A 72,089-nucleotide genomic window follows, 5' to 3' on the forward strand; every position below is an offset into this window, starting at 1 on the left:
AATCATCCTGTGTGGCTGACTGTGGATCGTTTGTCCTGTTGCTCCATTAACAAATGGACACCATAGTAATAATGTTTTCAAGTTGTCTAGGCAATTCCTGGAGGAGGACTACATGAGGACCGCTGAGAAAATACAGTGCTTGTACTTACAGGGTTTGTACTTAGTCTCTTAATTAATCATGGAAGTGTTTTGGGTGTAAAATGCAATAAACCAGTCTGAGTGCCATCTCTCATTCCCTTTAAAAGCCTGCACCTTGGCAAATTGCTATTATAATGGTGTTTCACACAGAATTAGATTCTATTTGTGGTGAGTTGATAACATATTGTGACTGACCAGTGAGCCCAGTCATGACACAACTCCTAACATTAGAAGCTTTATCTTATACTATTATATTACAGCTTCCTGTGTAAGTTGAAATTACAGTCACATGAGTTCTGTGATGTTTGGAGCACAATCAGTAGAGACCCCACTTTCTGTTCCAGACTATTATTCCTTTCTTCTGAAGGTGATGCTTGACTGCTAGCTAAATGCTAAATGACCTGTGAGTCTTGCAGTCATTTGCAGAGGGCACCTCACTTTAATTGATGAATGAATTGGCTTACAAGGTAATTGCACTCAAAGAGAAATACAAAGGAGATTGGTAGCTCTTGTGAGAATGCCACATTTGGTTCAGGTTTGCACGTGGTAAGACCATGTGGTGAGGAACTGATAGGGACCCAATAGGTTCATGAGCTTTCTCAGCATCCCCTGGTCCCACAGGGTTCTGGGTAAGAATCTGAAGCTTATTACTGAGGCAGAGATGGCAGTTACTTTAAGAAAAGTCTGTTCCTGTGGCTGTTTGCCTCTGTAGCCATAACTGCCACTCTGTCTCAGTGGGAATAGAAAAGTAAATGTGAGAGAGAGCTGGACATCCTTTCTCAGGACTTTATGGTGGCTGTTCTTCAAATCCCAGAGGAAGAGAAAGGGTCCCTCTTTCTCCAGATTCCACAGAGCTGACAGAAAGGTTTTCCCTTAATACTGTGGGTTATATTTGTCCACATATCTTCACCACACACCACACACATAACAGGCTGTGGGTGAACAGTTAAAATCACTGACCAAATGGGGGGATGAGGCTGGATATAATAAAGAGGCAACTGATAGGTCGAATAATTATTTTAATTATTATTTACAAAATATATTTATCAACAGTGTGTTTCATGATGAAGACAACAGGGTGAAGAAAAGTTGATGAAATCTCTTTGTAATGTTGTCAGCAAATTAAAATGAGACAACATCCACTTACAGCCTTGCTTTGGGTTTGAGTTTTGCAGGTTAAATTCATGAACTGAGACCAGAAAGGAGAGTGACTTATATTCACACAGACACAGAAAAATACTCAAAAAAACATAGACACCACTCTACATGAAGGATCATGTGCTCTGTAGCTGCTGGATGTGAAAAAAAGCAGCTGTTTGATCACAAGTTCAACATATCATGATCTTCCTATTCCAAGCATTGCAGCACCGACCAGTGACAGTGAAAAAGGTGGTAGTGGTCAACGCCATAGCTATCTCTGAGTAGCTACCATAGTAGGGCTGGGTGATCTGACAGTTATATCATGGGTGATCTTACTTTGATGAATTGCAATTTATAAATACTTTAATATTGTTTAATACTTTAATACTCCACACAGTTGACTGTTGGTTTGGTGATATTATTCAATTAAAACAAGGATGAGGCTCAGTCTGTTGTGAAACGATGCAGCTTCATTGATCACATACTAGAATTTATCAACAGTACACTGGTGTTCAGACTCTAGTAAAACACTGTCATTAGGTTGACCACAGCGTACGTTGATGAAAAGCAGTCACCAACAATCAGTATCCAGCTCATCAACACAAATGTTTAACAGGATAAAATCAGTGATGACATTTTATATCCCAAAGGTCAGAGGTCATCTCCACTGTGACATCATAATGTTCCACAAAAACACTTCTGGCCGTTATTCAACGCTGGACATCAGAAGGGAGAGACTGTGATCCTTGACTGGTTGGTGGAGGAAATAACCACAAGGTGGTGAGTCTATTCTGTCTTTGTTGTGAGCTTCTGTCTGACATATCACAGCTACAGCACAGGATAGACAAACACATCACGACACATATGGTTCCCAGCTGTTTGGGAGTCACTAAGTTCTTTTCAGCCTTTTGTTGTTGAGTATTTGTAGCATGCTGGTGTACCTGCATTGATTTTCCTCTTTTTCTTGTCATGAGCCTTTTCCGTCAGATCAGTGCTTCTGAAATTGCTTCTTCACCAGTGAGATGTCAGGTGTTAGGTAGCAGAGCATGAAGGGTAGAGAATCTTTCAGAGGATGACACTAATTTTCTATACATTTACACAGATGAACTGTCACACAGACATGGTGAGTCTGATGAAGAGTCTACATTATCCTCGTAATGCGGAGTGGAGTAATTTGAGCAGATTGGAGACATCAGAATGTTGCCAGGAGGTGGATTGTTATTTTCCCGCAATCTGGGTCTGGACCTCTGCATGTATACCTCTGCAAGTGTTGATGCTTTTATGGTGAATAAACAAAACTCTAACTCTTCTAACTTGCGTGACAGTAGCAGAAATAAAAAATAAGTATTTAACTCAAATGCAAACAATGCTAACAGTAACAGACAGTAAAAGTTGAGTAAAGGGCCATTTGGGTTAGATACAAACTTGAGATTTTACCAGCTCTGTGCCATTTGGGAATACTGGTTTATGACAGCAGCAAGCAGAATTTTTCTGTTTCTCTTTAGCAGTGTGAAAAGATCTGTATAGAAGCAGTAAAAAAAAATAGTTTGGGTCAGTTTCATTTATATGTCTACAGATTTGGACCACTAGGCAGCACTGTTGTTAAGCCAAAAGAAGTTACAATACAAGTTGAGACAGAGGTTCATCCCAGTTCATCACAGTTCCCAAATCAGTCTTTACTGGTCCAATACAGTGACTGGACGCTGCAGCTGATTAGACTGACACAGGTCAGTGTTTAGTGTGGACACATCTGAGGGTTGACAAGGTCTGGAACAAAGTCCAGACCATGAGGACTGAGGTGTGTGTGTGAGCAGATAGCACGCACGTGTAACGCTACTGCCTAAATTTTATTTAATTTCACAGGAGAAACACTGCAAACATTACTTTTAATTTGAAATTAAATGTTAAATAATGTTGAGACAGCTGCTCTGGACAAATGGTCATCTGACAATTCTTAATTATGGCACCAGTGTTACAGGGTGTTAATGCTGTAATGTTTGATATGTATGTGTGTAGTAATTGATTTAGAGAATATCAGTTGTTTTTATGTTATCTATGCTATTACCTTCATATTCACAAAACAATCAGTCTTGTAAATTGTGCTGCACGTATTTAATATCATAGTGATGACAGTGTGACATCTGCACAAGCAACTGATATAGAGTTGGCTTCACTAACAGTCAAACCAGAAGGTCTCACATCCAGGGCACTGTCAATGTTTACAGGCAACAGAAGCAGCAATGATGGGGCCAGAGGAGTATGTATGTCTCTGACAACAGAGGGCTACAAATAGAGGACTGAGTTGATCTACATGATCATACCCCTGCCCACTCCCTCAGACTGGCAGCAGAAAGGTGAATTTGGCCTAGGAATGATTAAAGTATTCCTATCCTCTTCTATGAGATTAAAGCGCTAATTCAGCTGATTCCTAAGATCAGATATGAGTCAGTCTAAAAGCCTAGCTTCACGTCATAGCACCAATGAACCACAAGCCAGTACTGTAGCATCACAGAGCCACCCTGTTCTAACACACACATTTTCTAATTTACATGTTGATATTTCATGCGGCTTTATACTTTCAAATCAAAATGTTTTTGTTATCTGCACTTTTTTTTAACAGGAACAGAAAACTTGCAAGTGATTCTTTTACTAAAAATCCTTCTGATATCAACCTTCTCTCCCTCGCTCTCTCTCGCTCAGTACAGCACCTCTGTAACAATAGGCTGTCTAAAACTTCTGAAACTTACAACAGATCTTACACAGAGATGATAAATCAGAGTTAATTTTCATATACTTGCTACGGCTGCCTATTTTAACATTAACGCTTAATGCAAGTTTAAATTCCATACACTTCTATAGATGCTTATCATGCTGCAATATAATAAATGATCCCAGAATGTCTGCTCCCCTCTCTGCTTGTCAAGGCATTACTGAGATATTGCGTTCACAAATCCAAAACCGTGTTTTGTTGATGTCACCATGACCTTGACCTTCGACCACCTAATTCTGATTAGTTCATCCTTGAGTCCAAGTGAATGTTTGTGCCAAGTTTTGTCAAAACATTACTGCGATATTGTGTCCATGAGACTGGGACAAACGTACGTACGGATGGACACCCGAAAACATTTGTGACTGATTACACATTAAAAATAAAACTTGCAAAATAACACCGGTTAAACAAGACTTACAATGAAGGGATTTGAGTCAGAAAAGTCAGAAACTAACCAGCTGACGGGATGAGTTTCATCTTGATTTTATCTTTATTTTATCCTGACACTACTGATTCAGCTCAGATTATCACTGGTTCTTTATCATTATTAAAGAGTTTGAACTTACTTATAGATAGCCTTCGTTTTAGCTTTTCCTAACAATTCACTATCAGTTTAACTGGCGTGATGTTGTGTGTTGTGTAAAATATATCGAGAGACAAAATCATTGAAATTATCGCTTTCTAGATGCTTGTTGAACAGGTGGTTTGATGAAATTCTTATTGGCCTCATACTTTTTATTGCACTTACAGTAAAGTCCAGTAATAGTTGTCGTCTAATGTTATCTTTGAGTTGTTTGTGTGCGCACGCATGTGTGTGTGTCTGTGTGTGTGTGCATGTGCGTGTGTCTACTATTAGTAGACACACGTATATACACACATACACACACACTGGTCTGTGGCGAGGCAAGGCTACATACTTATGCAGCCTTGCCTCGCCACAGAGCAGAGCACAGAGAGGCAGTCAACTATATGAAATGATGATGAAATAATTATGAAACAGAAAATAAACATATGGCGGTTAATCTTTATTTTGTGGCTGGCCACCACAAATTGATCAATGTATACAAAATAATGTGTTGACTTAAAATATTGATTTTGACGCATTTTCAGCATCAACTTTGTCCATTATGGCAAGTAATTGCAGCAGTCTTACATGAGATTTTATCAAATCAGTCTTAAAAAAATGACCACAGAGATTTGGGTTGACTCTCCTGGGCTCTCCTCCGTGGCACCCAAGATGTTGAAAGTGCTCTCAGTGTCCTGCATGGGGTGCGAGGTGTTCTCCAACAGGGATGATAGCTTCGCCACCATTCTCCTGTTGCCCACTACCTCCACTGAGTCCAAGGGGCATCCCAGAACAGAGCTGGCCTTCCTGATCAGCCTGTTCAGTCTCCTCCTGTCAGCAGTGGAGATGCTGCTGCCCCAGCAGACCACACCGTAAAAGATGGCTGATGCCACCACAGAGTCGTAAAAGGTCTTCAGGAGTGCCCCCTGCACCCCAAAAGACCTCAGTCTCCGTAGCAGACTAGCCGTTGCTAGAGCTGTTGTAGCCTGACCTCTGACCTTTTTTTATTTATTTTTATTTTTATATGACATCATCAGATGATTAAATCTGAAGCATGTGAAGTGTGTAAGCAGTAGGGTTGTGAACGATAAACCGATGCGAATTCAACAAGTGAGAGATACGGCTGCATCGGTAGCAGCCTCCTCAGTCGATACGCATTATCAATGAATTCCTAGATGAATCAGTTATAGAGTCATGGATCAGGTATCGCGAGACTTTGAATCGGTTGGTGGCATTACACATGCGCCAGGTCTCTAAAACAACACGAGAGCTGAGGCTGCCCGCGAAACGCCGTAGCTGCCTAGCTGGTATTAGCATGAGTGATAAACAAGGGACGACCATGGATGTATTATAAGACCTGGATACGGCGCCGCTGCTCAGCCTCGCAGCCAGTTTTTTCCAGTGGCCACTCGTGGTATTGCAGCGAAAAATCCCCTGTGGCCCAAAAAGCATTTTTCCCATAGACCGCAATAGTAAAAGAGAGGCCTGTAAAACTTTTAACAGGACACCTCCAGCTGTGCACACAGCCAAATATCAATCTTTCTATTCTACATTTTTAAGCCATGGGGTTCTCATCCTGGCTGCAGTTCACCAGCCTGTCATCCGCTCACAACAACCGCGTTATTATTTTATAGATTAATGACCTTCACTGTATCAGCGGGTTCAAACTATAACTGACTCCGGCCTGTAACCCGGTTATCGTTCTTACACTGTATGGAATCGATTCGTATCGAATCGGTCTGTAATAAAAGGATATCGTTTTTGAATCGAATCGTAACCTGTGTATCTAGATTCATATCGAATCGTTTATCACAGAGAGATGTGCAACCCTAGTAAGCAGTATGTTACTTTTTAAACTACTTCAAATAAAGTTTTATATACAAGGTCACCAGATACGTCTGAGAGGTCATTTGATGATTATGAGGGAGGAAAGAATTAAAAACTAAGTTCTGATACATAAATCTGTTTTCAGTTATTGGAATTTATTGAAATGACACCATGTGAGAGTTTAGAGTGAAAAATTACTTTTTGGTGGATGTGTTAATAACTCATAGACATCTGAAATTAAATATAAATATATAAACATAAAATCGCATGAAATAGAAATATGGAAGTATTATACCTCAAAATTATACTTCAGCACAGTAGTTAGAGTAAATATCCTTAGTTACTTTACACTGCTGCTAATACAATTACTTAACCTTCAGCACATATGTATTTTAATGTTGTTCGGTTGCCCAACAAATGGAATTCTTGAATTCCTGAGTGAAAACGAAGGTGATGCCTATTATAGAATCTATTATCAAGAAGACAGAAGACAATCTAAATCACCACAGCCACACATAATAAATAAACTCTATGGCCCTGTTCAGACCAGCTATTAACATGCTTCTTCAGATCACAAGTGGACAGCTCTAAGTATGTTAGTACATGTTTGGCATTAAAATCTGATTCAGGTGCCCAGTTGTAATCGACTCTCACTTCCCTGCTTTACATGGAATTAAACACATGCGTTGTTGTTTTTAGCCAATCCAACAGATAGGTCCATTGTTAATGTGTGAGTATGTGTGTGTGTGAGAGAGAAAGAGAGAGAGAGAGAGTTGAGAATCATTGCGCTGCACACCGCTCTAGCTGAAATATGCTAGTCGTTTGAAATAGTAAAGTATTCTCGGTTCATTATGAAATGCATTTGCGTAAATACACAATCTAACTCAGAAACTGTGAAGGTAAGTAAGTGTCTTAAATAAGGAGTATAAAGTACTGGTACTTACCTACAGTGTTGTCGAGAGTCTTTGAAATGCTGGAAGGTCTTGTATTTCCAGGTTTAATTTATTAAACATAATAAGAAACAGAAAACTGAAAAGGTTTTCTGGACAGGATGAAAAGGAGTTTAGAATTATGTTAAGTTATCTTTTATATTCTGGTGTTATAAAACTTGAAGAATATGAAGAAAAATATATGGTTTTATATGAGTTTTTGTAAATAAATATAGGTACATAGTTTTTCTTCATTTTTATGTATTTATTTTCCTGAAATGGTGAAATAGTGTGCGAAAAAAAAATCTCTCTCACACACACACACACACACACACACACACACACACACAGCCAGCCCAGATCATCCCCACACCCCAATGCTTTTGTACTGCTATGTCATAAAGCAAGATAGAGAAGATGAAGGAAAAAGAAAAAAACACATTGTGTGTGGGTGTGTGTGGTACGTGTGTGTGTAGTTATGTGTGTATGTCAGTGTACGTGTGTTTGAGACTATGAGGTGTGAGGTAGATTAGGAAAAAAGATAAAAAAAATAATGCAATTATCATCACCATCAATAGTAACAATAGGCTACTACTGATTATACAACTGATTTGATTATTATTTGTCTATTATAATGACAACAATAAAAATATTTTCAGTAATAATAACCAAGGTTATCATGGTTGTTATACAATATAAATATTTTATATAAAAAGCATAGATTATATAAGTGAGAAGTTCATGTAATAATAATGGTGGTTTGCAGGATCCATTGTGAGGGAAAGAGAGGAGAAAAGTAAATGCATTAATGGATAAGATGGTTCATGTGAACAGTTAAGAGAGAGAGGGAGAGAGAAGAATAGGAGAAAAGAAAAAGGAATAGAGTGTAATTGAGAAAAATGAGTTTGGTTGTAAAATATTGAGTGTATGGTGACTATGTCACTGCTTGTGTATCTATGACAATCACAAAAATGTAACTTTTATATAAGCGTCAGTGCCGGCCCCTGACAAGATGCCACCCAGGTATACAGTGTAGTTTTTAGCCAAACCGACAGATTCATTGTCAATGTGCTTCTGTGCTTATATGTATGTTTGATAGAGAGCGAGAAAGCGAGAGAGAGAGTGGTAGGAAAGGGCTGCGCACAGCTCTAACAGTGAAATAAGGTCTAAGCCATTAGAAATAGTTAAATATTTTTTATTTTCAATCTGAAACTGTGGTGGGACTAAGAAGACTTTGGCAGAGGATGTCAGTAGAAGAGGCGGTCTTTCAATATGGCCAGAGCGCATTTGCCTTTGAATCTCAAACATGTCCTCAATGCTCTTGGGTGCCTTTGTACAGAGAAAAGCCTCCTCTCCTCTCCTCTCCTCTCCTCTCCTCTCCTACAAGGAGAGATGACTGGAGCTGAAGAACACTGAGGAGGAGAGAAGAAGAAATGACTGTAGAGCGTAGAAAAGTCTCCTCTCCTCTCATCTCTTTGTTCCTCTCCTCTCCTCTCAACTTCAAGAGGAGAGAGCAGAGAAGAATCTCCTCTCCACTTGAAGAGGAGTCAACACAGATATCAGAAGAAGAGGGTGAAGAGTGTCAGCTGGCTAATCCAATGGTTGAGCCCTTGGCCATAGCACTTTCTCTGTGTCTGTTGTGATCTCCCTGCAGGTCCCACACACACAATGGGAGACAGTGAGGCAGCATGCTGGTTCTGCTGTTTCATTAGGGCATCAAAAACTGGCCTTTGCTCCCTGGAGTTCCTAACTCCAGGAGATCCACCTCGCTCATCCGCTGAATGAGTGTGTAGTGGCCATTTGTCCATAAAAAAAACCAAATTAATCTTTAAACCAACCAAAATCAAAAGGCCACTGATGCACCATAGGAATGTGGTTTAACGCAGGCAAAAGAAGATGAATGTCCAAACTCAATCCTTGCGTTTTGTGATGATTTATTTCAAAATAATAAAACAAACAAAAGAACAAAGGAAATCATGGCTCCTGCTGCCTCCTTTGTCTGGTAAAAAACCATAGGCCCACCCAGGTGCATGCTGGTACTCAAGGTGCCTACCTACCCAAATAACCTCAAGTGCAGTGTGATCCATTTACCAAAAAATAAATAAACCAAAATACGAACCATGCAAATCTACATATCCTAAACAAATAACTAACAAATAATATAAGCAAAAAATCTAATCTAAATAAAACAAACACTTAAGTTAATCATACAAGATTACTCATAATTAGCAAATTAAACTTACAACTAAGACTAACTTCACAAATAGCTCCTACACTCCGGCCCCTAATTGTGCATAATATCACAATTACAGTTATCTACAAAAAAAGGAGCTACTTCTGGAACTACAACTACAAGACAGACCTATTTTATATGTCATAATAGCCCTAAATGGACCATCTTCTTAAAGAATCTGCAAAATAAAACATAGGTTAGTTGGAGAGGAAGAAAGAAAAAATAGAAGTAGAGAAAGAGAGAGTCATGATGTTAAACCGCTGCTTCCAGTAGTAGACAGAGCTTTGTCACAGGTCTTTCCAGAATACGAGTCCTAGTTTGAAGACGCACAGTGCGTACCAGGCCCTTTGGATCTGGTCTGATGTCCAAAACTTTCCCCATGATCCAAGATCCTCTTGGAGCTGAGGCATCTGCGACCAGAACAATGTCTCCAGGAGTGAGGTTTTTCTTTGGCCTTGTCCATTTTTGTTTCTCCTGCATTATGGGTAGATACTCACAAATCCATCTTTTCCAAAACAGTTCAGCAATATACTGTACTTGCTTCCACCTTTTCCTTATGTACAGATCATTTCGATCAAACAGTCCTGGTGGCATGATTGGTTTTCCTTTCAACATTAAAATGTGATTTGGTGTGAGAGCTTCTAAATCATCTGGATCATCTGAGACTTTTGTGATGGGTCTGTCATTCAGAATTGCCTCAATCTCACAGAAGACGGTCTGGAGCCCTTCATCATCCAGAGTTTGTTGTTTCAGTACTGAAGTGAGAACGCTTTTCACTGAACGAATCAGACGTTCCCAAACACCACCTTGATGGGAAGCTGCTGGTGTGTTGAAGCTCCATTTAATGTCATCCTGAACAAAAGCCCTTTGAATTTTGCTATGATTCAGAGCAGCCAGACTTTCCTTCAGCTCTCGGTTGGCTCCAACATAATTTGTGCCATTATCCGATCTGATAACTGAGACTGGACCTCGTCTACAGATAAACCTCCAAATTGCATTTATACAGGAGTCTGTATCTAATGTATAAGCTACTTCCAGATGCACAGCACGACGAGTCAGACATGTAAACAACACTCCATATCTTTTAACATGACTTCTGCCTCTCTTAACATCAATGGGGCCAAAATAATCAGTTCCCACATTTGTAAAAGGAGCCTTTTCAGGCAGCACTCTCTCTTCAGGTAAGTCAGCCATCTTCTGCTCAATCAGCTTTCCCCTGTTGCGTTTGCACACAACACAGTTGGATATTATCTTCCTGGCAGCAGAGTTTGCGTTAGTGATCCAGTATTTTTGCCGTAACCTGGACAGCATGTGATTCCTCCCTGCATGCCCCAGTTGGTTATGGATATAGCGCAAAATGAGTGTGGCTACATGCATGTCTTTAGAAAGAATCACCGGATGTTTAGATTCTGCTGACAATGCTGCTTTATTCAACCAACCACCAACTCTGAGGATTCCATCATCCAGCACTGGATCCAGTTTGTACAACGTGCTTTCTTTGGAGATGGTTTTAAATCCACTCTTGAGTGAGGCGATTTCAGCTTCAAACTTGTGTTTTTGTACATACAGAATGATGGACTCTTCTGCCTTTACAAGATCTTCAGGAGTCAGACTTTGTTTTTCAAGCGTGACCTTAAAGTTCTGAACTTTTCTATCCACTTCTTGATCTTTATTAAGGCCTGCAGAAGCACTAAACTCCTTCCTCTTCTGCGCCAATGTCATAAGTGCTGCTTTGATTTTTAAAAACCAAGCCACAGATGTTCTTAACTTAATCCAGGATGAAAAGTAATTGATCAGCTGGCCGGTGGCCTTTTCTGCATCCTGGACAATAGCATTCACTGTCAAGTCCCTTTTGACCTCTGGGTCATCGTCAGAAATCACGTCACAGTCCTCTTTCAGATTAGGCCATTCCTTCTCTGGTTTGGAGAGAAACTCAGGTCCATTTAACCATCTCCTGTCTGTCAGGAAATCCCGAGCCTTCATTCCTCTTGATGCTTCATCTGCTGGATTTTCTTTTGAACTCACATATCTCCATTGTTCAATATCTGAAGCTTTTCTGATGACAGAAGTTCTGTTTGCTACAAAAGTGTGGAATCGTTTGGTCCCATTTGCAATGTATTTAAGAACTGTTGTACTGTCTGTCCAGAAAACTGATGTCTCCAGCATAAGTTGTAACTCCTTCTGCAGCATCTTATGAACTCGAACAGCAAGAACTGCAGCTGTGAGTTCCAATCTTGGGATCGTAGTCTGCTTGAGCGGAGCAACTCTAGCCTTTCCCATGAGAAATGCTACCTGTATCTTATGATCATTTTCCAGTCTCAAGTAAGACACAGTTCCATATCCAACTTGACTAGCATCAGAAAAGTGGTGAAGCTGTGCTGAAACTGGGACTCCAAAGTCTCTGGGTTTAATACAGCGTTCCACTTTGAACTCATCCATTTTTTGAAGATCCTGGAAGCATTCAGACCATTGCCTAGAGAAGGCATGGGGAATGACTTCATCCCACTTCAGGTTTCTCCTACATAGCTCCTGCAGCAATAATTTAGCTGGCATACTGAATGGGGCCAAAAATCCCAAAGGGTCATAAAGAGGGCTGACCACAGAAAGAATGCCTCTCCTGGTATGTGCTTGTTCTCGAACTAAAGTCTTGAACTGAAACATATCAGTCCCAATGCACCATTGTAGCCCAAGTGCTCGCTCTGTTGGAAAGTGATCTGAATCCAAATCCATCTCCATCATTTTATTTGCTCTCCTTTCCTCCATGACTGACAGAAGCACAGTACGGCTGTTGCTGATCCATTTTGAAAGAGTAAATCCTCCTTTTTCACAGAGAGCAGTCAAATTCCTGATCATTTGTACAGCTTCTTCCTCTGAAGCCATGGCTTTCAGGCAGTCATCCACATAAAAGTTATGTTTCACTGTATTGATCACTTCGAGTGGAAAATGCTGTGCATTGTCTTCTGCTGTTCTCCTCAGAGCATAATTTGCACAACTTGGTGAGGATACAGCACCAAACAGATGAACTCTCATGCGATGTTCCTGTGGAGGCTGCGCAGTATCACCATCTGGCCACCAGAGGAAACGGAGAAAGTCGATGTGTTTATCTGTGACACGTACTTGATGAAACATGGCTTTGATGTCTGCCATTATTGCAACAGGTTCTTTTCTGAATCGAGTGAGGACTCCAATGAGAGTGTTGGTCAGATCAGGTCCCTGCAAAAGCTGGCAGTTCAATGATGTCCCTTTATATGTTGCTCCACAATCAAACACAACTCTCAGCTTGCCTTTTCTGGGATGATAAACCCCATGATGGGGAATATACCACACTTTTCCATCACTTTGTTTTAGTTGATCAGCAGGCACCACTTCAGCATATCCTTGAGCAATCATGTCGTTTAAGAATGCAGTATATTCTTCCTTAAATATGTTGTTCCTGTCAAATTTTCTTTTCAGGCCTTGGAGGCGCTGTTCTGCAACACAGCGATTGTTTGGCAGGACACAATCCTCCTGTCGGAAAGGTAAGTCAATACAATAATGACCTTCAATTATTTCTGCTGTGCTACTTACAACATTCATGAACTTGACATCTTCTCTGGACATTTCAATCTGCTCCTCAACTGATCTCTCATTAAAATCGTGGTTATATTGTTGAACCAACATGTCTTGAAGATGTTCAATGGAGATTCAGTTGGCTGTTACAGCAGGACAGCCACTCTTACTCCTACCGCTTATGCCACGAAGTGGACCATTAATGATCCAACCGACCCTGGTTCTTACTGCATAGGGTCCTTCATCCTGGCTGTTTATTATCTCCCAAGGCTCCATTACTTTGGGGGCATCAGTTCCAATTAGGAGGTCTACACCTGCATCAATATCATGGAGCTTTACATCCTTCAGATAAGACCACTGAACAAGATCCTCTTGTTGAGGGACATTGAGTGAGGAGACAGGCATGGATCTCTGTGTTAAAACATTAGGTAACTGGATGAAATCGTTCATGTCCACACCAGACACCTCAAGACCTGACAGGAATATGAGCATTTACAATTTTCTTTTGCCCCATTGTTCTCATCAAAAAACTTGTCTTTTTGCCACTCACATTTAATTTTCTTGCCAGGCTCTCTGTGCAAAACGTTCCTGAGCTTCCGGGATCCAAAAAAGCATATGTCTGTACAGCTTCGTTACTCTCGTGGCTCCTAACTTTAACTGCAACAACAGAAAAGATAGAATCATCTTCAGCACCGGCCCCAATATGACCACAGGTCTGTGTCATTACAGCTGAAACACTTGGAGAGCTCACAGTCTGTTGTGATTGTTTGGAGGATGTGCCTTTATCCTGCCGCTCAATATGAAGGATTCCTGGGTGCTTTTGGTTACACACGTTGCAATCCAAACGACTCCTACAGTCTTTGCTCATGTGGCCTACTTTCAGGCAGCCAAAACATATTCCCTTTTCCTTGATGAAATTAATCTTATCCCGATGTAATTTCATTCTGAACTGAGAGCAGTTATCCAGTAAGTGATTACCTTGAAAACAAAACAGACAACTTTGAATTGAGGAGAGCTTAATTTTATTTCCTGTACACTGAGTCATGTCTCCTTCCTTTATCGTGGTGACATTAGTAGCAAAACTGCTTTCCTTCTTCTTTTGTATGAAATGGCTGGTCTTGGAGGACTTGGATCTAATGGGTGGTGAGTCTTGAATGTTGCCAAAAAGCGGATCTGAGGCAATTTTGACTTGCTTTTCAATAAAACTAACAAGATCAACAAACAGTGCTCTCCGACCATTTTTCTCAAGTAGATCGCAAGCAACATTCCTCCATCTTTCCCTTAGCTTGTAAGGAAGTTTCATGATGATGCTTCTCATGTTAAAGGGCAAGTCCAGCTCTTTCATTTGTGTCATTTGCTCTGTTAAATTTGAACATCCTCGCAGAAATAGAGAGAATGACTGTAATGCTTTAACATCCTCACTTTTAACAGGTGTCCAGTTAAGAATCTTTTCCATATAAGCACTTGCAATTTTGTATTCATTTCCAAAATGCTCCGCTAGAAGAATTTTGGCCTTGTTGTACCCCATCTCTGAAGGCAAGTGTTGACAACTTTGCACTAAGTTCCTTGGTTCACCCCTGGTGTATTGTTCAAGAAAATGTAAACGATCACTCCAGCTAGATGTTTTCTCCTCCACTCCATTTTCAAAAGCTCTGATGAAAGACCTATAGTGAAGAGGGTCTCCATCAAACACAGGGATATTTCTTGATGGAAGGACAGAACTTAAATTTTGTTGAACCAGTAGAGCAGCGATGTCATTTTGTCTCTGCATAATGTTTACAATTTCATCTTGAGAACCATTTGTCAGAGCATGATATTGAGGATGTACCAGTCCTGCTTGATTTTGATCAGTAGCCGATGCAAATTGAACTGATTCACCAACATCCAAAAACATCTCATCCCTTTGTGTTTCTTGGCTTTGTTTAGGCCTAACAACTGGTGGTTGAGATATGACAGGCACATCAGTAACATTCACCTTTTTGTCCAAGGTTACTGGTACAAACATGTCAGCATCAAGATTCAACACATTTGCTCCTTGAGAAATGTTCCTTTCAAAATAAGAGTTCGTCCCGTCTGAACGTTTTGAGCCACACGTAGATGAATTAATCTCCAGAACATTAAGTTTTGCACTTGTTGCAGCCAGTTCAGTTTCAAGTTCCAGTTGTTCCTTTTCTCTCCTTAGTTTTTCCTCTTTAGCTTCGATTAAATGTTTCCTTTTTAGCGCAGCAACACGCTGCATCAGCGCTGCCTTTTCGGCCTGGGCTTTAACACGCGCTGATGCGGTCGAGGAGGTTCGTGATAACTGGGAGTGTGGTTTTACAGAGTTTGCCTTTACACTTGACACATTGGAAGTGCTGTCGTCAGGATTTATTTCATCAGTGACACCTTGATCATCAGGATATTCAACATTTTGATTCACATATGGATGACCCAGTTCGGAAAGCCAGTGTTTTACCGTTTCAATGAAATTATTCAACTTTATCATCTTTGCCTCGAAGTATTCACATTGTCTTTTAATTTCATCTTGTGGCAAAGGTGAGTTTATTAAAGATTCATGCAGCACTTTTGCGTCTTGACAACACTGGATAACATTTGCAAGCTCCAAGTTCACTGAGTTGACATTTTCTTTTGATTCCATTAACACAGTGATCTTTTCCACAGACATCTTTGCTTGTTTGAATTTTACACTCCTCTTTTCCTGGTTCATTTCTATGTAGAAGCACAATCCTTTAGAAGTGAGCTTAATAGTCCTTTTAGTTGGCAACATTTCGGCCTCTTTCGGCGTATCGTCAGACATTTTATTGATTCTTCCAAAACTGCTTGTTGTGCATCAATCAACATCCACATTGGACAAAACGTGCAGATAAAAAATAACAAAAACAATTTAATTATTGGCTGATCAGATCCAATTCATCCCACACAACACCACACACTGAGGTTGAGCAATTTTATGAATGGAGACCGCTGATAGCTATGCGTAAAGTGTTCGTAATGCTGACGTACGGCAATTCAGCGCCGTTCAAACTTTTCCGATTTAATATGAAATACTGATTTTCAAACTCCACTCGCTTGACTGTTGTCCAATACAGCAGCAGTATTACATACCGGTTTCTTGTGAGACGGCTGAGCACTTTTGTTCATCTGAGCCGCAGGCATTGTCCCGCTGATGCCGATGATGTTACAAAAGGTGTTGAACAAAACAATCCATTCTGATCATCAGTCCTTAATCCAAAAAGATCCAATCTGTCCAATGATAAAGGATCCTTCCTTTGAGTTCAAGGGCGGGTTTTTTACTTGTTGTAGTGGCCATTTGTCCATAAAAAAAACCAAATTAATCTTTAAACCAACCAAAATCAAAAGGCCACTGATGCACCATAGGAATGTGGTTTAACGCAGGCAAAAGAAGATGAATGTCCAAACTCAATCCTTGCGTTTTGTGATGATTAATTTCAAAATAATAAAACAAACAAAAGAACAAAGGAAATCATGGCTCCTGCTGCCTCCTTTGTCTGGTAAAAAACCATAGGCCCACCCAGGTGCATGCTGGTACTCAAGGTGCCTCCCTCCCCAAATAACCTCAAGTGCAGTGTGATCCATTTACCAAAAAATAAATAAACCAAAATACGAACCATGCAAATCTACATATCCTAAACAAATAACTAACAAATAATATAAGCAAAAAATCTAATCTAAATAAAACAAACACTTAAGTTAATCATACAAGATTACTCATAATTAGCAAATTAAACTTACAACTAAGACTAACTTCACAAATAGCTCCTACAGAGTGCTTAGGTAAACAGAGCACTGACAACCACATTAGCCTAATATTTTACTTCATATTGTCACAGAAACACAGATGTATAACTGTATTCATTCTGTGTTCAGTATTATGGTAAGCTGTACTTCTATCGAAAAGCTGTCAACACCTTGTTGAAAACTAGAAGAATGTGACGAAAGTATATGGTTTTATTGAAATGCTTGTAAATGATTTCTTAAAATGACTATATATGGTAATGTGAGACATGTTCGCTCAGAGAAACTCATTATAAACTGTTTGCATCCCAGAAAGTTTTACAAACCATTTTCTTTATGCCAAACACTAAAAACTCAAAGAACTTGAGGGAAAATGTGTTTTTACTTGACATTCTGTCAGGACTGGCTCGAAACACTGCATATGTTTATTTTGACCTAGTATCACTTCATTATGATACATTGTGCTTACTTTGCAGAGGGTTTCAGAAAGAAATCTACTGTTCAGAAGCGCTAAAAAGCTGACGTGAATTAAGTTTGTCTAATTCTACCTTACAACATCGGCAGTGTTTCTTTTGGGTTACTGTGGTTTAATTAAACTCATTGTAACCCCAGTATTAAGTTAAAAGAACAATATCTTTCCATCTTTTTTTTCTGCTTCACAAAGTACAGATAAATACAAGAATGTGAAGGCTAGCACAGTGTAATTTGAAATCCTGTCAATGTTTGCTCAGAAACAACATTTGCTTGTTGTAAGTATGTCTCAATGAAAAAAGCTATGTGCCTACTGTAGCTTGAGAATCTGCTGTAACTTGAGAATCTGAAACATAAAAAACCCTAATAAGATAACCATAAAGAACATAATAAAGTTATGTTCTTTATATAAAGACAGTAACAAGAATTCTTTATATTCTTTATATAAGGAGAGTAATAAGAGTTCTTTATGTTCTTTATTTAAGGACAGTAATAATATTTCTTTATGTATACATGTAAGAGGGGTGGAGCTGTGTGAAAAGAACAGCTCTGTTAAAAAGTGTTTACTGTACTTTGATTACAAATGTTACATACACCACGCATGACATTGTTTCTTGGAAGTCTATAACCTGTGTAACTTACTGCCTGTGTTGAATGGTTAATGAACAATCTATTCCTTAGGTTCTTACCACAGTAGCAACATCAGTTTAAGGTGCATTTCACTACCTGAGAAAAAAGAGTTACATATTGTGGTGATAGCTGGTGGTTCATTTTGGTTAATAACGGTACATAGAATTTGGTAACCTCACATAATTCTCAGCATTGTTTCTCTCAACTACAACAATTAAATAAAAAATGTTATTATTGATAATATTATTGATAATATTAATATTTTATTATAATATTGTTTTATACAATTTTTTTATTGTTGGGGGTTTTGGAAGATTTACATTCATCAGTATGAAGGATGCATACAGTTTACAAGAGGTGAAATGAAAAATTACTCTCTCCCTTGCTCTCTCCACAAATAAATTTAGTTTCCATCTATAAAGCAAATTATATTGCAAATTGAATGCACATAATGACCTGTATGTGTTTCTGTCAACCAGCAGATGTCACTAAGAGCCCATCTAAATAAAAGGCATCTCTCTTGCTTCTCTGCTTCACTCTGTGTGTGTGTGTGTGTGTGTGTGTGTGTGTGTGTGTGTTTGTTGTTTTTTCTTTTTTTTTTTTAGGCACACACACGTTAACCATTTATTTTTCAGACCGCACCACAGCTATCAACAACATAATGAGCTGGGTGTGCTCCTACTACAGGAGTCATGCAAGCCCAAAATATACAACAACTCTTATAATGAATGTCCTGTGAAGTAAACAACAGATAGATTACTCAACTTCTTCAGTCCCTGGATACACCATAACATCCACAATATCCATACATTAAAGTAAAAACAATTATTTTATTTTATCCAACACACTTGGTTTCCATTTTACAACACTTTCTATTTATTTATGTAATTCCCCGAAGCACAGGCAAACACAAGTGGTTTTCTTGTAACTGGTGTATTTGGTATCTTCTCACCAATCTACCATGAAAACTGAACATAGAACAAGCATATTATCTTGATACAAACATTAGCATGCATGGCATGTAATATGGCATTTTACCAAAGTAAAATAAAGCAAAGAAAAATACCTAACTGGCTGCATGCCACAAAGGAGGGAATAATTTTTGGTGTTCTTATTGTAGGTCTTCATACTAAAGTCTGTGTAACAGTCTTAAAAGAGTTTTACTCTGAATAAAACAATGTAGAAATAACAAATATATAAAATTAGTCTTACAAAAGAACAAACAAATTATGTAAATAATACAAAATATAATGGCAACAGTTACAATTTATTTAACACTAACAATTATTGCTAACTCAGGGATGATGGTAGAGCCAACTCTGACTGTGCCCATGGGGATTATTCTGCCCCACTTAACTTAAGTAAGTCAAAGATACTTTATACAGAAGATGATGCATAAGCGTCAATCGTATGAAATGGTATACACTTCCTGTATGAATTACAGTATGAATACAGTGTGAATTTTTGCCTGATTGTGCCGCTTGTTTTTGTTTGCAAGCTTAATATGTGATCAACCCAGTACACTATTACTTCAGTCTAATAACACTCTCTGTTTTCCCTACAAGAACAGTCAAATGGTAGTAACTGTCATAGTATTATTAGTATTATTAAGCAAAAAAAGTTTAATCAAAGCTTTATCTTTTAATTAATGGTTTCACGTATAAGTCCCTCTAAACTTCTGCTTTTGGAAAGCGACATCTGTAACACTGCAGTAGTAAAACCAGACCAGAAGTGAGAGAGAGAAGAGATCTGTGTTGTGAGATCTTAGTAGAGTGTGTTGCTGAGACAGAGACAGGTTTCAAATAAAGTTAATTTTTTCCTGATCTGTCAGTCTGAAAAATTACATCTTGATGTCAGAATGTTTGGAAGATCTGTGGCTTGTGAAAAATGGATCCAATATTTATTTCCTATTACCAATACTCGTGGTGAAGTGAAAGCTCAGAATATGCACAGGATATGCCCAAATCTATGTGGGCAAGACTGTGTTGTTGACAGTTATCCACTGCCACATTTTGAAGAAGTTTTTCATGAGCTACAGGAGCACAGATGTTCTCCACCACTGACCTACAAAATGCATAGCACCAAGTACCACTGCAACCTAGTTGTATGGACTCTTTTGGTTCACCACTTTTGGTTTTGCCTCAGATGATGCCACAGATTCTGTCAGGTTTGTAGGGTGTACAGTGTTACTTAGATGACATAATATTGTACACTAATACTCCCAGTATGCATGAAACATTGGTTGTGCTGCATTGACTGAACAACAGTGAAACTTAATGTGGAAAAATGCCTGTTCAGGTAAACCAAACTTTCTTTCTTGCGACATGTTGTTTCTGCTTAAGTCACAGTCACAGCTGTCACAGAGGCACTTCCCCCTTGTAATGCCAATGCCCTTCTCTAACCCTTCTCATGCAGACACATCATAATGGCTGCATGTCTTGCTGCATGACTCAGTGGCTTCAGGTGATAGATGCACGGTCATTCCTCTATAGAATTTCAAAGTAAAAAAAGTAGAAGTAAAAGAAGTGAAAAATATACACCCATAGTGGTTTAGTCACTGTATTTAGTAAACAACCCAAATAAATCCTAACTATTTGTTTTTTCCTTTTATCATGTTAAGCTTTATCAAAAAATGTATCTTGGGTGGGACTCCCCAGGGGTTTTTGCTAGTCATACAGCAACCACACATAGTGCCAGTGTTACAAGCATAAGCCCCACTGCCTGGTCCAAGAGTTAAAGGTCAGCAGTACATGGGCAATTGTAATAGCACAGGGTGTAACTGGCCAGCCAACTGGGAGAAAATGGGCAAAAAATAAATCAAAAATGATGCATTTACAATCTAAACATGGTAATGATAATGTAATGAAACATTACCTGACCAGATTACTGACCAGATTATCACAGTAACTGTGTCTCAGGGGCAGTGGTGAGCAGCCCTGGGGCTCCACAGGAAACTGTTCTGGCTCCACTCCTGTTCACCCTGTATATCTTGCCATATCCAGAATACTCACATGACACAGCCATTGTGGCATGTATCAGGAATGGGTAGGAAGGGAGTACAGGGATCTGACGATGGCCTTCAGTGAACGGAGTGACAAGAACTGCCTCCTTCTGAACACCTCCAAGACCAAGGAGATGGTCATAGACTTTTGCAAGTCTAGGCCCAACCTTCAGCCACTCAACATTTGAGGGAAGGACATTGAGGTGTTGTACACTTATAATACCTAGGTGTGCACCTGTACAGTAAATGACTGGTCTCTGAACATGGATGCCATCTACCAAAAGGGGCAGAGGGGGCTCTTTTTCCTCAGGAAGCTCAGGTCCTTTGACATTTGCAGTGAAATGCTGCATATGTTTTATCAGTCAGTGGTGGCAAGTGTCTTTTTTTATGCTGTGATCTGCTGGGGCAGCAGCTTGTCAGACACAAGGAGACTTGACTAGCTGGTTAAAAAGGCTGGGTCTGTGCTTGGCAGGAGTCTGGACTCAGGACTGTTGTGGAGAGACACATGCTCTGTAAGATGCAGGCCATCTTGGATCTATCTTAGATCTATCTAAAACTAATGTCTTGGTTTTGTTTAGGCTTCTCAAAGCACTTGTTTAAGATTGGAGGGTGCTGAGGACTGTACTTTACTCACCTTTGAGGATGTATTTACTGAAATAAAACTTACCTGCATTAAGAGAAAACACAAAATCACTGATTTGTGTTGCCTGGCTACTGCCATGGTGTAAAGAGTTTGACAATAAATATACAATGACAATAAAGTGTCTTATCTTATTTTACACTCAAAAAAATTAAACATTGACTTTAATTAAATTTATTTTGTCAACAGGTTCCATTAAATTGTATTAGGTTAGTTAAAAGCAACATTTTAAAGGTACATCTAATGTAATGAACTTGTATTACAGCAACATAATGATTGTAAATTGAGCCAACTTAAAAAAATAAATTCTGATCAACAGATATTTAAGCTTACCCAAAGTCAGTTATGTTATATGGACTTAAAGAATATATGTACAGGCTACCTATCTTATATTTGTTGTTTCAACATATATCTTATTTATAGTAGTAAAATAATACAATTAAGTTCAATTAATTAAAACATTAGGTTTTCATCCAATTTATTGGTTTTCATCCAATTTCATCCAATTTATGTTTGACATAATTGTAGTTCGTCAACAGGTTCCACACAAATGAATTTACAGTAACATTTTTGCCACTGAAAGCGTAACGCATATACTTAGAATTGCAACTATTAGTCCATTGATACATCAAAATTGTTTGTGATTAATTTTCTGTCATTCATTTTGACTTATTTTATAAGAGGAAAAAAATGCTAAAATTCTTAAATGTGAATGGTTTCTGGTTTCTCTAGACTGTTTGACAGTAAACTGAATATTGTGGACTGTTGACTGGAACAAAACAGGACATTTTATGTTGTACCTTGGTGTATAAAATATCAGAAAATTGTCAAAACCCACACACCTAAATTGACAAAAACACTTCAACATGTAAACACACTTGCAGCATTCTGTTAAAGTAATGTTTGTTTTTTATGTTGTCAGTATATGCAAAATGGTGTGATAATCCAACTGACTTTCAGTTGTTTTTGGTGCAGTTTTGTGTCTAAAACAGCCGCAAAATATCAATTCAGCTGTCAACAATTTAGGTGCAGCATGCAGCAAGATAAGTTGTTCCAGTTCCCTCTTAACAGCTGGAGCATCGGAATCCTTTATATAGGAGAGACAGAAAGGACAAAACCAAACTATGAAATCAAGAAACACATTTTTCAGAATTCAGATTTCCTTTATATAACAATTTAATTAAAACAGCATTAAATGAGATACGTGTATAAAAATAACAAGACAGAGAAGTGCTGTATGAGTCTATCAAACTTAAGAAATACAATGTTACATTAATTAATATACAGTCACCAAGCACTTTATCAGGAACACTGCAATCTAATGCAAGCCAATGCAACAACTCTGACATAGATTTTAACTTTGACTAAACTTTTTATTTTCAATTTTTGTTTACATTGTGTTCCTAATACTTTGCCCCCCTCATGTATGTAAATGGGATATTAGGAACTCTCTTCAATTTAATGCACCCCAATACACCACCACCACCTACTCAGTAATCAACATAAAGTAAAATTATTGCCTTTCTGATAATGTCAGCAAAAACTGAAAATGTATAAGCTCAATAAAAGTAGAATGTATGGCAGAGTTGTAGTATTGGACTGCAATAGACTGCACAGGTGTTCCCAATGAAACACATGGTTTCCTCCCCCCGCTCCCCCCCAGTGAGCTCTCCTGTGCAGCACCTCTCCTCCCCCTCCTCCTCCACTGAAGACACCAGCACCCTCCCCCGCATGACTGTGACTACGGGCCAGGTTAGGAGACAGCTGGAGAGACTACACCAGCGGAAGGCTGCAGGACCTGATGGCATTAGCCCCAGGATCCTGAGGACCTGCGCCAGCTAGCTGTCCTCTGTTCTCCAACACCTCTACAACCTGAGCCTGAGTCAGGAGAGAGTCCTGGTGCTGTGGAAGACGTCCTGCCTGGTTCCTGTCCCAAAGAAGTCGACTCCATCGGACCTCAATGACTACTGACCACCATCTGATGAAGGTGCTGGAGAGGCTGGTCTTGACCCACCTGAGGCCGCAGGTGAAGGCGCTGCTAGACCCTCTACAGTTTGTCTACCAGCCCCATTTGGGAGTGGATGATGCCGTCATCTACCTGCTGCAACGAGCTCATATGCACCTGGATGGTGGAGGCAGCACTGTGAGAATCACATTCTTTGATTTCTCCAGTGCTTTTAACACCATCCAGCCGCTGCTGCTGAGTGAGAAGCTGCGGGGGATGGATGTCGACACCTCCATTGTCTCCTGGATTGCTGACTACCTGACGGGCAGGCCACAGTTTGTCCGCCTGGGCAGTGTCCTGTCTGACGCGGTGGTTAGCAATACAGGAGCTCCACAGGGGACTGTGCTGTCTCCTTTCCTCTTCACCTTATACACCACAGACTTTCAATACAACTCCGAGTCTTGTCACCTGCAGAAATTTTCTGATGACTCAGCTGTTGTTGGGTGTATAGGTGGGGGAGGGGAAGGAGAGTACAGACAGGTGGACAACTTTGTGGAGTGGGCTGGACGCAACCACCTGAGGCTGAATGTCGGCAAGACCAGAGAGATGGTGATCAACTTCAGGAGAAAGAGGACGGCTTCACAGCCATTGTGCATTCTGGGGGAGGATGTGGAGGACTACAAGTACCTGGGCGTCAACATCAACAGCAGACTGGACTGGAAATCCAACACCGACGCTGTGTACAAGAAGGGGATGAGCAGACTCTACTTCCTGAGGAAGCTGAGACCCTTCAACGTGTGCAGCAAGATGTTGGAGATGTTCTACCAGTCTGTTGTTGCCAGTGTACTTTTCTTCGCCGTGGTTTGTTGGGGGAGCAGCATCGGAGCCAGCGACACCAACAGACTCAATAAACTGATCAGGAAGGCTGGCTCCGTTATTGGCTGCAAACAGGACACTGTGGAGGCCGTGGTGGAGAGGAGGACACTGAACAAACTGTTATCCATCATGGATAACCCTGACCACCCTCTCCACCAAACACTGGACAGACAGCGGAGTTCCTTCTCCAACAGACTGCTACAGCTCCGCTGTCGAAGGGACAGATACAGGAAATCATTCCTGCCACAAGCCATCACCCTATACAATAAATCTGTCTGACAAAGGATTTATTGTATAGCCTAGCACCAAACTGCACCTTAACTGTTTATTTATTATTTATATACCTCATTACACCCTGCACAGTTGTTGATTATTGTTGTTCATTTACTATTTATTTCTTATCTCTTTAACACCCTGCACAGCTGTAAATACACTCTCAGCCCTCACAGCCCTTATTGTGCCCTTATTGAAATATTGTACATTCTTTTTTGTTACTTTCTGTATCGTATTGTACATATTGTAAGTTATGCTGCTGCTGCAACGTAACAATTTCCCAGTTTGGGATCATTAAAGTACTTTGATTGATTGATTGGTTTAAACAAACTGATTCCATGCAAATTATAACAAAGTAAGAAGAACAGTTATTCAAGTTTTGATTTAATACAGGTAGAAACTAAAATTACCAACCAGGTATTTTTTTAAGAGGATGCAGGTAGATACATAAGTGCCCTGTGGAAGCACTCCCTCCTCTTTTCAACAGTTTCATTCTTAAGGAAAAAAAAATTACAGAAATTCTTTAGGACTACACATGCAAACACACTACACCTCACATTTCATAAGCAAGTGAAATAGATGACATCTCAACTCAAGAGACAGACAGGTATACTATGACCAATTAATCTTCCCAAGGACAGCAAAACATACCTGTGCAATTGGGGCCAATTTTAAACTAATTTTCCTCCCTGCAGAGCCTCATTTCTTCTTTGAAAACTTTGATAAGCTGGGCAGTGTTTGTCAAGTAATCCTCAAAAATTCTGCCTCCACCTGCTAACAAAAAATATTATTGGTACTTACTAAAACATTCAACCTCATAGTAAGACCTCATAAAAGGTTTTTCTATGTTCTGCCATATTTCTAAATTCAGTACAACTCTGTAACTGCCTCTAGTAATGAGACACTTGAACAGAGATGCTCACAAGACTGTATAAAAACCAGACTGTGCATTCCCATGTGCTCCTGAAATACTGCAAGTTATTACAACTCTTTCTCATTATCATGTGACACATTCTATCAAATTTATGAATCCAATGACAAAAATATCAATTATAGCCAGTTTAAGTAGCAGTTCATCTGCAACAGTGAACAGTCCTGGCCATCTGATCTTGAACTCGGTGATCTTGGGCTTGTCTCTGACAATCTCCTTCCTCCTGTATCCAAAGGTCTTCGCCATCTTCTCTTTGACAACTTTATCATTATGTCTCTTCTTGACCTCAGTAAACAATGCCAATCTTTCACCTTCAAGGCTCTCCTGGGTCTCTCCAGCAGGAAAGAAAAGACAAAGATTTACCTCTGCCTTTCTAGATTTTTTGACATCATAGGCAGGCTTACATCTATCTACAGGTTTGTGCTTGAGGGAATTAGTGCTCAGTTATGGCGACTCCTATTTTCTAAGCTTTGTTCTGTAGTTTGCCATCTTGTACTTAAAGCTTATCTTCCATCTGTAGAAACCACTGGAAGATCCTTGTTCTCTCAAACATGGGTGTGCTTTGATTAAAGCTTCAGCAACAGATTCCATCAAAGTTTGAAGGGTATGCCCTGAACTTGATGATTTGTTCAGCCAGACTTTTCAAGATGTTTGAATTAAGTTTGTGACTAGGTTTCAGAAGAACTCCATTTGATATGAAAGCCTGGCACTGTGAAGTTGCATCTCCACATCATATGGAAACTTTGGTATTAGGAATTCTGTTGGCCTCTGTGATTAAGCAGTTACTGAATCAGGGGAGGAGAGTAATATTGTGTCAGAAAATGAAAAAGATGTTTCATCCCCACTCTGGTTCATGTTACCTTGGTTGAGATCCTGAGCATCTGACAAGTGGATGATTTTCACTGTGGTTTTGTCTTGAATATCACAAATGTGGTTAAGGTTAACAAACTCTTTATCAAAGTCACTGTCCATGTACTGGAGTCTAATTTCCCCCTCTATATCAAACTGACGTTTGATCTCATTTGAAAGATCCTCCACAGACTTTGGCATGCCCGATTCTATGGTCAGTTTTGCAGCATTGTTGGCACCAAGGATAATCCGCAGTTTTCAAATTATTCAGTCTAGGAAAGACAAAAATACAAGTATAAGCCATTAATTATGTATAATTATGTATAACAAAGCATTAAAATTGGAAAGTTAACATACAATCTCGACATTGAAGAAAACAAGAGCAATATTCATAAAATCTTACCACAGGGGCCCTCTTAAATAGTATCCTAAGTTTCCTCATCAGACTTTTCAAAAAGGTGTTCCCAGCGAACACCTTTTAGTAAAGGACTGAGAAAACTCGTACTATAAAGAGAGCCTGAGCTTCTATGGGTGAAAGAACATATGTCTATAGTGATTGGTTAACAGGTGACCAGAGGATAGGGGAAGAGAAAGGATAGAGAGCTACGGTAGAACAGAGAGGACAGCTTGTAAAAAGACAGACCCAGAATAGGGAAAAGACCTGAGTACATTCCATGTTTTAAATGTATATGGACAACTAATATATGGGCAAGGATATGGGTGCCTGCACCCATAATGTGGATTTTTTAACCTATAGTGAGAAAAAGTAACTGGCCCCTTGTTGAGGTCTTTGAACTGCAACCTTACATTCAAATCTGGTAAAAACAGCAACAAAGGAAATCAGAAAACTTAACTTAAAACTAAATGTTAACTGTATAACTGTTAACTTACTACATGCAAGCTCAGCAGTGCCACCTACACTATATCAATGAAGGAGGGAGCAGATAAAGGCTATAACAGCCAGGATCTGAAATTCAACATGTTAACAATTGAAATTAGAAAATGAAATTAAGTAATGAAATTTATTACTTTCTCTTAAGAGAACTATAGCTCTAAAAATAAATAAGTTATTCACAATCAGAGCAAGAGAATGAAGCTCTCACCTAATAAATGTTTCTAAAAATAAAAATGCTGACAACCTGATTTGCAGTAATTACGTAGCTAGTTGTGATCATACCTTTTATGAGTATAGTGCCTTGGCCAGACAGGAATCATCAATGAACATCATCATTCACGACCTGAAATATTGCAACATGATGATTACAAAACATGAAATAAAAAAATAAACTAAAATAAATTTATAGAGAAGTTAAGAGATTAATTATTGGTGCACTTTTCATTTCCTTTAGAGCTGCAATAGATACATTTCCATGAAGCCTGCTTTTATGTTATTCCTTGCCATGACTTTCACACACTCAAACCAATTCAAAAAATAATAAATAAAAAAAACTGTAGTTAATGGGCTGGGGGACAAATCAAAAATACTTTATAGTATAAATAAATGCATTGAGTAAACTTTCAAATTCACAACAATTAAATGAATGGGTCCTGCCCTACTGCTGTGAAGGAGAAGAGTGCCATGCATTGTTGCAGCTAACCATGCTTCAGGTCCACAAATGTGTACCTTTCCTTGTGTTTATCTGTGTTGAATGCAGAAAGATCGCTTCAATTAGTTTATTCTACTTTGAAAGAAAATATGATATGAACAACCTTCTTTTTGGCTAAAGATACATTGATTTTATCCATATAGAGCGAGTACAGTAAAATACCACACGCCTGATACAGTATATCGTAGCCAGTAAACACTTTTTTTTTAAACTACAAATCATAACCTCCTTTACCTGGAAAAGGAGGGAGAGTGCGATATCTAAACAGATAGGTTTAGATAGTGTAATTTGCAGATCTGCTTTGTGAGCCGCCACTCTTTTTTCCATTTATGTTAGCATATAGCTTCCAAAACCTTTCAACGGTTGATTCAAGTTCATAAACATTAAAAACGCAACATATTGGCCGAATACAAGACAGCTCTTCTTATAAGCTGTGAGCGGAATGTGAGCCGTTACCTCAAGCTTTATTTCAGTTACTGTAATGTTACTGTCGGTTCTCCAAACGAATAGCCAAAAATATCTGGTTGTTTGAAATTACCTGTTCTACTCCAATGCAAACACGTAGCATTTCCTGTACACGCTTCACAATAAAAGCCTCCCGCTAGTTTACCGATGTGAAGCTTTAAATATGAAGCAGCAGCAGGAAGATGGTGGTTTTGTATCAGTGGTACATTCAGCAGCTCTGAGACGACTGACGGATCAGGAACCGCTCAAATTGAGGTAAAAAGTGAGGTTATCACCTGCAGTAAGTAACATTCATAGACTGAATATAAAGTAATAAAATTACATTTACATACCGGCTATGGTTTCACACTGGTAAGGAATTAATGGATTGGCGGGGCTCATGTCCACCTGCTCTCAAAAACTACAAAAGCACGCCAAAATATAGAGCATGTCTTGTATCACAAAACCAAAATACAATTATGCTCAACAATGAAATACCACCAAAAAAAATTTTTTAAAAATCATCATCAGACAGAAGAAGAAAAAAAAACACTCAGTAAGAAACTTAATGTTAATGAATTATCTTATTGGCAGTTTATCCTAAGTTTATCCTAAATTTGACTTTATTAATAACAATTTGATCATGTGGTCATATTGTTTACATTTCACCTTGTTGAATATCACTTTTGGATGTCACAACTGAACTGAATACTGAATACACCCCCACACTGTATTTATTTACAAGCACAAGACTGTTTACCAGGTTTTGTTTGGGGGCACAGGTACTATGGGTGTTTCCTAAAATGTCTTCTATGTTTGTTCTTCAGTAAACCATATTTGACATCTATCAATTAGTTTGTTTATGCACAGGTGGGGGGGGGGGGGGGGGGGGTGTTCAAATCCTTGGGGCCAGCCCTGCATGTCTTTATCCTGAAGAACAGGAACAGTAAATATAGACATAGTTCACATGGTGTTAACTGAAGATCTCTGAACATGCTCTCATAGTGAATATCAGTGAAAGGCTGCATCAGGCAGAGCTGTTTCTTAGTCCAAAGTCTGAAAACTTGAAGCTTGAGTCCAACATGATGTGAAAATTTCCAGCTTCCTGTGATACCTGATGAAAGAACACAGGTGGAATAAAGAAGTACAACAACAAGCAACAACATATTGTGTTGATGAAGAGTGATGAAGACTTCCAGTAACATGCTGCTGTTTTATTATTTGTTATTACTCACATTAGTTTTTGGTGAAGTATGGAGTATTTGTTAAGACACCTGTGCTGAGGCTGACAGGTGTGATTTATTTACAGTGCATGCTCTTTTCTGTTTGTAAAAGACAAACTGACAAACAAACTGTTGGTTAGACAAACATTGTAAACAAATAAAGTATGCAAAGACAAATTTACTTCAGGAGACCACTCATTTTGACAGTTTGTGACATCCTCACAGTCTAGTACAAAAAGGCCTGAACCAGTGTGTGTTTCTCAGTTGATGCTGGAGCAGAGCCGTGGTGACCAGCTCCCCTCATATAACTGATCTCTATCCCTTTAATCAGAGCCACAGTCTCAGTCTGCAGGAGGTTCTCTGAAAGCTCAATGCTGAGGATATGCAGCAGACCTCTGGTAAGTGGCAAACCTTCTAATGGATAACATCCCGTGGATACAGATGTTAGTTATTCCTGCATCATACTAGCATTTCTTACCTGAGTAAGAAACCTGAGTGTAAGGTTAAGATGAATAACTACTTCTGGTATCTCTCAGATAAAGGTGAACATGATGAAACCTTGCAGCTCCATGAAACCAGCAGCAGCTACTCTGGGTGCTGGCAGAAACCTGACTCAGCAGAACAGAGTGCCCAGTCTGCCTGTCCCTCCTCTGAAGCAGACCTGTGAGCTCTACCTTAGTTTCCTGGAGCCCATCGTGGAGGTGGAGGAGCTGAAGCACACAAAAAAGCTGGTGGCGGAGTTTCTGAAAGCAGGAGGGGTTGGAGAGAAACTGCAGAGAGGCCTGGAGAGGAAAGCATGCAACACTGAGAACTGGGTGAGCTCCACAACCACACCAGCAGCTGTAGACACTGAGGCACTGAGCTTTCTGCCAGTGATGAAGAGCTAATCAACATAGTTAGCTTTGATTTCTATAGAAACTCCAGGTTAACTGAATCATAGTGCAATGACTGTGCTTTGACAGTTGGCTGTTAAACTCCACCTTCTCATAAACCTGTCAAATTATAGTCTTAAGGACTTCACAGAGATGTGATTTGACTTTGTTAAGCTTTGTTGTTCGTGCTCAGTGTGAGTTCACTGAGGGTGTGTTCACATGCTTGGCAAATAAAACTGATTGTCACCATGACAACAGATGATGCTTCAGACATGGATGTTGCTGCAAAGAGCCTACAAATTGTAAAACATGGACATTCACACATGTCTGCATCTGCACAATCACCCCAGTATGAAGTAGGGCATGATTAGTGTGACCACTTCAGTATCAGACGAGTCTCAGCACTGAATAATGGCCAGAAAAGTATACTGGGACATTATGATGTCACAGTGACCTTTGCCACAAAATCAGTTTTTTCTTAACTATATCACGTTCAGGAGAATGGAGAATGGACAACCTGAAAACATGAGGAAACTTTGATGGTAAATGAAGAGAATGTAGGAGACCACTCTGCTGATTCAGTAGAACCATGTTCACCACCTAATGAACTAAAACCTGCCCAGACTCCACTGACTCTGAAACACTTCTAACGCTCTAACACAGCTCCAGGTGTTTCTGCCCTGTCTGTTCATACAGGTGTCATTTCAAACACAGCTCTGGCAACAATGTTATTTGAAATACACTTGCCATTACCACCAATATCAACCATTATAACCTACACTTAATGCAGTGATATCCTGGAAGGGATGAACCACAATGGAAAAAGAGAGCAGGCTGCTGCTTTTTCACCCTCAGTTTGGGAAAAGACAATGTCTGCAGACATTTTACCTTCAGTTAAAGCACCATGAAGCAGCTTCTTTACAAAGTGACTTCTTTCCTTTACCTATGTGTCAATGAGTGTTTGTCACTGTTTGTAGTTAACAGACGATTATGTGAAGTTTGAGTATCTGGACAGACGGAAGCCTGTGGTGGTTCATTCAAACACTGGGATGATCCTTCCAAAAATGAAGTTCAGGAATAAGCAGGAACAATTAAGGTAAAACACACACACACGCACACACATACACACACACGCATTTATAGGGTTTGAAAATTTCTAGGGTTTGTTTTTTTTTAGTAACACATTCTGTAATAATCAAAAGCAAAAAGATTTTAATACCATTATTTCACCACCAGTGGAGCTAGTTCATAAATTTAAGGCTGGTTGCAGTCAGGAGAAAAGCCTTCAGTTCTCTGCTGCTCTCTCAGTGAAGAAATACTCTGATATAACTGATGCTATAGCAGCAGCTAGGCTAATCTCTTCAGGAGCCTCCAAATGTTGTGCTCTGGGTGACTGACTGGTTTAAAGGACTAAAAGTCTGGATATCTTGGTAATTCCTTTTCAAAACACTTACTAACCTTTCTGTCTCTGTTTCTAGGTTCTCTGCTGAATATATAATGGCTCTACTGAAAGTAAAGACAATGATTGACAAGTAAGTATTGATCTTAAAATATTTTCCAGACACAGAAGGTAGTGTTCTGACAGTTTGATTCACATTTCTGTCTTCTATGTGTGTTATGATTGATTGTTACACAATGAAATAACACTTATTCTGAAGCTACAATGACCATAATATCAACTAAAAAAAGTCAATTCATCTGTCGTTTTCACCAACAAAGCAATGCCAGAGGAAGTAGATGTATTATGTGCATTAAGATTATAATATTCTGCCTGAAAATTGTAACTGGTCATTTTGTTTTTAAAAAATGTCATTTTCTTCAGCCACAGATATAAATCAGTTCTCTAAAGAATTTGATTTGAGTTTGTTTCCAAGCAAGATGTTTGTGAGACATTTGCTCTCTGTTTTACACCAAAATCTATACACAAAACTATTATAACGATTACAAATAAGAAATTTGACTGTTAGTGTAACTGATTTGTACATCTTATGGAAAGCCAACGACATCCTCATCATTTGTTTTCATTCAAGCTGTAACAGTTTGAGTGGAGAAAAAGGCGGAAAAAAGTCACAACCACACAAGTCCATTAACTTACTAACCTCCTGAGTGACAGCTCATTAAAGGGCATCCAGTCCTGTCAAAGTGCGCTGTTCAAACACAGCTCAGTCTGATGCTCCTCTTCTATCTATGCAACACAGCATGTCTTAAAGTCACATTTCACAGTTTCAACTGTCTTTAAAATGTCATGTGAGCGTCAAACACTGTATCATGTGTGAGGCCATACTATGAGCTGAATGTGACAACCCTCTCCCTGGTATGGACTTGCTTAATGTGTCTTATTAAGTTGGCAGAGAAGCTACACTTAAAGTAAAGATGGAGGCAGTGGCACTCTGGTCCTAAACACCACTGCAGCTTCAGGGACATCAACTCAGCTCTATTAAAAGTTCATCTTTAATGATTGTATGTTTTGCAGTGACACACTACCAGTTGACTACATGGGGGGGAAGCCGCTGTGTATGAAGCAGTACGATTGGGTGTTGTCATCCTGCCGTATCCCTGGTCTGAAGACGGACTCACTGGTGTTCCATGCCAAGAGCTCCAACCCCCCCAAACACATTAGTGTCGTACACAACTGCCAGGTGAGGGCCACCACATCCCTGAGCTCTTCTAGGACTGTCAAACAAATTACACATAGGAGCTGTCTTAAGAGTCAACTTCAGGGGCCTCCTGGGAATTAAGGCACCGGCAGCAAACAATCACCTCAAACGATCGTGACCATTCAGCCATCTCTCCCCTCATTTCCTGTTATCTCTCTACCCATTCGGTATACCGTAAAGGACCAACTAAAAGTAAAGGATAAGACAAACAGAACTTATCAATACTACTGGCTCCAGTCTATATATTTGTGTTCTTTAAATATAATATATATATATATATAAATAGATGTATAACATTTGCATTATGAGTTAAGTCATTCCTAAACATGTCTGGCTTGTGTCTCTGCACAGTAACTTCAGAGATTCTGTAGTTCTACTGAAGCACTTCAAAGGCATGAAAGGAAATGATGGACATGATGTATATTCCCTTCTCTGTATGTGACTCTGTATATTGTACATAGTCTTTCTCTGACAACCTGGGGCTAGATGCATAAATGATGCATACACACAGAAGTCATGCGGACGCCATTTCCAACACATGAACTAGTGTTTATAAACACAGAATATGAGACTGTGATCACCTCATCGTTCTTTTGACCATGTGTACACATGGTTTTTAGAGTAGCCAAGTTCAAGCTACAGTGAAGAGAAAATGTAAAATAAAGAGGAGACTAAAGAGGAGAGTTTAACATAAAACAAAAAAGACTTCTTGGAGCTGGAATTCATTATTATCATTATAAGTTTTATAAGAATTTGACAGTTCATAAACATAAATAACTGTGTTTGTGTGCTCAGTGTTTCCTTTAACATTTTTTAATATTATATTCTCATTATTTATCATAAGTCATTCTGTAAACTGTTTCTAGACTATTTTAATATTTAATCACAATTTCAGACGCCTGTCTGGACCTGATGAAGACTCTGGTCCTGACAGATGAAGGTCAGAGTCAAACAGGACTTTACAGTTATTAAATTAAAGTTCACTGATCAGCTCCTGTTTGTGACCACCAACAATCTGTCAAGTTGTGTGTCTTTGTTGTCATTCTTTTCTGTGTTGATGTCTGCAGACTGATGATGAAGGAGAGTCTTCATCCTTTATGGTTAACTGTGGGAGTGGAAATGAGTGAGATTAATAAACAGAATCATGTGAATGCAGCATGACTTTATAATCCTGATGAAAAGAACGCATCTGCATTTTTCTGGTTTTGTGTGTTCACAGAGTTTTAGTCATGAATCTACACAGAGTTGTATGCATCTGGCCACTGGAGTCAGACAGTGTCGCTGGCCCAGGGACTTTGTTGAGTTTGTGATCCAGTCTTTCTGTTTTGTGTTTCCTCCCCTTGGATTCAGTTCTTTGTGCTGGATGTGTACAACAGTGACGGGGCTCTGCTAACAGTTGATCAGCTCTACATTCAGCTAGAGAGGATCTGTGACTCCTCACCACAGACCAACACAGAGCCGATCGGCATTCTCACCACCCAGGACCGAGACATCTGGAGCAGAGCCTACGGCAGCCTCATCAAGGGTGAGCACCAACCCTAATCAGACTAAAGAACCACTCACCTCATACTTAATGAGAACATGTGAAATAAACTTAAATAAACTGGTCAACAGTAAGGAAAGTGGTCATGTGACAGCAGGGTAATTTGTCTGCATGTCTGGGTGTGAGTTGCCTACTCAATATGAAATTGGTCTGATCTTCTTTGTGTAATATTCATTTAAAATCCAACTCAAATTAAATTGCATGTTTTGTGTGTTCTGACATACTCAGAATATCATTAGGCATTAGGACCTGCTCCCAAACAGTCAATCAAATCTTTGCATGAAGCAGTCACTGCAGTTGCTACACATCACACCAGCCAAAAACTGTAAACAAGCCACATTATCTTTCCTGATAAAGTCTCCTCCTTGTCTAAGTGACAGATCTGACCACACCGGTCAGGTTGTTAAATGTGCCAAAAAACAAACAGTGGGACAAATTGACCTACTAATGTCAGTTTACCATTAGATAACTAATGAGCTCATCAGTAAATTAAGAGTCTTGATAACGTCAATGCAGATAAGCTGCTGGTTTAGTCCTAACAACGCAGACCTGGCGCTCTGGCTCCTGCCAGTAGACTGAAACAAAAAGGAGCCTTGTGTAGATTTCATACTGAAATGTGGCGTACACATGAAGCTGCAAAAACTTACTTTGTACATCCCAGCTGAGGTGGAATTGAGTGCACGTGCACCACACTCCACCTTCTCCCTGCGCTAAATTTAATATGTTAATGAGTATTGATGCCCTGACCGCTCCCCTCTGTTCAGAACCAGGAGAAATGACAAAAACAAGCAGAAGAATTTCACTGAGTCAGGAGTGGAGGTTCTGTTTTCAAAGGAATAGTCCAGAAGAAAATATTTTATCATGATCTTGTTCCCTGACATCAATAATAACAGAAAACAAACAGAGGGAGAGGGTGGGGGAGGCTGTTAATGTGGGGGGGTCCTGACCTGCCTCACAGCAGGATGGAATTTTCTTCTTGTACATTTGTCACGTTCTCTTGATTGAAATGAGTACAATAGTTCACAGTCGTATTTGGTTATTTAACACACTCTACGTCCACAGCTCTGTTTTTAACAGGCCTGTACATGAAGCAGTGCAGCAGGTGAGACCATCCAAATCTTTCCCATTTATGCATTAGTTTACTGACAGAAGTAAATGACTCACATACACAAACAGAGGCTCACAGAAAGCTCTGATTTTCTAGTTTAACAGGAGAAAACAACATGTCTCTACCTAAACCCACTGAGGAGTAATAACACTCCGAAGACAACCTGATATTTGGGAGTATATGCTCTCCTGCCAGCATCAGAGGAGTTGATTTTACATTAATTTAACTTGAATTTATTTGTAATCAAGAAGCATCGGTCATCGCCTGTCATCAACTGTCATCAACTGTCATCACCTGCAGCCTGTTTTCTGTTCCTATATAAGCGCTATATAAGCACTATATAAGCAGTACATTTACTATTTTACCATTAAAAGTGAGTATACCAAAGAGGATCAGTGGGTTGAGTACATTTGTGTACATTGTGTTGTCAAAACACAAAAAATCAAATTTCAAGTTGTGAAAATTCTAAAGACATTTGAAAAACATGGGAATGACATGTAAAGTTTTCCCCTGATAGATCAAGTGCAAGTTGAAACTTTGAAGATATTGAGGACTGTTGCAGTGTGATTACATAATAACATGATGTTTGCTTTGTGCACATGTCTTTGATGTGTCCAGATGAGGCCAACAAAGAATCACTGTCAGCTATTGAAAGGAGCATCTTCACAGTGTGTTTGGACAGAGCAATGCCCCCAGAGCCGAATGAGATGCGTCACAATGGTATTCTGCAGATGCTGCATGGAGGAGGCAGCCAGTACAATAGTGGAAACCGATGGTTTGACAAGGGGTTGCAGGTGATATAACACACATCCAAATGATGCATAGATCAACTCTAATGCAAGACGCTGATGTCTTTCCCCATGCTGGGAGCCAATATCACTTATCAGGAAAATACACTGCAGCTATGATAATAAACAAGAACCAACAACAGTCAGAAGACACATTATATCAAGTATCACTTTCCCTGGACTGGAACAGCAGGACCAGCCCTAGAAACGTGAATGTCACCGACTGACTTAGTGATGAAGTTACAACATTGATCAAAGTCAAATGTTGATTGTTTGACTTTCCCCACTGGGTTGCTCTTTTAAAATGATTTAGAGTGAACGAGCAGTGTTGCCAACTTAGCCCCTTTGCCACTAGACATTTTAGACCCTATAGCAATTTTTTTAAAAAGCACCCAGCGACAAATCTAGCATATATTTTGACAAACCTCAACTAATTTCTATAGAGGTTTCTTGCCATGAGTTTGAGATCAGGCTTTCCGTCCACAGACACACCTCTCTATGCTGACGGCATGGCAGCTGATGTGAATGAGTTTCTAACTTTCTCTTTGATCATTTTGCAGTAAATCAGCTGAAATCTCAGCTCACACTTTGTCTGTAACTCTCGTGTTTGGTGATTTTGTGAGACCACGTCGTGGTTATAAAATCAGGACTTCAGCAGCAGCAGCTTGAAGTGACTGCTAACGTGTAGTTTTAATGGACCACATTTCAGTTACTATATTTTTTTGTCATGACAACAGAAACATAAAAACATGCAAATAAGAACAGCTTCATTGTGAATTCAGATGAATTACAACACTATATATGTGAACACAGAGAGGAGGAGAAAAGAGGACAGATAAAGAGCTGAAGCCAGCTGATACTAGATTGAAACCAGCTGAGACTAGACTAAAACCAGCTGACAGTAGACTGAAACCATCTGACACTGGACTGAAACCATCTGATACTAGACTGAAACCAGCTGACAGTAGACTGAATGATGGTACGACCTGATGGCATCAACTGCATCCTCAGTTTCACATATTAACTATACATGGTCCAGACAGATACTAACTTTGACCTTGTCTTGTTTAACTGTGTCGTCTCTCACACACTCATGCTGTAAATGCATCGATGTAAAAGAATACATTTAGTTTAATGCATGGTTTTACAACAGTATCAGTTGATCCATCATAGTACTGATAACTGATAAAACACACCCAGACACAATCAGAGTGATGAAACCACCAAACACTGCAGCAACATTCAGGCTGACATTGTTTAAACGTTTCCCCACAACTTCAAAAGCAACATTCTCCAAATCTTCACCAAATGACTGAAAACTCTGACTGTTAGATGCTCTCTCTCAATTTAGCTCTGGCTTGCAGTTGTCTCTGCACCTGATCTAATAGGATGGGGGATGCAACAGCTCTGAACCCAGATGAGAGCACTCATAAGTAAGCCTTTAACACTGATCAGGTTGTTCATTGGGTCAGCTTTCAGAGCAGAGGTTTATCAATCAGCAAAGGCAAACAAGACCAAACAAGGATCATGATCAGGTCCTTGAGGCTGCACTAGTTACACCCACTGGTTGGTTGGAATAGTAGTAGATTTCCTCAAATGAGTCCGTACTGGTTAAGCTACTTATTGGCAGGTAAAGAAAAGCAGCTGGTGATGTCATGAGTCATGGGATATGATTGTTTCCACGAAAAAGTTAGTTAGATGTGACAGGGACCCTGGTTTAAAAGGAAACTAGAAATTTTAAATGTGGGAGACAAAGGAAAAAATCAAAAGGAACTACAGCCTGCTGTGTAGAGAGTAGTAGCCTGCAACACAAGGTCTCACCTTTCTGTGAGTTACTGTTTTCACTCTTAAAGTACATCAAGACTATATAGTGATGTCTAGGTTTCCCAGCTAATTTACACAACATAGTCACACGTACAGTAACTGACAGACTCATGGTGAGTTGGGATGTAATGCTAATGCTTGGTTTGTGTGTCTTATCTCTTTGTCAGATAATTATTGGAGAAGATGGGACATGTGGTGCCAATGGCTCACATGCTACTGCTGATGGCACAGTCTGTATGGGGATGGGTGACCATACTGTAGCATTTATGTAAGTTGACCAACAATAAATGAGCTTTCTGCAAGTGTGGGTATTCTGTTTTGTTTTTTATGATTGAATGTTCAGGAGTGAGACAAAGTGTAGGCCACACAAACTTAAAATCATGACATAGTGCTAGCATGGACAGCTGATTTTGTTTATCACACATATGACAGCAGCACAGAGCTTCTGAGAGGTGCTCTGTAGACATTTCTGTTTACAAGCAGTGTTACCATAACCACTGTGTGCATCCTTAAGGTCTAACAAACAGAGAGAGAGAGAGAGAGAGAAAGGGACAGACAGAGAGACACATTTGATGAAGCACAGTTAACAGTGAATTTGGTTCATCACAAACTAGAGTTTGTTCTACCTCACATCTCCTTTCTTTTCTCTTGTGCGGAAACAGGATGAAGCCAGTGATGAAGCCAGAGATTACGCCGTCTGCCATGGGGCCTTTGCCTGTTCCCCAAAAACTACACTTCAACATCACACCTCAAATCAAAGAGGACATTGAGCAGGCCAAGCAGCACATTGACAAGTGAGGACAGCTTTAAGTTACACAGGCAGTCAGTGACCAGAAACATAGAAACCCAGAGGAAGACAAGTTCCTTCCATTCCCATGTGTGGCTGTGTGAATGGCTACATGTGGCAGCAGCTCCATTTTCACATGGTCAGATAACTAAACTCTTGTGAAGGTTGGGGAAAGATGGTATTACAGATAAATAGACAAATGATAATTGCAGATCTGTGAGTAAACTCCACTCTCCTACATTAAAGTTGAATGTGCTACATGTCCATCCACCAGCTCGACCTCCACACCTTTGGATGTTAATCGTGAGGTGTGTATTCATCTAATATGGATGTGATATGTAGTGTAGCAGTTTACATCAACTCAGACTAAACTCTCAAAGGTTCCATGCAGTTGTTCACATTCAAAACAAAAAAAACAGCAATAACTGTAATAATAGAGCAGCATCAAAAAAAACACAATGACGTCAACCACACCAAATACAAATTTTACAAAAGTTATATATAAAAAGTTTTACTTTAGCACACCACACCTCTGAAAAACATTTGATGTGTAGGATCAAGGCCTATGAACAGGCAACAACAACCAATGTCACAACATGATAGCATTCTCTTAGGAATGTCAGTTAAGGTAAATGTGTTGTGTTAGCATACTTTATTGGTGCTAGTCTGTATTAACTTTTGCACAGAAGCTCATTGTGATGTGCTTCTACAGGTGGGACTGCTGCGATGTCGTAGACAGATTTATAAGCAGTCTGGCACTGCCTTTTTCCTCAGGAGCTTGTTGTTCTGGAGCATCAGCCTTCAATTGTCTGTCATTTGAGAAATTCCCCTGTCAGGCAACATAATACAACAAACTAATAACCTAAGCTACAGGGTTCCTCAGGGAAATTATCCCTGATCCTGGACCTTCATAGAACCTGGATATTTGAGGGATGAATGTTTTCAAATTTTAATTCAGTCTTCTTGGCTTTGTCCAAGTTCTCTATTACAAACTAATTCTAAATAGGTTTTGAATAGGGATGCCCCAATCACGTTATTTTTCCACCTATAATGATACCAATCATCTGTGAGTGTGATTGGCCGATCCACGGCCAATTCTGATAATTTTTTGTGTTTTGTTATCGCAGCACACGTCAAAAGAGACACACATATTTTAAATTGCTGCCATCTAAAGCCTGACTCTTCTTGCTTTCCTTCATGCAAAGTCTTAAATTACATCATCATATGAAATCTGCCCAGTAACATGGTTAATGCTGCCATGCTGCCCCCTGACCAGATACCACCTGGGGTGGCCCATGTTGCCCATATCTAAATCTGCTATTGAGATGACATACATTATATCTGTCTCACACACTTTGTGACGGTTCCACAAGGCTAACATGTTGTTTTGTTTTGGTGGCCTGTTGTGCGTGAGGTGGGACTACACTACACAGCACATAGAGCTTTTCTCAGTGCAGACACCAGAGCATTAACCACAGGTTATCAGTGTTTAGGTGAATGGTGACTAAAAGCATGAATGCTGTATTTCTAATGAAAATCGGCCGATCAATCATGGCATCCCTCACTTTAACTATGGTTATGTTTATTTGCATGTATATGTATATGTATATGTATATGCTGACAAACTGTCCCCATCCCCCACCTCCATAGAATGGCCCGAGACCTGAAGCTGAAGGTTACAGTGTTTAAGCACTTTGGAAAAAATGTCCTAAAGGCCCACAAGATAAGCCCTGATGCTTTTGTACAGATGGCTATACAGCTGGCCTACTACAGGTGAGTGTGAACATGGTCTGTCTTTGTTCTCAACCAAAGGTAACTGAAGAGCAGCAAATGTTTAATCACAGTGACATCTAGTCTTCCTAGTCATCTAGGAAGTAGTTGTAGTTAGACTGTATCCATTAAAGGAGCTGAAACTGATTTACCCAGTTTTCAGGTTATACCTAAAATCAGGACATTGGTGGTGAGGTAACTCATTTTCTCATCAGCCAGAAACTAATCAACAACCAAAAAATAAGACTGCATATTTGGTAAAAGATCTACTAATATGGTTGCAGAGCTCCAGTATTTGTAATGCCTGAGTTTTTGGAACACTTGAGTTTGCTGAAAACATGTTGTGTTTTTTGGCAGGATGTACCAGCAGTGCTGTTCAACCTTTGAACCTGCCTCCTTGCGCATGTTCAAACTGGGCCGTGTAGCTGCAATCCATTCAAACTCGAGGGCCTCTGCCACCTTCGTCAAGTCCTTTGATGACCCCAAAATAAAGGTGTGATGACAAGGATGATTCTAACCAAACTTTTATCTATTGTACTTCTGTGTAACTAGCTGACTTCCAACAATTGAGAGGATTTATGAATAATAGTAATACTTTTGAGAAATTTTAGTGTAGTTCTTCTTGACCTCAGCTCAGTCTTTGAACAGATAATCATACACTTGTTTTGGACTGGATTTAAAAACGTCTTGGGATTTCAGACTGATCAGAGATATTGTGTAGGCTGATTTACATCATACTGTTGTTGGTGCTTCACAGGAATCACACTAATAAACACACAGGTGATGAGTTGTAACAATCCTTTCTTCCTGTTTCACACAGAACTCAGAGAAGGTTGATTTATTGGAGAAAGCTATAAAAGCACACAAGTTGTACACTAACATGGTGAGTATGATTCACAGCGCCACTCCATACTTTATTTCTGTGTAGGTACAGTTTATTATCTTGGTAAAAACATTGCATACATTCTGAGGTTCTATATGCTGATTACTATCCTATGAAGCTTGTTTTAGCCCATATGAGACATTGGCTTGTTATTGTACAGGAAATTAAAGATAAATACATTCACTTCTTGTGTACGAGGAGGCAAATGTAGTGGTTGATGTGCTATCCTACAACACACCAACACTGGAAAGTAGAGGAAAGACAACATGGATATAAACAGTGCAGGGTTCAAACTTTGATGGGGAAGGAAATGCATTAAACATTTGATTGAGCGCAAAGATAAATACAATGTGTTCTGGTGAGAAAACAAATTGATTTAAGCAGAAACTGAAATGTTTTCCATTCTAACAGGCAGTCAATGGCCAGGCAATAGAAGGACACCTACTGGGTATTAGGATGCAGACGGTTGAGGAAAAAATCTCCATGCCTGAAATCTTCACAGATGCCTCCTTCATCAAAGCCTTTGACTATCAAATCTCTACAAGTCAGGTAAGTGACATAAAATGATGACGCCACGATATTACCACTACACCACCATTACTACACTATATTAACACTACACTAATGCATGTCTCAGCCTATTTTAAAACACACTGGTAGCCAGTGTGTTTTAAAATAGTGCCAGTATACTGGTAGCCAGTGTGTTTTAAAATAGTGCCAGTCAGAAAAAAAGCACTGTAGTAGTGGTTTAACCTGGTAATATGTTTTTGCATCGCCATTACATGTGCTATACCAGTGAACGTTCCTTTTCTTGCCGAGTGTGAAAGTTGTTCGTAGTGTTTTATAAATTAGATGCCTTAATGTTGTATTTATAATGAGCAATGTTAATCAGATGATTACACAGTGACAGTGATTACACTCCAACTGTAAAACAAAAATAAGTTTCACACAGCTTCACTGTCCAAACACAATCACTCCAGCCACTTTCAGTGGAGGAACATGGGCAATGGGTGACCAAGGATCCACACACCACACTCACCATGGAGAGTCCCTCAGAGGAGCCCATAAGATCTTACTTTGTTTTGTTAAGCTGGCATTTTTTTGTTTAACATTTACTACTGGATTCTGTGTTGTGTGTTCCTAGTGTTGTTGTAGTATAACTTAAGGGGGCCTGACCTTTGTTCTATGTTGCTGTTTTGGTGGACTTTTTAATGTACTATTTTATAATCAATTTTAATTTTGACATAAATGAGTTATTTGAGAGTACATGTGACACAGATCCGTGTCCCCGATGTAATTATCTCTTAAAGAGTTTCCCCATACATATGCAATCTGTAGCATGTATATGATAAATAATCATCATAAATAATGATAAATAAATATCATAAATATGTGATGCAGTGATATAGTAGATGTCTGATTTCTCAGAGTAAAGACACATTGCACCAGGTTTTAGGCCACTTGAGGACATGTTCAGTGACCCCAACCCAGCACGAGTTTTTAGAATGTGTAATGGAGAGGAAGTCCTTGCTCAGAGAACCAAGGTTACTATGTGGACTAGGTGATCGCTTTGTCACTATAACATCAAATCAAAATGTAAAATGTAAAATGTTTGAGTGGCCCACACATAAGATTCACTACATGTCACAGAAACACATGTTAGAGATCTGTGCTGCATTGATGACTGACCACTGCATTCTCTGTTCCTAACCAGGTAACATCCATGACTGACTGTCTAGCATGTGTTGGCCCTGAAACGGACACTATATACGATGTGTGCTACAGTGTCCTGAGCGATCACATCAGCTTGATAGTATCCCGTTTTGAACCTCCAAACACCTGCAATGAAAAAAATGTAGAACATCTGATCAAAGCCATAATGGACGCACTGTTGGACATGAGGACAATGCTGGAACTCCAACAGGCAGTTTAAACTAAAGCGGATTGAAAGCATAAGTTTGACAATTTAGAAATTTCCTTATTCAATTTCTTGCCAAGGGACAGCTGAAAAGATCTATACCAATCTCATGTATGTTGCTTACATGTAAAGCTACATCCACCAGCATGTTAGCTTAATGTAAAGCCTGGAAAGCCTGTGTCACACGAGTGTGATAAAGGCTTGAACCTAGATGACAGTGTGCTAACTGAACTAGTGACTGGATTTTGTTTTAAGTTATGTAAATGAAAGAAATACCATCATATGGAGAAAATATGATTACATATACATTGACAAGAATGTATTTACGTTTTGTAAAGTATAAGCTCTACACCAGGTACAAATAATGTAATAAAAGCTTACCGTTACATCTACTGAGCACATTCTTGTGTCCAAGATACTTAAAGGTTCTGTAAGTGAGATCTTAAAGAACAACTGTGTAAGTGATAGTAGGGTCATGGTTTCTTTACCAGAGGACGAAGTCACACCCCTTTGTGTGTGATGTAATTTGAGTTTGTCTGTTGGTCTGAGATGCAGGGGATCTAGTGCAATATCTCGTGCCAGTGATGAAAGCTTGAATTTGATATCAGGACCAACGTTATAGATTTAGCATCCCTACTCTAATGCCGGATTCATGTCATGTGGGGAAGAAAGTTATTACAAGCTAGGAATCTACATTGAAAAAAGAGAATTGTTGGACAACTTCAAACAAAGATAAGAAGATAGATTAATACTTTACGTCAGCTTAACTTAATCTAATTTCTTTCAAGTCTAGTACTTCATACTTGCTGACCTCAGAAACTGAAAACCTGCATAAAAGTCACATAACTGTTGTTTCTGAACAGTATTCAGTGATTTTCTGTGCAATGTGACCTAAGAGTAGAACTACATACATGCCGACATCAGCAACTGAAAAGTTTCACAAAGACCGCATAACTGGTGTTTCGGATCAGAATTCAGTCAGTCTGAATGATTTTCTGTGCAATGTAACCAAAAATCAGGGAGTCATGCCTGCCGACCAAAGCAACTGAAAAGTTTCACAAAGACCGCATAACTGGTGTTTCTGATCAGTATTCACTCAATCTGAGTGATTTTCTGTGTGATGTGACCTAAAATCAAGGAGTCATGCCTGCCGACCTCAGCAACTGAAAAGTTTCACAACGACCGTATATGCATACTGGTGATTCTGATCAGTATTCAGTAAGTCTGAAAAATTTTCTGTGTGATGTGACCTAAAATCAAGGAGTCATGCCTGCCGACCTCAGCAACTGAAAAGTTTCACAACGACCGTATGCATACTGGTGATTCTGATCAGTATTCAGTAAGTCTGAAACATTTTCTGTGTGATGTGACCTAAAACCAAGGAGTCATGCCTGCTGACCTCAGAAACTGAAAAGTTTCACAAAGACCGCTTAACAGTTAATGTTGTTTCTGAGCAGTATTCAGTCAGTCTGAATGATTTTCTGTGCAATGTGACCTAAAACCGCATATCTGTCAACATCAAAAACTGAAGAGTTTCACATACATCACATAACTGTTGTTTCTGATCAGTATTTAGTCAGTTTGAGTGATTTTCTGTGCAATGTAACCAAAAATCAGGGAGTCATGCCTGCCAACCTCAGAATCTGAAAAGTTTCACAAAGACCGCATAACTCGTGTTTCTGAACAGTATTCACTCAATCTGAGTGATTTTCTGTGCAATGTGACCTAAAAGTAGTACTACAGACATGCCGACCTCAGAAACTGAAAAGTTTGACAAAGATCGCATAACTGTTGTTTCTGAACAGTATTCACTCAATCTGAGTCATTTTCTGTGCAATGTGATCTAAAAGCAGGGAGTCATGCCTGCCAACCTCAGAATCTCAAATACATAACACAAATCACACAACTGTTGATCCTGACCAGTATTCACTTCATGTTTTGTACTTTACAATTACAATGTACAGGGCAGCCCGGATACTCAAGCGGTTGGTGCGTGTACCACGTGAGCGCAAGACGCTCTAGCAGGCAGTCACTGGTTCGACTCTCGACTGGTCCGACTCTTTCCTGCATGTCATTCTCCTCTCTATACCCCTTTTCCTGTCAGTTTCCACTGTTCTATAATAAAGGCACAAAAAAGCCCAAAAAAATAATTCAGAAAAAAAAGTTTACAATGTACATTATATATGTTACGTTTGAGACAACTTCCATAATTAACATTCTCTATTGGAAGAATACAATGACAATAAATTGACATAAAATACAATAAATTGTATTTTAGGCCTACAACTTGGTTGCTGTATAGTAAGGTTTCAATTACTCACCCATTCCATGATGCTTGCTAATCCCCTGGAAGTGATAGAAATCTCGAAGGGGGAAGGCATTGGCACTCCACATGAGATACCTTGCACCTGCATGGGTACCTTTGCACTAGTAGTATGAGGAATGTTGATAGCTGCTTTAGACAGTCCTCACAGTTGATGGATGATTTTTCTATTAGATCATCCTCAGTGACAACCCCTGGTGGAGTGGGAAAGTTGGGTGGCTTGACATATGGAGGCATCATTTGATGGAGGTTTTATGTCAGTGATGTCATGGACTGTCTCATTTGCTGTGATTATTGGCAAATTGTCAATGCAAGGTGGTGCATCCAGCAGTCCACCCATCATGTCAGAACATGAGATATATGAATACATTATCACATTTAAAAGTTACCATGCCGGTTCAGCTACTAATCATTCCACAGTCAAACTCATTTTGCTGCCTTTTTCTCTTGTTTCAAATGGGATAATAGAGAGTCATTCAGTCAGTCCCCGAAACTGTATGGGAAACTGTAATTTCCCATACAGTTTCGGGAAATGTATATCAAGAATGATGTTGCCATCTATGTTAGTTAGAAGGGGATATACTATTATCACATATATACAGTTTATGAAGATATACGTTTATAACATATATGAAATACCCATAGTAAAATTTGTGTGTGAACATATATTCAAAATATCTTTGATATTTTTATATGATTTATTTTTATATGGTATAAGGTGTTGCAACCATATATGTTAGCAATATATATTTAATTTGTGTGTGTGTGTGTGTGTGTGTGTGTGTGTGTGTGTGTGTGTCTATATATCTATCTGTCTATCACATAGATAGATAGATGGGATGGCTATACCTATATTTATGTAACACACATCTACAACATGAGCATTTATAGATAAACATAGATATTTATATGGGCTAGACATATACGTCAACTTAGGTAATTGTTCCACTTTCTAATTGCATTCTTATATAATTTTTACATACCAGTATTTGTATTTTATACATTGCTAATGCCGCCTTTTTATTTTGCAAACAAAGCTGTTCTCATAGCACCTCTAGCTGTTGTAGTTGTAATGTTATACAGAAATGAATAATCACAAGTTCAACAGCAGATCATTTTAACTGTGTCTGTGTACAATCAGTGTAGCTGTTGTACGCAGTCATGTTTCCTTTCAGCATAAATTTGTTAGACCATTAAAAGCGAGGCGGAAGCTCTCCCGACGGTGGGCGTGGTTTCAGTGCCACCAGCGGACACGCCCCCAGCATTCCAGAGTTGATAATACTGCTTATTTTTTCACAAGTTTCAGACCTAATTTTACATATTTGGCAATGTTTTTATTCATTCAAATTTGGCAGGGGGTTTGATATGCCATTTTTCTGTGGTGTGGCAAACTCAGAACTCATATGGTTTTCTGCTTTACAGAATCTTTAAGCGCAAAGACTTTTGTAATGCATACAAACTGTGCTCTGATGTTCCGACTTAATGGACTGGAGGCACATTCAGCATATATGCTTTAATTATGCTAACCAAAACTGCAAAATTATATCACTAGATTTCAGTGTTGAGGCACAATTATCATTTTCATAAAGGCATATGAACCTAAAAACCTGTTATTGAATCACGAGACAGTTTCAGAACTACAGAGACACAGAGCAACACACCTGCCTGCATAGCAGCATGGGACTAATTATATAAATTAAATTACAATAACTGATTTGTCACGTTCCCTGATGGTCTGAATAACTCTCTGCTGCTGTCATGTCTAGAGTGTCTATGGAGCAGCAACGTCATCACTACTTTTTCTAACTGTATTTTTGTATCTCTCATTGAAACGACCATTTGGAAAGGCAAGGGAAGGGTTAAACGCATTAGTTTAACAAGGAAACATGGCTTTACTAAATACACATTGAATGTTAGGTAACGCAGAAATGAACTTTTGAAAACTTCTCACGGAGCAAATCATTGATTCATTTTCATTCTGGGTGGCACTTTTTCTTAATTTGGATGATAAGTCTTCTCTGCTTGTCTCTCCCACATCAGAGAATCGCCGCCGCCAGACGCCCCTGGGTCACACCTTTTCTTAACGTGGACGGTTAGTCTCTCTCTCCCACATCAAAACCTCGCGCCGCCTCTTTGATCTGCCTGCCTCACACCCTTCAGAGCATCCTGCAACCACATGCCCTGCAAAGCACTTGCATCCATGCACCGTGTCACCTCACCGTCTGTGCGCTGGAGGTAAATGTAAGTAGTAGCAGTTAACAATCTGGGTTGTTTCAGATACTTTACTTTCTCACCACCAGAGAATCGGAATGAGATTATGTCAAGTATTTGTGGAGCAGTGCTAATGTTAGCTAGTTAACTTTTGCCCTAAATTATGGTTTAGCTAGCTAATGTTGGCTAACTGATAGTGTATCCTTTCAAATATGTCTGATCAGTTGTGAGCAGTGAGACAATGGTGGATTTTGTTGTAGAGATGGTGTGATCCGATCACAGGTGGACAGTACTAAGAACAGGTGACGCACCTAACTCTGTTTCTCTCAGTCTCTCGCTCTCTCTCTTCTCTCTCTCGCTCACACACATACATTAACAATGGATCCGTCTGACTGGCTAAACGCATTCATTTGTTCATTTTACATCTATCTACTTGTAAGACGCATGTTATTGGCAGGTAATGAACAAGGCCATAGAGTTTATCAATGGCTGTGGTGGTTCAGTTTGTTTTTTACCTTTTGAACAATTTCAAGGTATAATACTTGAGTTTTTGTTTTTTGTTTTTTGTTTTAACCCCTATCTAATGTAGTACATTAAAAGACGTGAGATATGGGATCATTCATTTGCTCCTAATAAATAAAATAAATTGAGTAAATAAATAGATATTAACAATAACGAAAGGGAAGGGATAAATAAATGAAAGAGCAAAAAAGGATAGCAACTTCATTGTGGGAGTTTGTATGTGGAAACCATGCTGGAAGTTGGTAGACAGGCAAAAAGAGAAAGATAAAAAAGAATAAATTAAGGGACCACCCAATAGAGAAGTAATAATATTAGTGATAATAATAGTAATAATAATAATAGGTATTAATAGTGATAATGACGTAGATAATGAGAGGAGGAAAAAATCAGGAATGTAGAAAATTAATGAAGGGTTGTCATGTGGGGTATGGTTCTGATATCGGGCTGTTATTGTGAATTGGATGAATATTCTAGAGAGATATATTCCAAGAGTATGTTTTTCCAGAATGCTGTGTGGATGGCGTTCCTTCATTTCCAATTCATGAGGATAGTCTTCTTAGCGATGGCTAGGGCAATGAGGAGGGTTAGCTGACGTGTCTCCTAATAGGCAGAGTGAGGGAGAAAGTGGGATGTGGCAGCCAAAGATGGTAGATAGTGATCGTATAACTTTTTTCCAAAATTGGTGAATGGGTTTGCAGTGCCAGGTGGCATGAATGTAGTGTCTGAGCTGTGGCCCAGAGCGTTTGGTCTTGGTGATCGGATCTCAAATGTGTCTTCATTATGTCCTGGGTATAGTCACAACTCTACTTAGAGATTGGATCACCAGAGATGGATGTTAATCCCAGGTCTTAACAGGGCCCATGAGGTCCACAAAATAGTGGTTTTCCCCTTTAATGTTCTCACATGGTTTAATTTTTGATGATACGTATAATTATTTGAACATTCAGTGAAATACTAAATGTTCAAATAATACTTCTCACCAAAAATCAAAGATTAGAGAAAAAGTCCAAAAACTGAAAACAGATTTATGTGTGGGATTTTTTTTTTCTTCTTTCCTCTCCAAATTATCATCTGACAACCCTTCCAATTTATCTAGTGAGGGAGGGCATAATGACAGTCAGCAGACAGGAGGACACAGTGAGCAGGCAGGACCTTTGAAGGACATTTGTGACATCCTGGGTGATAGATGGACATCACCTTCGCCATCGCCTTCCTTCGTGTATGTCAGGGAGGAGAGCCTAGAAGAATCAATCCAAACCTCTGTGGTCAATTTTTTAAGGTAAGACTGATTTGATGGAATCTTTTGTAGGGCTGCAGCAGGCCCATGCACAGACATTTTGAGGGGCAGGTGCTCAAGGGGAAAAGGGTACATTCTTCTCATAATTATTAAATTAAATAAAGTTACTTACATATTTATTCATTTCAATACTGTACACTTGCAGATAAAACTATCAATTTACACAGAGACAGTGGTCTTTAGTACTGACTTTTTCTCCATTTATCACAAGATCAGGCAAACACCAAAGAAAACAATGATACACTGTGTTTTAGGGCATGTGTTGGGGCACAGGTAGGGGCAATTTGGTTATTGGCTTATAATATTAATGATTGTCAGTGATAATCACCAATACATATATAGATGTTTACTACAAGTAGTAACCTCGGGGCACCACCCTTTCACCAGGGACCAATGACCAAATTGATGGCTCAAAATACAGTCTCAGAAGGTTAATTGAAGGGTAAATTTAAATCCAGCTGTTATCATAAATATAATCACAGACAACGACGAGTTAAATTATAGCAGGATTTATTAATAAGAGTAATAATTATTCAAAATAACATTACTTAATATTAAACCGATTATAATTCAACTAATAACTAAAACAAACATTGGTTACTAACCAGATACTTACAGGCAAAACACATATGTAACAACTGTGTGTGTGTGTGTGTGTGTGTGTGTGTGTGTGTGTGTGTGTGTGTGTGAGACAGAGAGAGAGAGAGAGAGAGACAGAGGATGGTGTCGAAGTCACGTGAGTGACGTGTCAGTAGGAACCAAGATGGCAGCAGAGTGAGGTACTCGATGGCGGCTGGCTGCATTGTTCTTCTCAGAATCCATGGCTTGAGATCCCAACATTGATTTGTCTATAAAATAACAATTCAATTCAACAATACAATTCTGATTTGTTGATGTAAAACTGAAAAAAGCTGGCTTCTAAATAAAATAATGATAAACCAACCAATCTACCTTCCAAACTAGAATGTAGTAACAATTAGGCTCATTGTGTTCTGTGTACTATACAAGAAACACACTGTGTACCCCTGTACATGGTGTGTTCACCTGTCCATTTTGTGCATGATAATTAAGGGTTTATCTCCCAAAAATATACCAATGGTATGATATGATGTTTATGCATTACAACTGTAAGCCTCACCAGGCTGTAACTGTCAGTGGTCCAACCTCAAGGGCCTGACCTTAGAACTACTGCTTCTGAAGTCACTTGACAATGTTTTAATAATATTTAAGGTAGGTCTAAATAGTAGCTTTTCCAGTTCACTGACTCTTCAGCTCTGTTACAGCAAACATACTACTTTCATTACATGTATCATTATTTCTAAAGGAGGCAGAGACACGCCGAGCAGAGAGCAGGAGATAGAGAAGTCATTGCTAACTGTAGACAGAAAACCCAGCAACAGGAAATGAGACAGTATGCTTACTGCAGTACAGCGATAAAAGCCTCTTTAAGAAATAAAGACTTTCTATCCACTGAAACATTAGAGGGATTTTAATTTGAAATGGTCATGGAAGTGTAGACTTTGTATCACCACATAATGCAGTAACTATAACACGCCAACCAAAATGAGGCTTTGCTAAGATCAGTTCTACATTTCAAACAGAGGGAGTTAGAAATAGAGACCTGCCTCTAAAGAAAGACCCATGCTGGGATAAATAAAGGCCCTGGCTACTTTTTGAGAAAAAACAGTTAACTGTTGTGGATTCAGACAGAGGCTCTGTGTGAGAGACTCATTAAGAAAGATATTCTGTCTGTTTTAAGTTTCTCTGTGAGCTGTGAGTTCTGCTATATTATAGCACGTTCCTGGGGTGTTATATTACAGCAGAACTCATAACTCAGTCCTGGTTTTTAATTTATGTGTTTGGTTATTTTGTCAGATGATGTCATGGTAATAAAATCAGGATTTGATCAGAGGTCCATGCATGTTTTCCCCTAGTGTTGTTGTTAAGCTTAATGGAGGCTGTTGCCCAAGGCTGTCTGTATTGAGCTGTTTTAATAGTAGTTTAATTTCACAACAGTGACAAACAATACCAAGGCTTAGGACAAACACTTGTTACTTGGTTGTCACCAGTGAAGGTAGGTCAGTGAAAAGTGCTGCTTGCAGTCCTCTCAGTCTGTGTGGATTAACTGTGGAGACTGTGATGAGGAAAGCTGAAAAGGGAGGGGAAGGGTCACATGGGTCTTGCAGAAATGTAACTCAAACACAGTCATTGGTCAATTCAGCATGCTTTTGATGCTTTTGATGCTTTTGAAAGCTGATGCCACAAGCCAAATTGAATAACTTAAGTATAAAATTAGAAAAGGAGAAATACAAAAATAAAAAAGTATTGTAAAAAGATCACCTATCTGGTCAAGGGCCAAAAGGGCAGGTGCTTGAACACCATCAGAGGTCTGTCTGTGCACATGCCTGGGGTGCAGCGATTAGCCACCATAATCAACGATGTTGACTTTCAAAATCTATATTATATTATATATATTATATATATAAGTCAAGGCGTCATTTCCCATACATTGGTTTATTTATGGCAGCCAGCCGCAATATAAACATTAACTGAAAATACCACAAAACATTCATAGCAAATAGACATATATTTATTTTCTATTTTATGATTTACGGTTGCACTGTTCCTCTGCTCTTCACTCTGCTCTCTGTTCTCTGTTCTCTGCACAAGGTACAGACACAAACACACATACACACACACACACACACACACACACACGGAACAAACAGCAGGGCAGAGAGGCTGCACTGGACACAGAACCAGGTGAAGAAAAGATAAATGACTCAAGTACACTGTTGCTGTACTTTATGTTATTTTAAGTGCAATAGAAAGTAAACGGCCAATAAGAACTTTATCAAACAACCTGTTCAACAAGCATCTATAAAAGAGATATTTTCAACTATTTTATTCGATGTCTCTCACTGCTTTACACAACATTGCTTTTTCTAACAATAGCCAATTGTTAGAAAAAGCTAAAAGGAAAGCTTTCTTCGTTTACCACAAGTTGAGCAACTGCTCAGACAAAAAAGCCAATTAAATTCAAGACAATTCTAATCGTGTTCTTTATTTAATTTATCGAATTCTTTCGTGATAGTATTAGCTGGATCAAAAAGTGTATGGATAAGATAAAGATAAAATCCTAATCCCTACAGCTGGTTAGTGGTTAGGGTAGTCTGGTCATGGAGAGAGTTGGGGGTTACAGCAGTGTTAAATCGGGTGCTCAGATTTACAGTGCAGTTGTGATTTTTTTGGATGAGATTGAAAAGGCAAAGAAAGAAACTGGTTGAGAGTGCAGTCAGGGTGTTCGGAAGGTCTTCATTGGTGAAACATGTCTCTCACAGATGGCAGGTTCACATGATCTTCAGTAAAAAAGATGAGGACCTCCGTCTCGTTTTTAGTCTGAAGGTTGATGACTTTGAATATGTGGTGTTTGTCAGCTTTGAGGAAAGAGGGTCACTTAGTTCAGGCCTGTCCCGAAAGAGTCTCCTTTGCTGAGAAGGCACAGAGGGAGCAGGTGAGAGCACACTGAACAGAACGATGAGGGGACAAAAGAGACAGAGCAGTGTCAGGAGGACACTCAGAAGCAGCTGTTAGTCTTGACAGCACCACACGACATGTTTTCATTTTAAAACAGTGTTTTTAAGATGCCCTTTGATGAAATATTTTTTAACCTTGTTCACATGTCTATATGATGTTTTTTATATAATACATAACATACCAAGAGCAAAATAAGCTTTTAACACCATGGCTGTGCATTTTCACCTTGGAACTGCAATTAACCAATAACAGTCTCATAAAAACAGATTCAGACAGCCAGGAATTAATAGGTCATATTAGCTATATGATGTATGAACCAATCCTGTCAACTTGTGGAGATGAGGGGGCAGACAATGGTTGTCTATATCATTGTTTCCAGAGGTCTCTGTTTTTGCCCATCCAGACTACAAACACATGGCTGGAGTTTTCAAACTAACACAGGGCCAGCAGCATTTCCAAATGTCTCCAAATCTCTCCGAGACAATATACACACCCAACACAGTGCACAGAGTTAAGTTTTTAAATAAGTGTGATTTTAAGTCAGTGTGGTCCTCAACAGTTTTTAATTCTTGGAGGAGATTTTAACTGTACAGAGAACCATGAGCTGGATGTTAACCATGCTGCTTCATACAGCTGGTGTAGGCTCACAGGTTAAATGATGTATGGAGAGAAATGAGAAACACAGACAGTGGGTCCAAAGAGAGAAGAGAGAACCTATTTTTCTATGGCCAGATGACACAGTTGGTTTTTTTGTTTGTTAGTTGTTTTTTTTGTTTTTTTCAAGCATCATTTCAGTATTTTAAAAGGGTGCAGGCTATTGCAGGATACTGCAGGATACTGCAGATCATTCCCACAGTGTTGTGTAATGTGTTATTGCAAATCTGATCACAAGTCTGGATACTGGCACTGTAACACATATTTTATTAGATGCACATTTTAGAGAAACTTATCTCAGTAACACCTTGACAGAACTTCTTGAAATTTGGCTCAAACATTCAGTTGGACTCAAGGATGAACTGATACGATTTTTGTGGTCAAAGGTCAAGGTCTTGGTGACCTCACCAAACACAGTTTTGGCCTCATGAATTCCTTGAGCTAATTTCTTCAAATTTAGTACAAATGAACTGATTAGATTTTGGTGGTCAAAGTCAAGGTTATTGTGACCTCACAAAATACTTTTTAGCATAACTCAAGACTTTACACTGCAATTATGACAAAATTTCACACAAATGGTTAATATTTGACATGAATTTGGAAAAACAGGGATGTGATCTGAAATTAATCTGACAGGTGCAGGCATACAACTGTGAGGCAGTAATTCTAGTTTTGGAAAGTTTTACATTGTTGAAGCAGTGGTGGGATTGTGGGAAAGTGGAAATCAAGCAGCTTTGTCACCAGTGGACTCCCAATGTCTCTTGTGAAAAGGCCGCATTGAAGATCTCCAATCAGAATAGGCATACTAGCAGACCTGTTCTGATCTGATCAGACTGTACAGAAGAACTGGAAGGAAGTGGTGGAGAAGGTGGAGTGAAGGTTGGCCAAGTGGAGGTAGCTGTTACCTCACATATTGTACAGAGGAAGAGTTCTGATTATGAATAATTTGGGTCCATCAACTCTCTGGCACAGGTAAGTGTATGGATCCCCCTGCTAGTCTGTTACAGAAAGTGCTGTTAACCTCTTTTGGGTACTGTAAATATATATTTTTAAATAATTTTATGCTATGGTATACTTTCACTGAAGTTCAGAGGGAAATATTGTACTTTTTACTCCAGTACACTCATCTGGCACTGGTTATTTTTAGTAGTAGTTATTTTTAACATGAGTATTTCACACAAAGGATAGTTTAACAAGCATTAAAATGCAATGCATAGTTAGCTATGCATTGCATTTTTGGCCTCTGACATTTTGCAAAAAGCAGTGTGGAGACAGGGTCACATTTCAGATGTCTATGAGTTATTAACAGCTCCACTAAATAGTGATTTTTCCCTGTAAACTTCTCACATGGTTTCTTTTCAATACATCTCAACAAAAATCAAAGAATAGAGAAAAAGTCCAAAAGCTGAAAACAGATCACATTAATCAACTAAATAATGGTTAGGTTCCTGTCACTCAGTCATAGGGACCTAACCATTACTTTTCTGATATAATTTAACTACATTTTGCTGCTAAGACTTATAATGAAGGCTTTGCTGTATCGGTACCTTTGCTTAAGTGAGTGTCTGAATACTACCTCCACCACTGTGTAATTAGTTCAAAGTCTACTTCATCGCACTCAGATTAGAGTTAATTCATAGAGGAGCATGAGCAAGTGGAGAGGAGAAAAGTTGCTGAAAAAAAGAGGAAGATGAAACTTGTAAGAATTAGGACTCAGAGATGATATTACTGTGTTGTCATAATGACATCAGCAGGCAGGAGGAGGTCAAGAGGGCAGTGACTAGGCAGGACCTAGAAGGATTTTTGACATCCTGGGTGAAAGCTGGACATTACTTTCCAACATTGTTGATGCCAGGGAGGACAGCCCAGGAGAGTCAACCGAGACCTCTGTGGTCAATTTTTTAAGGTAAGACTGATTTGATAGAATCTTTCATAGGGCTGAAGTCGTCATAACTGATGTCAACAGTGAAAATGGTTCAACATCAATATTTTTAGGTAGACACATCGTTTACCATAAAGGCAGGGCTGCATATTTGGTCAACACACACATACAGGCACAGGCATAGGCCTATATGCTGTATGGTGGTAAGACATCTGTGTGATGTTGATTGTATCATGGGTTCGGGTAACAGCATTGTGTGGATTGGTGTTGAACTAGAAATAATGATCTGCTCTGATGGTTTAGTGTGTCTCTGACGTCTTTGTAGTTTTGCTCCAGGATAATTTATGAAGTTTTGAAACAGAAGCTTATAAAACTCATATTAAAGGAATCATTTGCTTCATCCTCTTCTACATATCATGGCATTCATCAGTTTGGGAGTTTCTGAGGTCTGCTGGTATAAAGCAGTAATTTTAGAACACAGTGAACTTAATATTACTGAATGTGAGTGAGTACTGGTCAGAATCAACAGTTGTGTGATTTTTGTGATGTATGTGAGTTTCTGAGGTCTGCATATATGCAGTAGTAGTCCTAGGTCACATTGCACAGAAAATCACTCACATTGAGTTAATAAAGTTCAAGATCAACAGTTGTGTGATTTTTATAAAGCAATTCAATTTCTGAGGTCGGCAGACATGACTCCCTGATTTTAGGTCACATTGCATTGGGTATTTTAGGAAAAATTCATCTTAAAATGACTGAATGTGAGTGAATACTGTTCAGAATCAAAAGTTGTGTGTTTTTGGTGAAGCTTTTGAGTTTTTGACGTCGGCAGATATCAAACAGTAATCTTAGGATACAGTCAGTTTATCATGACTGAATGTGAGTGAATACTGTTCAGAATCAACAGTTGTGCGTTTTTGGTGAAGCTTTTGAGTTTTTGACGTCGGCAGATATCAAACAGAAATACAGTCAACTAAAAATGACACATATGAGTGAATACTCTTCAGAATCAACAGTTGTGCGTTTTTGGTGAAACTTTTGAGTTTTTGACGTCGGCAGATATCAAACAGTAATCTAAGGATACAGTCAGCTTAAAATGACTCAGATGAGTGAATACTGTTCAGAATCAACAGTTGTGCGTTTTTGGTGAAGCTTTTGAGTTTTTGACGTCGGCAGATATCAAACAGATATACAGTCAGCTTAAAATGACTGAATGTGACTGAATGCTGTTCAGAATCAACAGTTGTGCGTTTTTGGTGAAGCTTTTGAGTTTTTGACGTCGGCAGATATCAAACAGATATACAGTCAGCTTAAAATGACTGAATGTGAGTGAATACTGTTCAGAATCAACAGTTGTGCGTTTTTGGTGAAGCTTTTGAGTTTTTGACGTCGGCAGATATCAAACAGATATACAGTCAGCTTAAAATGACTGAATGTGAGTGAATACTGTTCAGAATCAACAGTTGTGCGTTTTTGGTGAAGCTTTTGAGTTTTTGACGTCGGCAGATATCAAACAGTAATCTTAGGATACAGTCAGCTTAAAATGACTCAGATGAGTGAATGCTGTTCAGAATCAACAGTTGTGCGTTTTTGGTGAAGCTTTTGAGTTTTTGACGTCGGCAGATATCAAACAGTAATCTTAGGATACAGTCAGTTTATCATGACTGAATGTGAGTGAATACTGTTCAGAATCAACAGTTGTGCGTTTTTGGTGAAGCTTTTGAGTTTTTGACGTCGGCAGATATCAAACAGTAATCTTAGGATACAGTCAGCTTAAAATGACTCAGATGAGTGAATACTGTTCAGAATCAACAGTTGTGTGTTTTTGGTGAAGCTTTTGAGTTTTTGACGTCGGCAGATATCAAACAGTAATCTTAGGATACAGTCAGTTTATCATGACTGAATGTGAGTGAATACTGTTCAGAATCAACAGTTGTGCGTTTTTGGTGAAGCTTTTGAGTTTTTGACGTCGGCAGATATCAAACAGTAATCTTAGGATACATTCAGTTTATCTTGACTGAATGTGAGTGAATACTGTTCAGAATCAACAGTTGTGCGTTTTTCGTGAAGCTTTTGAGTTTTTGACGTCGGCAGATATCAAACAGTAATCTTAGGATACAGTCAGCTTAAAATGACTCAGATGAGTGAATACTGTTCAGAATCAACAGTTGTGCGTTTTTGGTGAAGCTTTTGAGTTTTTGACGTCGGCAGATATCAAACAGATATACAGTCAGCTTAAAATGACTGAATGTGAGTGAATGCTGTTCAGAATCAACAGTTGTGCGTTTTTGGTGAAGCTTTTGAGTTTTTGACGTCGGCAGATATCAAACAGTAATCTTAGGATACAGTCAGTTTATCATGACTGAATGTGAGTGAATACTGTTCAGAATCAACAGTTGTGCTTTTTTGGTGAAGCTTTTGAGTTTTTGACGTCGGCAGATATCAAACAGTAATCTTAGGATACAGTCAGTTTATCATGACTGAATGTGAGTGAATACTGGTCAGAATCAACAGTTGTGCGTTTTTGGTGAAGCTTTTGAGTTTTTGACGTCGGCAGATATCAAACAGATATATAGTCAGCTTAAAATGACTGAATGTGAGTGAATGCTGTTCAGAATCAACAGTTGTGCGTTTTTGGTGAAGCTTTTGAGTTTTTGACGTCGGCAGATATCAAACAGTAATCTTAGGATACAGTCAGCTTAAAATGACTCAGATGAGTGAATACTGTTCAGAATCAACAGTTGTGCGTTTTTGGTGAAGCTTTTGAGTTTTTGACGTCGGCAGATATCAAACAGATATACAGTCAGCTTAAAATGACTGAATGTGAGTGAATACTGTTCAGAATCAACAGTTGTGCGTTTTTGGTGAAGCTTTTGAGTTTTTGACGTCGGCAGATATCAAACAGATATAAACAGATATACAGTCAGTTTATCATGACTGAATGTGAGTGAATACTGTTCAGAATCAACAGTTGTGCGATTTTTGTGAAGCTTTTGAGTTTTTGACGTCGGCAGATATCAAACAGTAATCTTAGGATACAGTCAGTTTATCATGACTGAATGTGAGTGAATACTGTTCAGAATCAACAGTTGTGCGTTTTTGGTGAAGCTTTTGAGTTTTTGACGTCGGCAGATATCAAACAGTAATCTTAGGATACAGTCAGTTTATCATGACTGAATGTGAGTGAATACTGTTCAGAATCAACAGTTGTGCGTTTTTGGTGAAGCTTTTGAGTTTTTGACGTCGGCAGATATCAAACAGTAATCTTAGGATACAGTCAGTTTATCATGACTGAATGTGAGTGAATGCTGTTCAGAATCAACAGTTGTGCGTTTTTCGTGAAGCTTTTGAGTTTTTGACGTCGGCAGATATCAAACAGTAATCTTAGGATACAGTCAGTTTATCATGACTGAATGTGAGTGAATACTGTTCAGAATCAACAGTTGTGCTTTTTTGGTGAAGCTTTTGAGTTTTTGACGTCGGCAGATATCAAACAGTAATCTTAGGATACAGTCAGTTTATCATGACTGAATGTGAGTGAATACTGTTCAGAATCAACAGTTGTGCGTTTTTGGTGAAGCTTTTGAGTTTTTGACGTCGGCAGATATCAAACAGTAATCTTAGGATACAGTCAGTTTATCATGACTGAATGTGAGTGAATACTGTTCAGAATCAACAGTTGTGCGTTTTTGGTGACGCTTTTGAGTTTTTGACGTCGGCAGATATCAAACAGATATACAGTCAGCTTAAAATGACTGAATGTGAGTGAATACTGTTCAGAATCAACAGTTGTGCGTTTTTGGTGAAGCTTTTGAGTTTTTGATGTCGGCAGATATCAAACAGATATACAGTCAGCTTAAAATGACTGAATGTGAGTGAATACTGTTCAGAATCAACAGTTGTGCGTTTTTGGTGAAGCTTTTGAGTTTTTGACGTCGGCAGATATCAAACAGTAATCTTAGGATACAGTCAGTTTATCATGACTGAATGTGAGTGAATACTGTTCAGAATCAACAGTTGTGCGTTTTTGGTGAAGCTTTTGAGTTTTTGACATCGGCAGATATCAAACAGTAATCTTAGGATACAGTCAGTTTATCATGACTGAATGTGAGTGAATACTGTTCAGAATCAACAGTTGTGCGTTTTTGGTGAAGCTTTTGAGTTTTTGACGTCGGCAGATATCAAACAGTAATCTTAGGATACAGTCAGTTTATCATGACTGAATGTGAGTGAATACTGTTCAGAATCAACAGTTGTGCGTTTTTGGTGAAGCTTTTGAGTTTTTGACGTCGGCAGATATCAAATAGATATACAGTCAGCTTAAAATGACTGAATGTGAGTGAATACTGTTCAGAATCAACAGTTGTGCGTTTTTGGTGAAGCTTTTGAGTTTTTGATGTCGGCAGATATCAAACAGATATTTAGTCAGCTTAAAATGACTGAATGTGAGTGAATACTGTTCAGAATCAACAGTTGTGCGTTTTTGGTGAAGCTTTTGAGTTTTTGACATCGGCAGATATCAAACAGATATACAGTCAGCTTAAAATGACTGAATGTGAGTGAATACTGTTCAGAATCAACAGTTGTGCGTTTTTGGTGAAGCTTTTGAGTTTTTGACGTCGGCAGATATCAAACAGATATACAGTCAGCTTAAAATGACTGAATGTGAGTGAATGCTGTTCAGAATCAACAGTTGTGCGTTTTTGGTGAAGCTTTTGAGTTTTTGACGTCGGCAGATATCAAACAGTAATCTTAGGATACAGTCAGTTTATCATGACTGAATGTGAGTGAATACTGTTCAGAATCAACAGTTGTGCGTTTTTGGTGAAGCTTTTGAGTTTTTGACGTCGGCAGATATCAAACAGTAATCTTAGGATACAGTCAGTTTATCATGACTGAATGTGAGTGAATACTGTTCAGAATCAACAGTTGTGCGTTTTTGGTGAAGCTTTTGAGTTTTTGACGTCGGCAGATATCAAACAGATATACAGTCAGCTTAAAATGACTGAATGTGAGTGAATACTGTTCAGAATCAACAGTTGTGCGTTTTTGGTGAAGCTTTTGAGTTTTTGATGTCGGCAGGTATCAAACAGATATTCAGTCAGCTTAAAATGACTGAATGTGAGTGAATGCTGTTCAGAATCAACAGTTGTGCGTTTTTGGTGAAGCTTTTGAGTTTTTGACGTCGGCAGATATCAAACAGTAATCTCAGGATACAGTCAGTTTATCATGACTGAATGTGAGTGAATACTGTTCAGAATCAACAGTTGTGCGTTTTTGGTGAAGCTTTTGAGTTTTTGACGTCGGCAGATATCAAACAGATATACAGTCAGCTTAAAATGACTGAATGTGAGTGAATGCTGTTCAGAATCAACAGTTGTGCGTTTTTGGTGAAGCTTTTGAGTTTTTGACATCGGCAGGTATCAAACAGATATTCAGTCAGCTTAAAATGACTGAATGTGAGTGAATGCTGTTCAGAATCAACAGTTGTGCGTTTTTGGTGAAGCTTTTGAGTTTTTGACGTCGGCAGATATCAAACAGTAATCTTAGGATACAGTCAGTTTATCATGACTGAATGTGAGTGAAAACTGTTCAGAATCAACAGTTGTGCGTTTTTGGTGAAGCTTTTGAGTTTTTGACGTCGGCAGATATCAAACAGTAATCTTAGGATACAGTCAGTTTATCATGACTGAATGTGAGTGAATACTGTTCAGAATCAACAGTTGTGCGTTTTTGGTGAAGCTTTTGAGTTTTTGATGTCGGCAGATATCAAACAGATATTTAGTCAGCTTAAAATGACTGAATGTGAGTGAATACTGTTCAGAATCAACAGTTGTGCGTTTTTGGTGAAGCTTTTGAGTTTTTGACATCGGCAGATATCAAACAGATATACAGTCAGCTTAAAATGACTGAATGTGAGTGAATACTGTTCAGAATCAACAGTTGTGCGTTTTTGGTGAAGCTTTTGAGTTTTTGACGTCGGCAGATATCAAACAGATATACAGTCAGCTTAAAATGACTGAATGTGAGTGGATGCTGTTCAGAATCAACAGTTGTGCGTTTTTGGTGAAGCTTTTGAGTTTTTGACGTCGGCAGATATCAAACAGTAATCTTAGGATACAGTCAGTTTATCATGACTGAATGTGAGTGAATACTGTTCAGAATCAACAGTTGTGCGTTTTTGGTGAAGCTTTTGAGTTTTTGACGTCGGCAGATATCAAACAGTAATCTTAGGATACAGTCAGTTTATCATGACTGAATGTGAGTGAATACTGTTCAGAATCAACAGTTGTGCGTTTTTGGTGAAGCTTTTGAGTTTTTGACGTCGGCAGATATCAAACAGTAATCTTAGGATACAGTCAGTTTATCATGACTGAATGTGAGTGAATACTGTTCAGAATCAACAGTTGTGCGTATTTGGTGAAGCTTTTGAGTTTTTGACGTCGGCAGATATCAAACAGATATACAGTCAGCTTAAAATGACTGAATGTGAGTGAATACTGTTCAGAATCAACAGTTGTGCGTTTTTGGTGAAGCTTTTGAGTTTTTGACGTCGGCAGATATCAAACAGATATACAGTCAGCTTAAAATGACTGAATGTGAGTGAATACTGTTCAGAATCAACAGTTGTGCGTTTTTGGTGAAGCTTTTGAGTTTTTGATGTCGGCAGATATCAAACAGATATACAGTCAGCTTAAAATGACTGAATGTGAGTGAATACTGTTCAGAATCAACAGTTGTGCGTTTTTGGTGAAGCTTTTGAGTTTTTGACGTCGGCAGATATCAAACAGTAATCTTAGGATACAGTCAGTTTATCATGACTGAATGTGAGTGAATACTGTTCAGAATCAACAGTTGTGCGTTTTTGGTGAAGCTTTTGAGTTTTTGACATCGGCAGATATCAAACAGTAATCTTAGGATACAGTCAGTTTATCATGACTGAATGTGAGTGAATACTGTTCAGAATCAACAGTTGTGCGTTTTTGGTGAAGCTTTTGAGTTTTTGACGTCGGCAGATATCAAACAGTAATCTTAGGATACAGTCAGTTTATCATGACTGAATGTGAGTGAATACTGTTCAGAATCAACAGTTGTGCGTTTTTGGTGAAGCTTTTGAGTTTTTGACGTCGGCAGATATCAAACAGTAATCTTAGGATACAGTCAGTTTATCATGACTGAATGTGAGTGAATACTGTTCAGAATCAACAGTTGTGCGTTTTTGGTGAAGCTTTTGAGTTTTTGACATCGGCAGATATCAAACAGTAATCTTAGGATACAGTCAGTTTATCATGACTGAATGTGAGTGAATACTGTTCAGAATCAACAGTTGTGCGTTTTTGGTGAAGCTTTTGAGTTTTTGACGTCGGCAGATATCAAACAGTAATCTTAGGATACAGTCAGTTTATCATGACTGAATGTGAGTGAATACTGTTCAGAATCAACAGTTGTGCGTTTTTGGTGAAGCTTTTGAGTTTTTGACGTCGGCAGATATCAAACACATATACAGTCAGCTTAAAATGACTGAATGTGAGTGAATGCTGTTCAGAATCAACAGTTGTGCGTTTTTGGTGAAGCTTTTGAGTTTTTGACGTCGGCAGATATCAAACAGTAATCTTAGGATACAGTCAGTTTATCATGACTGAATGTGAGTGAATACTGTTCAGAATCAACAGTTGTGCGTTTTTGGTGAAGCTTTTGAGTTTTTGACGTCGGCAGATATCAAACAGTAATCTTAGGATACAGTCAGTTTATCATGACTGAATGTGAGTGAATACTGTTCAGAATCAACAGTTGTGCGTATTTGGTGAAGCTTTTGAGTTTTTGACGTCGGCAGATATCAAACAGATATACAGTCAGCTTAAAATGACTGAATGTGAGTGAATACTGTTCAGAATCAACAGTTGTGCGTTTTTGGTGAAGCTTTTGAGTTTTTGACATCGGCAGATATCAAACAGATATACAGTCAGCTTAAAATGACTGAATGTGAGTGAATACTGTTCAGAATCAACAGTTGTGCGTTTTTGGTGAAGCTTTTGAGTTTTTGACGTCGGCAGATATCAAACAGATATACAGTCAGCTTAAAATGACTGAATGTGAGTGAATGCTGTTCAGAATCAACAGTTGTGCGTTTTTGGTGAAGCTTTTGAGTTTTTGACGTCGGCAGATATCAAACAGTAATCTTAGGATACAGTCAGTTTATCATGACTGAATGTGAGTGAATACTGTTCAGAATCAACAGTTGTGCGTTTTTGGTGAAGCTTTTGAGTTTTTGATGTCGGCAGATATCAAACAGTAATCTTAGGATACAGTCAGTTTATCATGACTGAATGTGAGTGAATACTGTTCAGAATCAACAGTTGTGCGTTTTTGGTGAAGCTTTTGAGTTTTTGACGTCGGCAGATATCAAACAGTAATCTTAGGATACAGTCAGTTTATCATGACTGAATGTGAGTGAATACTGTTCAGAATCAACAGTTGTGCGTATTTGGTGAAGCTTTTGAGTTTTTGACGTCGGCAGATATCAAACAGTAATCTTAGGATACAGTCAGTTTATCATGACTGAATGTGAGTGAATACTGTTCAGAATCAACAGTTGTGCGTTTTTGGTGACGCTTTTGAGTTTTTGACGTCGGCAGACATCAAACAGATATACAGTCAGTTTATCATGACTGAATGTGAGTGAATACTGTTCAGAATCAACAGTTTTGCGTTTTTGGTGACGATTTTGAGTTTTTGACGTCGGCAGACATCAAACAGATATACAGTCAGCTTAAAATGACTCCATGTGAGTACTGTTCAGAATCAACAGTTGTGCGTTTTTGGTGAGGCTTTTGAGTTTTTGACGTCGGCAGATATCAAACAGTAATCTTAGGATACAGTCAGCTTAAAATGACTCAGATGAGTGAATACTGTTCAGAATCAACAGTTGTGCATTTTTGGTGAAGCTTTTGAGTTTTTGACGTCGGCAGATATCAAACAGTAATCTTAGGATACAGTCTGTTTATCATGACTGAATATGAGTGAATACTGTTCAGAATCAACAGTTGTGCGTTTTTGGTGAAGCTTTTGAGTTTTTGACGTCGGCAGATATCAAACAGTAATCTTAGGATACCGTCAGCTTAAAATGACTCAGATGAGTGAATACTGTTCAGAATCAACAGTTGTGCGTTTTTGGTGAAGCTTTTGAGTTTTTGACGTCGGCAGATATCAAACAGATATACAGTCAACTTAAAATGACTGAATGTGAGTGAATGCTGTTCAGAATCAACAGTTGTGCGTTTTTGGTGACGCTTTTGAGTTTTTGACGTCGGCAGACATCAAACAGATATACAGTCAGTTTATCATGACTGAATGTGAGTGAATACTGTTCAGAATCAACAGTTTTGCGTTTTTGGTGACGATTTTGAGTTTTTGACGTCGGCAGACATCAAACAGATATACAGTCAGCTTAAAATGACTCCATGTGAGTACTGTTCAGAATCAACAGTTGTGCATTTTTGGTGAAGCTTTTGAGTTTTTGACGTCGGCAGATATCAAACAGTAATCTTAGGATACAGTCTGTTTATCATGACTGAATATGAGTGAATACTGTTCAGAATCAACAGTTGTGCGTTTTTGGTGAAGCTTTTGAGTTTTTGACGTCGGCAGATATCAAACAGTAATCTTAGGATACCGTCAGCTTAAAATGACTCAGATGAGTGAATACTGTTCAGAATCAACAGTTGTGCGTTTTTGGTGAAGCTTTTGAGTTTTTGACGTCGGCAGATATCAAACAGATATACAGTCAGCTTAAAATGACTGAATGTGAGTGAATGCTGTTCAGAATCAACAGTTGTGCGTTTTTGGTGAAGCTTTTGAGTTTTTGACGTCGGCAGATATCAAACAGTAATCTTAGGATACAGTCAGTTTATCATGACTGAATGTGAGTGAATACTGTTCAGAATCAACAGTTGTGCGTTTTTGGTGAAGCTTTTGAGTTTTTGACGTCGGCAGATATCAAACAGTAATCTTAGGATACAGTCAGTTTATCATGACTGAATGTGAGTGAATACTGTTCAGAATCAACAGTTGTGCGTTTTTGGTGAAGCTTTTGAGTTTTTGACGTCGGCAGATATCAAACAGTAATCATAGGATACAGTCAGTTTATCATGACTGAATGTGAGTGAATACTGTTCAGAATCAACAGTTGTGCGTTTTTGGTCACGCTTTTGAGTTTTTGACGTCGGCAGATATCAAATAGATATACAGTCAGCTTAAAATGACTATATGTGAGTGAATACTGTTCAGAATCAACAGTTGTGCGTTTTTGGTGGAGCTTTTGATTTTTTGACGTCGGCAGATATCAAACAGTAATCTTAGGATACAGTCAGTTTATCATGACTGAATGTGAGTGAATACTGTTCAGAATCAACAGTTTTGCGTTTTTGGTGACGCTTTTGAGTTTTTGACGTCGGCAGACATCAAACAGATATACAGTCAGCTTAAAATGACTGAATGTGAGTGAATACTGTTCAGAATCAACAGTTGTGCGTTTTTGGTGAAGCTTTTGAGTTTTTGACGTCGGCAGATATCAAACAGTAATCTTAGGATACAGTCAGCTTAAAATGACTCAGATGAGTGAATACTATTCAGAATCAACAGTTGTGCATTTTTGGTGAAGCTTTTGAGTTTTTGACGTCGGCAGATATCAAACAGTAATATTAGGATACAGTCTTTTTATCATGACTGAATATGAGTGAATACTGTTCAGAATCAACAGTTGTGCGTTTTTGGTGAAGCTTTTGAGTTTTTGACGTCGGCAGATATCAAACAGTAATCTTAGGATACAGTCAGTTTATCATGACTGAATGTGAGTGAATACTGTTCAGAATCAACAGTTGTGCGTTTTTGGTGAAGCTTTTGAGTTTTTGACGTCGGCAGATATCAAACAGTAATCTTAGGATACAGTCAGTTTATCATGACTGAATGTGAGTGAATGCTGTTCAGAATCAACAGTTGTGCGTTTTTGGTGAAGCTTTTGAGTTTTTGACGTCGGCAGATATCAAACAGTAATCTTAGGATACAGTCAGTTTATCATGACTGAATGTGAGTGAATACTGTTCAGAATCAACAGTTGTGCGTTTTTGGTGAAGCTTTTGAGTTTTTGACGTCGGCAGATATCAAACAGTAAAATTAGGATACAGTCAGCTTAAAATGACTCAGATGAGTGAATACTGTTCAGAATCAACAGTTGTGCGTTTTTGGTGAAGCTTTTGAGTTTTTGACGTCAGCAGATATCAAACAGATATACAGTCAGCTTAAAATGACTGAATGTGAGTGAATGCTGTTCAAAATCAACAGTTGTGGGTTTTTGGTGAAGCTTTTGAGTTTTTGACGTCGGCAGATATCAAACAGTAATCTTAGGATACAGTCAGTTTATCATGACTGAATGTGAGTGAATACTGTTCAGAATCAACAGTTGTGCGTTTTTGGTGAAGCTTTTGAGTTTTTGACATCGGCAGATATCAAACAGTAATCTTAGGATACAGTCAGTTTATCATGACTGAATGTGAGTGAATACTGTTCAGAATCAACAGTTGTGTGTTTTTGGTGAAGCTTTTGAGTTTTTGACGTCGGCAGATATCAAACAGTAATCTTAGGATACAGTCAGTTTATCATGACTGAATGTGAGTGAATACTGTTCAGAATCAACAGTTGTGCGTTTTTGGTGACGCTTTTGAGTTTTTGACGTCAGCAGACATCAAACAGATATACAGTCAGTTTATCATGACTGAATGTGAGTGAATACTGTTCAGAATCAACAGTTTTGCGTTTTTGGTGACGATTTTGAGTTTTTGACGTCGGCAGACATCAAACAGATATACAGTCAGCTTAAAATGACTCCATGTGAGTACTGTTCAGAATCAACAGTTGTGCGTTTTTGGTGAGGCTTTTGAGTTTTTGACGTCGGCAGATATCAAACAGTAATCTTAGGATACAGTCAGCTTAAAATGACTCAGATGAGTGAATACTGTTCAGAATCAACAGTTGTGCATTTTTGGTGAAGCTTTTGAGTTTTTGACGTCGGCAGATATCAAACAGTAATCTTAGGATACAGTCTGTTTATCATGACTGAATATGAGTGAATACTGTTCAGAATCAACAGTTGTGCGTTTTTGGTGAAGCTTTTGAGTTTTTGACGTCGGCAGATATCAAACAGTAATCTTAGGATACCGTCAGCTTAAAATGACTCAGATGAGTGAATACTTTTCAGAATCAACAGTTGTGCGTTTTTGGTGAAGCTTTTGAGTTTTTGACGTCGGCAGATATCAAACAGATATACAGTCAGCTTAAAATGACTGAATGTGAGTGAATGCTGTTCAGAATCAACAGTTGTGCGTTTTTGGTGAAGCTTTTGAGTTTTTGACGTCGGCAGATATCAAACAGTAATCTTAGGATACAGTCAGTTTATCATGACTGAATGTGAGTGAATACTGTTCAGAATCAACAGTTGTGCGTTTTTGGTGAAGCTTTTGAGTTTTTGACGTCGGCAGATATCAAACAGTAATCTTAGGATACAGTCAGTTTATCATGACTGAATATGAGTGAATACTGTTCAGAATCAACAGTTGTGCGTTTTTGGTCACGCTTTTGAGTTTTTGACGTCGGCAGATATCAAACAGTAATCATAGGATACAGTCAGTTTATCATGACTGAATGTGAGTGAATACTGTTCAGAATCAACAGTTTTGCGTTTTTGGTGACGCTTTTGAGTTTTTGACGTCGGCAGACATCAAACAGATATACAGTCAGCTTAAAATGACTGAATGTGAGTGAATACTGTTCAGAATCAACAGTTGTGCGTTTTTGGTGAAGCTTTTGAGTTTTTGACGTCGGCAGATATCAAACAGTAATCTTAGGATACAGTCAGCTTAAAATGACTCAGATGAGTGAATACTATTCAGAATCAACAGTTGTGCATTTTTGGTGAAGCTTTTGAGTTTTTGACGTCGGCAGATATCAAACAGTAATCTTAGGATACAGTCTTTTTATCATGACTGAATATGAGTGAATACTGTTCAGAATCAACAGTTGTGCGTTTTTGGTGAAGCTTTTGAGTTTTTGACGTCGGCAGATATCAAACAGTAATCTTAGGATACAGTCAGTTTATCATGACTGAATGTGAGTGAATGCTGTTCAGAATCAACAGTTGTGCGTTTTTGGTGAAGCTTTTGAGTTTTTGATGTCGGCAGATATCAAACAGTAATCTTAGGATACAGTCAGTTTATCATGACTGAATGTGAGTGAATGCTGTTCAGAATCAACAGTTGTGCGTTTTTGGTGAAGCTTTTGAGTTTTTGACGTCGGCAGATATCAAACAGATATACAGTCAGCTTAAAATGACTGAATGTGAGTGAATACTGTTCAGAATCAACAGTTGTGCGTTTTTGGTGAAGCTTTTGAGTTTTTGACGTCGGCAGATATCAAACAGTAATCTTAGGATACAGTCAACTTAAAATGTCTCAGATGAGTGAATACTGTTCAGAATCAACAGTTGTGCGTTTTTGGTGAAGCTTTTGAGTTTTTGACGTCGGCAGATATCAAACAGATATACAGTCAGTTTAAAATGACTGAATGTGAGTGAATACTGTTCAGAATCAACAGTTGTGCGTTTTTGGTGAAGCTTTTGAGTTTTTGACGTCGGCAGATATCAAACAGTAATCTTAGGATACAGTCAGTTTATCATGACTGAATGTGAGTGAATGCTGTTCAGAATCAACAGTTGTGCGTTTTTGGTGAAGCTTTTGAGTTTTTGACGTCGGCAGATATCAAACAGATATACAGTCATCTTAAAATGACTGAATGTGAGTGAATGCTTTTCAGAATCAACAGTTGTGCTTTTTTGGTGAAGCTTTTGAGTTTTTGACGTCGGCAGATATCAAACAGATATACAGTCAGTTTATCATGACTGAATGTGAGTGAATACTGTTCAGAATCAACAGTTGTGCGTTTTTGGTGAAGCTTTTGAGTTTTTGACGTCGGCAGATATCAAACAGTAATCTTAGGATACAGTCAGTTTATCATGACTGAATGTGAGTGAATACTGTTCAGAATCAACAGTTGTGTGTTTTTGGTGAAGCTTTTGAGTTTTTGACGTCGGCAGATATCAAACAGTAATCTTAGGATACAGTCAGTTTATCATGACTGAATGTGAGTGAATACTGTTCAGAATCAACAGTTGTGCGTTTTTGGTGACGCTTTTGAGTTTTTGACGTCGGCAGACATCAAACAGATATACAGTCAGTTTATCATCACTGAATGTGAGTGAATACTGTTCAGAATCAACAGTTTTGCGTTTTTGGTGACGATTTTGAGTTTTTGACGTCGGCAGACATCAAACAGATATACAGTCAGCTTAAAATGACTCCATGTGAGTACTGTTCAGAATCAACAGTTGTGCGTTTTTGGTGAAGCTTTTGAGTTTTTGACGTCGGCAGATATCAAACAGATATACAGTCAGCTTAAAATGACTGAATGTGAGTGAATGCTGTTCAGAATCAACAGTTGTGCGTTTTTGGTGAAGCTTTTGAGTTTTTGACGTCGGCAGATATCAAACAGTAATCTTAGGATACAGTCAGTTTATCATGACTGAATGTGAGTGAATACTGTTCAGAATCAACAGTTGTGCGTTTTTGGTGAAGCTTTTGAGTTTTTGACGTCGGCAGATATCAAACAGTAAAATTAGGATACAGTCAGCTTAAAATGACTCAGATGAGTGAATACTGTTCAGAATCAACAGTTGTGCGTTTTTGGTGAAGCTTTTGAGTTTTTGACGTCGGCAGATATCAAACAGTAATCATAGGATACAGTCAGTTTAACATGACTGAATGTGAGTGAATACTGTTCAGAATCAACAGTTGTGCGTTTTTGGTCACGCTTTTGAGTTTTTGACGTCGGCAGATATCAAATAGATATACAGTCAGCTTAAAATGACTATATGTGAGTGAATACTGTTCAGAATCAACAGTTGTGCGTTTTTGGTGGAGCTTTTGATTTTTTGACGTCGGCAGATATCAAACAGTAATCTTAGGATACAGTCAGTTTATCATGACTGAATGTGAGTGAATACTGTTCAGAATCAACAGTTTTGCGTTTTTGGTGACGCTTTTGAGTTTTTGACGTCGGCAGACATCAAACAGATATACAGTCAGCTTAAAATGACTGAATGTGAGTGAATACTGTTCAGAATCAACAGTTGTGCGTTTTTGGTGAAGCTTTTGAGTTTTTGACGTCGGCAGATATCAAACAGTAATCTTAGGATACAGTCAGCTTAAAATGACTCAGATGAGTGAATACTATTCAGAATCAACAGTTGTGCATTTTTGGTGAAGCTTTTGAGTTTTTGACGTCGGCAGATATCAAACAGTAATCTTAGGATACAGTCTTTTTATCATGACTGAATATGAGTGAATACTGTTCAGAATCAACAGTTGTGCGTTTTTGGTGAAGCTTTTGAGTTTTTGACGTCGGCAGATATCAAACAGTAATCTTAGGATACAGTCAGTTTATCATGACTGAATGTGAGTGAATACTGTTCAGAATCAACAGTTGTGCGTTTTTGGTGAAGCTTTTGAGTTTTTGACGTCGGCAGATATCAAACAGTAATCTTAGGATACAGTCAGTTTATCATGACTGAATGTGAGTGAATGCTGTTCAGAATCAACAGTTGTGCGTTT

General features: G+C 38.8%; 1 protein-coding gene across 1 annotated transcript; it reads left to right on the forward strand.

Moving 5' to 3' along the window:
- Positions 1 to 29,888: 29,888 nt before the first annotated feature.
- On the forward strand, positions 29,889 to 44,335 carry LOC139626494 (carnitine O-acetyltransferase-like). Its single transcript, XM_071486817.1, has 14 exons — positions 29,889 to 30,195; positions 30,334 to 30,612; positions 31,647 to 31,765; positions 32,148 to 32,201; positions 33,143 to 33,308; positions 34,677 to 34,851; positions 36,596 to 36,771; positions 38,757 to 38,857; positions 39,252 to 39,383; positions 41,027 to 41,149; positions 41,504 to 41,639; positions 41,967 to 42,029; positions 42,441 to 42,578; positions 43,744 to 44,335. Exons 1-14 carry the CDS (start codon positions 30,169 to 30,171, stop codon positions 43,960 to 43,962), a joined length of 1,908 nt encoding a protein of 635 aa, XP_071342918.1. The 5' UTR covers positions 29,889 to 30,168; the 3' UTR covers positions 43,963 to 44,335.
- Positions 44,336 to 72,089: the final 27,754 nt, after the last annotated feature.

Source organism: Trachinotus anak, unplaced genomic scaffold (genome assembly GCF_046630095.1).
Source record: "Trachinotus anak isolate AG129_WGS33_773 ecotype Australia unplaced genomic scaffold, CSIRO_AGI_Tana_v1 ptg000010l, whole genome shotgun sequence".
NCBI lineage: Eukaryota > Metazoa > Chordata > Actinopteri > Carangiformes > Carangidae > Trachinotus > Trachinotus anak.

Excerpts from the sequence above, each read along its gene's own strand:
- LOC139626494 (XM_071486817.1), top strand. The coding sequence starts at position 30,169 with ATGCTGAGGATATGCAGCAGACCTCTG. Across the intron at positions 34,852-36,595 it reads CTACGGCAGCCTCATCAAGG|ATGAGGCCAACAAAGAATCA; the intron begins GTGAGCACCAAC and ends TGATGTGTCCAG. Across the intron at positions 41,150-41,503 it reads ATACAGCTGGCCTACTACAG|GATGTACCAGCAGTGCTGTT; the intron begins GTGAGTGTGAAC and ends GTTTTTTGGCAG.